We start from the raw sequence: 72,089 nt of genomic DNA, 5'->3' as shown, positions 1-72,089 counted from the left end.
GCCACAACGCATGATGTAGTCAGCCAGATCCGGCCGTATCCAGGTCAGATGGAGGACCTGCGCCTAGACACGACCACAACGCATGATGTAGTCAGCCGGATCTGGGCCGTATCCAGATCAGACGGTGGACCTGCGCCTAGACACGACCACAACGCATGATGTAGTCAGCCGGATCTGGGCCGTATCCAGATCAGACGGTGGACCTGCGCCTAGACACGACCACAACGCATGATGTAGTCAGCCGGATCTGGGCCGTATCCAGATCAGATGGAGGACCTGCGCCTAGACACGACCACAACGCATGATGTAGTCAGCCGGATCTGGGCCGTATCCAGATCAGACGGTGGACCTGTGCCTAGACACGACCACAACGCATGATGTAGTCAGCCAGATCCGGGCCGTATCCAGATCAGATGGTGGACCTGCATCTAGACACGCCACAACACATGATGTAGTCAGCCGGATCTGGGCCGTATCCAGATCAGACGGTGGACCTGCGCATAGACACGACCACAACGCATGATGTAGTCAGCCGGATCCGGGCCGTATCCAGATCAGATGGTGGACCTGCGTCTAGACACGCCACAACACATGATGTAGTCAGCCAGATCTGGGCCGTATCCAGATCAGATGGAGGACCTGTGCCTAGACACGCCACAACGCATGATGTAGTCAGCCGGATCCGGGCCGTATCCAGATCAGATGGTGGACCTGCGTCTAGACACGACCACAACGCATGATGTAGTCAGCCAGATCCGGGTCGTATCCAGATCAGATGGTGGACCTGCGTCTAGACACGCCACAACACATGATGTAGTCAGCCAGATCTGGGCCGTATCCAGATCAGATGGAGGACCTGTGCCTAGACACGCCACAACGCATGATGTAGTCAGCCGGATCCGGGCCGTATCCAGATCAGATGGAGGACCTGTGCCTAGACACGACCACAACGCATGATGTAGTCAGCCAGATCCGGGCCGTATCCAGATCAGATGGTGGACCTGCGTCTAGACACGCCACAACACATGATGTAGTCAGCCGGATCTGGGCCGTATCCAGATCAGACGGTGGACCTGCGCATAGACACGACCACAACGCATGATGTAGTCAGCCGGATCCGGGCCGTATCCAGATCAGATGGTGGACCTGCGCCTAGACACGACCACAACGCATGATGTAGTCAGCCGGATCCGGGCCGTATCCAAATCAGATGGTGGACCTGCGTCTAGACACGCCACAACACATGATGTAGTCAGCCAGATCCGGGCCGTATCCAGATCAGATGGAGGACCTGTGCCTAGACACGCCACAACGCATGATGTAGTCACCCGGATCCGGGCCGTATCCAGATCAGATGGAGGACCTGCGCCTAGACACGACCACAACGTATCCCTGAAGTGTCAGCACAGATTGTGTCAACTAGACTCTCCCCTGTGAAGGCCTCATGGACACAACAGCCATCGGCACTGATCCTCAACAAACCGTCTCCATACTGGTGTGACTCCGATCTTCAACCAGATGGAACTTGATAAATATTCTGAATGTTCCGATCCAATCTGACTTCTGACATGTAATTCTGCCTGAATCATAACTGTTCATTCATTGGCCAGAGGAGAACTGAGCGACTGAGCCTGGTTTCTGCCAAGGTTTTTTTTCTCCATTCTGTCACTGATGGAGTTTTCTTTTTTTCTTTTCTTTATTTCTATAGCACTTTTCACAGACAAAAAGGTCACAAAGTGCTTCACAAAATTAAAATATACACATAACAGATATACACATACACATAACATACAAATATACACATACACAAAAACATACAAAACCATGTTGCTAATTAAATGCTTGTCTAAAAAGATGTGTCTTAAGGCGTTTTTTAAAAGCTTCCACGGAGTCCAAAGCTCTCAAGGCTAATGGAAGAGAGTTCCAGAGCCTTGGAGCCACCACACAAAAGGCTCGGGCACCTCTTGTTTTAAAACGTGTTCTAGGAACAGTTAAAAGGTCTTGGCCTGAAGACCTCAAAGAGCGACCAGAAGTGTATACATGCAGTATATCCTGGATATAAGAGGGAGCTTGATCATGCAAGGCTCTGTAAGTAATGGTTAAAATTTTAAACTGTACTCTAAAACTAATTGGAAGCCAATGTAGAGCCTTAAGTATAGGTGTAATATGTGATCTCCTGTTGGCAAGGCAAGGCAAGTTTATTTATATAGCACATTTCATACACAATGGTAATTCAAAGTGCTTTACATACTATTAAAAATAAACAGAAGAAATAAGAATATACAAAACAGTTTAGAATAAAGAAACAAGAAAGAACTAAAAATAATTAAAACAGTTTAGAATAAAGAACAGTTTAAAATAAAGAAACGAGAAAGAACTAAAAATAATTAAAACAGTTTAGAATAAAGACTAAAATAAGACACAGTATAAACAGTCGGACAAACAGTGACACAGTGCTCATTCATTAAATGCAAAGTTAAACAGATGTGTTTTGAGTCTGGATTTGAATGTGACTAATGTAGGAGCACGTCTGATCTCCTCTGGAAGCTGGTTCCAGCTGCGGCTGGCATAATAGCTAAAAGCAGACTCTCCATGCTTAGAGTGAACTCTTGGAACTTCTAGCTGATGTGATCCTAATGATCTGAGTAATCTGTTGGGTTTGTATTCCGTGAGCATATCTGCAATGTATTGAGGTCCTAGGCCATTAAATGATTTATATACTAGTAATAATACTTTAAAATCAATCCTATAAGTAACTGGCAGCCAGTGTAATGACCTGAGTACTGGTGTGATATGTTCATATTTTCTGGTTCTGCTAAGAATCCTGGCTGCAGCGTTCTGTATGAGCTGCAAATGTCTTATGGTCTTTTTGGGAAGGCCAGTGAGGAGTCCATTACAGTAATCCACCCTGCTGGTGATGAAAGCATGAACAAGTTTCTCTAAGTCTTGACTGGAAACAAAGCATCTAATTCTTGCAATATTTTTCAGATGATAGTATGCTGATTTAGTTATTGCTTTGACATGACTACTGAAACTAAGGTCTGACTCTAAAGACACACCAAGATTCCTGACTTGATTTTTAGTTGTTTGACCTTTAGAGTGAAGGTATGCGTTCACCTTGAGAACTTCATCTTTGTTTCCAAACACAATGATTTCAGTTTTGTCTTTGTTTAACTGTAGAAAGTTTTGGCACATCCAGCTGTTGACTTCGTCAATGCATTGAAGCAGAGAGTCAATGGGGCTGTAATCATTAGGCGATAGGGCTAAGTAGATCTGTGTGTCGTCTGCATAGCTGTGGTAAGCGATTTGGTTCTTTCTCATTATTTGGCTCATTGGGAGCATGTACAGGTTGAACAGGAGTGGCGCAAGAATTGAGCCTTGAGGGACTCCGCATGTCATGGGCGTCCACTCAGACTTATGATCTCCTATACTCACATAATAACCTCTCCCATCTAAGTATGACCTGAACCATTTTAGGACTATCCCAGAAATCCCCACCCAGTTTTCCAGCCTGTCCAGAAGTATTTTGTGATCGACAGTGTCAAATGCAGCACTGAGGTCGAGTAGAACCAGCACTGATAATTTGCCTGAATCCGTATTTAAGCGAATATCGTTTATTATCTTAATGAGCGCCGTCTCTGTGCTGTGGTGCGGTCGGAAACCAGATTGAAAATTATCAGAGTATCCATTTGAGTTTAAGAATTTGTTCAGCTGGTTGAAGACAACTTTTTCAATGATTTTGCCTGTGAAAGGAAGATTTGAGATCGGTCTATAGTTGCTTAATATAGTCTTATCCAGATTGCTCTTTTTCAGGAGGGGTTTGACAACAGCAGTTTTAAGGGAGTTTGGAAAACTTCCATAGAAAAGTGAGGCATTTACCACTTCTAGGAGATCTGCTTCTAAACAGTCTAACACACTTTTAAAAAAAGATGTGGGAAGTGTGTCAAGGGCGCAGGTTGATGTTTTAAGGTGCTGAACGGTTTCTTTCAGAATTTTGCCATCAATTTCTTCAAAATCAGACATAGTAACTACTTTCTCAGGTTGTAGTCTGATCTGTCTGACCTCAGTGCAACTCAAGGATGTGCTGATCACCTTTCTAATATTATTGATTTTCTCAGAGAAAAAGGTAGCAAACTCACTACACTTGCTGTCGGAGAGCATTTCACTGGGAATCTGGCTTGGGGGATTTGTTAGTCTGTCGACAGTAGCGAAGAGATTTCGAGTATTATTTAGGTTTCTGTTTATGATATTGGAGAAGAAAGTCTGTCTAGCTTTGCCTAGTTCCATATTGAAAGCACGAATGGTGTCTCTATAGATGTTATAGTGGATTACAAGTTTTGTCTTTCGCCACATGCGCTCTGATTTTCTTTATTGTCTTTTCATAATTTGCACTGCTGTTGAGTTTCTCCAAGGTGCTTTTTGTTTACCATTCTTCCTGACTTTCACAGGAGCAATATCATCAATTACATTTTTAACCTTCGAGTTAAAAGAAACAAGGAGAGAATCAACCGAGTCAGCAGATATGCTCGGTCTTAGGGATATGGCCTTCATAAATAGTACACTAGTGTTCTCATTTAGGCATCTCTTCTTGACAGACACAGATCTAACTTCAATGGCAGGAGAGATCAATAAATCAAAGAAAATACAGTAATGATCAGAGAGTGCGACATCCTTAATATCATTCAATGAAATGTTTAGACCCTTACTGATAAGTAAATCTAGAGTGTGTCCACGATTGTGTGTGGGCCCATGTACATGTTGAATCAGATCAAAAGTTTTTAAAACAGTATTGATTTCTTTTGCCATATTATTTTCTGAATTATCTATGTGAATGTTAAAATCTCCAGCAATAGTGAAACTGTCAAACTCTGAGGAAATTATTGATAACAGTTCTGTAAAGTCTTCAGCAAAGGCTGAAGAGTATTTTGGAGGCCTGTAAATAGTGATAAGTAAAATCCGTGGAGCACCTTTTAACACAATACCCAGATATTCAAAAGACGGGTAATTACCAAATGATATTTGCTTACATTGATAGACATCTTTAAAAAGAGCAGCTACACCCCCACCTCTCCTTCCAGCTCTGGAGACACTCATAAAGGTAAAGTTCGGAGGAGATGTTTCATTGAGGATTGTTGCACTGCAGCTGGCTTCTAGCCAAGTTTCATTTAGAAATATAAAGTCCAGGTTGTATGTGCTTATAAAGTCATTGACTAGAAGTGATTTATTTTTAAGTGAGCGGATGTTTAAAAGTGCTAACTTAACAGTCTTGCTTTTTGTGTCCACAATCTTAGTTTGTCGTGTGATAGGCACCAGATTAGATGGGTTTGCTGTACGGCTTTTAAAGGCCTTAGACTTTCTAACATGTGAATGAACAGATGATACAGGAACACTGGGTTCCCGCTTGTTCTGTAAACATTTGAGAAAGTTACTGTTATCACAGCGGGGACCCGGCACAAATCACTTGGAGCTGGTATCAGTTGATTTTGTAACACCTCGAGCAGACGGTGGAAGTTGTGGGCCCTGGCGTTGTGGAAGGGGCCTTAATGCTCGAGGAGGAGGAAGAGGGGGAGGGGGGAGAGGGCGAGCTGCGCCCATAGACTTTGGTGGTAGTGATGTTTTTCTGGTTGATATCTGGGGGCTTCCAGCGAATTGGGTTCCAGCATACACTAGTTTTTCCATTTTCTCTGAGAAACACATCAATGGGGATGTAGGAGATAGTGATAGCGGTGAGAGTGGCTGTGGTGTTAATGGAGGCTGTAATATGCTGTCTTGGCTTTCCTGGTCGTGTTTGGGTGCTGAATCTGTTGTTACTGGTGGCTGTAATGTACTGTCCTGGCTTCCCTGGTCATTCTTGGGTGCTGAATCTGTTGTTATTGGAGGCTGTAATATGGTGTCCTGGCTTCCCTGGTCATTCTTGGGTGCTGAATCTGTTGTTATTGGAGGCTGTAATGTACTGTCCTGGCTTCCCTGGTCATTCTTGGGTGCTGAATCTGTTGTTATTGGAGGCTGTAATATGCTGTCCTGGCTTCCCTGGTCATTCTTGGGTGCTGAATCTGTTGTTATTGGAGGCTGTAATATGCTGTCCTTGGGAGCTGAATCTTGTGACATTTCTAATATGTCACAGTCTGACTCTGGTGAGCTCAGTGGGCAGGGCTCAGCTGAAGTTGTGTCCATGAGCAGAAGTTGTTTTGGCTGCATGGTGTTATCATTGTCTTTGTGAGATGTGTCAGCCGCATGTCCATTCAAGTCCTGAAGTGAAGTCCTGTGGTCATTCAAACTGTGTCCAGGTGAGTGTGTGCCATTCTGGTTGATTGGATTGGCAGAAGGATGGTGAAGGGAGAAAAGGATATTGTCCTTTAGCACTCTTGAACCCAGTTTGTTTGGAAGATGGCCATTTTGTTGAAACAGTGGCCTCTGATTCCAGAAAAGATTAAAGTTGTCTATGAAGTTCACTCCTTTTATATTACAGGTTTTTTGCAGCCATGAATTAAGCCCAAGCAACCGTGAGAACCTGTTACTTCCTCTTGCTGGGAGTGGTCCACTGATGAATGTTTGTACTTTCAGTCTTTTGAGTGTTTCAAAAAGTTCATTGAAATCCTTCTTAAGCTGTTCTGACTGCTCTTTATGGATATCATTCTTCCCCACATGAATGATGAGTCGATTTGCAGTCTTATGTTTCATCAAAATGTTTTGAATTTCTCTGTTTACGTCAGAGGTTGTTGCTTGTGGAAGGCAGCATGTAGTTGTATCTTTCGAGCTGATATCTCTGATCGTAGAGTCCCCAACTATCAATGTTTTGACCTCGGCTGCGCTCTGAGCTGAGTGCCGCTGTCTGCTTGACCTTGAGCGCCTGTTAGTATCAGAGTGAGCTCCTGGCTGTCTGTGTTCATCCACATTTAACAAATTTGAGCATTCCTCATTCAATAATACTTCAAATCTGTTCTTAAGATGAATAGGTTGTGGAAGACGACCAGTGTTTGTAATCCTTGTAGCTGTGTATGGTGTAGATGAAACTATTTTTGCCTGAGAGAGTCTAATGCCTCTATTTTTGGGTTTTGCCCCCTCTTTGTACCAACGGTTTGTAGGTCGATCGGCTTGTTTCTCTGCACTAGGTCTGTTCTGTTGAGGAGCATTAAATTCATGACACTCACCGGCTGTGCGCTGTATTTGTCCTTGATGAAACTCTGTTGTGGGTTCCGTCTGGTTTGATCCTACCATTAGCTTTGTTTCAAGAACTGTAATCCTTTGTAAAAGTTTTTGGCAGTTAGTACAGCAAGTAGAATCAAAAGGACGCATTTTCTCTTATCCTTGTGAATGTTTTCTCTTCCGCCAGAATGTAAGCAGTTCAGTTCTGTTGGTCTTATTCAAAAGTCTTGCAGCTGCATTCTGTACCACTTGCAATTTGTCCATGGAGGATTTGTTTAAACAAGTGTACAGTACATTGCAAAAGTCAAGACGAGAAGAAATAAAAGCGTGAATAAGCATCTCCATCTCTTTTTTGGAAACCACAGATCTAATCTTAGCGATGTTCCTGAGATGGAAAAAACAGGAACGAACCACAGATTTAACATGACTGCTAAAACACATAGATTTATCAAAAATGACACCCAAATTTCGCACAACATTACAGTCCGAGGATGATAGAGCCCCAATAGCCTGCTTAATCCTAGGAATAATGTTGTCCGGTGCAAAAATCAGCACCTCATTTTTGTCTGGGTTTAGTTGCAGAAAGTTGTCTGCCATCCAATTTTTAATGGAGGCTAAGCAATTGTGCAACAAGGACAGTTTGTCCAACCTATCAGGGCTAAAAGATAAATATAATTGAATATCATCAGCATAACAATGGTATGATATTTCTCCAAAGCTACCAATAATCTTCCCAAGAGGAAGCATATACAGGCTGAACAGCAGAGGGCCAAGCACAGAACCTTGGGGCACACCACATGACAAAGGAGCAGAGTCTGACATATATGTTCCTATGGACACAGAGAAACTCCTGTCTGAAAGATAGGAGGAAAACCAATCCAGAGCTGATCCAGTAATGCCAACAGTTGTTTTCAGTCTATCAATCATAGTGCAGTGATCCACGGTATCAAACGCTGCACTAAGATCTAATAGAACCAGCACAGAGCATTTACCCCCATCAGCAGCCATCAAAATATCATTTGAAACCCTAAGGAGGGCAGTCTCAGTTGAATGATTTTTACGAAAACCAGACTGAAACTTATCAAAGATATTATGAGAATCCAAAACATTATTTAGCTGGTTCGCGACAACCTTTTCTAAAATTTTGGAAAGAAAGGGCAATTTAGAAATTGGTCTATAGTTTTTAAATGAAGCTGCATCAAGATTGTTCTTTTTCAAGATAGGCTGAACAACAGCATGCTTAAAGCAGCTAGGAACCTGGCCCAGCTGAAGAGATAGGTTTAAAATTGAAACCAAACATGGGCCAAGATGATTTATGGATTTTAAAAGCAAAGTAGTAGGTGAAATATCAACAGGGCTTTGAGATGGTCTCATCATGCCCACTAATTTAATGATGTCATTCAGGGTAATGGGGCAGAATGAGTCCAGTATTGAAGGTCTGTGATCTTTAACTATATGATGGTTTGCTGATGGAACCAAGCCTGCCCTGACAGCTCTAACCTTGTCCACAAAATGAAACAAAAAGTGATTGCAGTCAACATTTGAAAACACAGGGACAATACATGCAGCTGGAGAAACAATGTTGTTAATAGTTTCAAAGAGAGCTTTTGGATTCTTTTTACAGGCAGAAATCAGATTAGTCAAATAAGAGGCTCTAGCCTCTTTAATCATTTCGTGTAAGTCCATAAAGAGCTCTTTAAGATACAAGCGGTGAACTTGTAGCTGAGTCGCTTTCCATAAGCGCTCAGTTCTCCGACAGACACGCCTTAAGCTGCGAATGGCATCATTCATCCACGGTGATGTATTAACAGATGAAATTTCTCTAGTTTTAAAAGGTGCCACTTTGTCCAACAGCAGAGTACAGTGATCATTAAAAGCCTGTGCACAAGCGTCTACATCATTCGAAATAAGAACCAAGCTTGAGTCGAATGCGGCTGAAAATTTCTCAACAGTACGCTGGTTAATCAAACGTGAACAGGACTCTCGTTTAGCAGGGAGAGGATCCTCATCACACACAAGATCAAAAAAGATGCAATTGTGATCACTAATAAGTACATCTTCGATACAGACATTATTAATATTTACACCATAAGAAAAGACAAGATCGAGCGTATGTCCCTTGTTGTGCGTAGGGCCAAAGACATGCTGAGTGAAGTTAAAAGATTCAGTATTATTTACAAATTCAGAAGCATTTTTACAAGTATCATCATCCACATGGATATTAAAATCGCCAGCAACAATCACTCTATCCAGCTTAATAATAGATGATAGGAAATCAGAAAAATCAATAAGAAAAGAGGCCACTGGCCCAGGTGGCCGGTAAACTAGAATACAGTAAAATGAATTCGAGCGACCCACCTTAGTCACCTGTAGTTCAAAAGAAGAGTACATGTCAGCGCTCACTGACTGGCAGATAAAAAGTTTTTTAAAAACCACAGCAAGACCTCCACCCCGACCTGTGTGTCTTGGCGTGCTGATAAAATTACAGTCCATAGGACAGAGTTCATTTAAGTGATAGTATTCCATATTCCGTTGCCAAGTCTCCGTAAGCAACATGAAGTCCATGCTTTTGGAGATAAATAAATCACTGAGCAGAAGAGACTTGTTTGCAATTGAACGGGCATTTATCAGACCCATCCTAAGCGGTGCAGGAACACCCGAAACAGATAAAGAGGCTCGTGGCAACGACCTCAGATGCACCAAACAAACACCACGACCAGAGGTAGAGTTTCTCTGGTACACCGGAACCAGAGCCATGGGGACATCAGGGAAGACAGAATAAAGACATGAAGGTCTGTAGTCGCAGTCCAAGATCCCCAGTTTAAAGAGTTTTTTCAGATAAATCTGTCTCCCTGCCCTTTTTCCTCGCTTTCTCCGCCGTCTATTTGTAGGTCGTATTAGGCCCTCTTCATGCCGCATACAGACAGCAGTTCCAGTCGGACGTGCGAACGGGGCTGCAAACTTGTCAATACCACTCCAGATATATCCATCACCGCACTCCACCATGGAAGATCGGATTAACAGCAATGTTTGGCGATCATACACCCATGCAGTAGACACAACTTTTGTTGACAAACTTAGTAGCAATATAGCGCAGAAAACAAACAAAATGAATCGGGACGAACAACCAGCCACAGAGGCAAAGCCAAACACAGGCGCCATCTTGGAACAGGAAGTGATCTGAAGGTCTGTCGACTAATTCCCCTCAAGCCCGGCTGTGGGCAGTTTTATGACAGCAAAAAGACAGGTTCATCTTCTCTACAGCGTCACACTGATCGTGAATGCACTCGTCCAACAGCAGGCCTAGCCGCTAGTAACAACACACACTCATCTCTTTCACACTATTATCTCCAACAGTCAAGTCAGTACCAGCTTCTGTACAATCCAATGGAACAGAAAAATGTGTGGAGTTTTGCTATCGGGATATTAGGTTGTTTCATACGGTTGCTGGAAGAGGTTTTATTAACCGAGCGCAAGACCTAATAAATCTGGAGCTACACATGGGTCTCAGCGGATAGTGTGTTACATGATCCCACAAACATCTCTCTGAGATCTAATGAAACCGCGGCCTCCTAAAGACAGGTGCTGGTCAATGAAATATCAGAAATTATGTCAGATATCAATGTTGGGATGACCACTGATATGTGGACTGACGATAATTTCTTAACAATCACTTGCCATTACATCACACCATGACCTACTTTCCCTGGTTGATTGATTAGTTATTCTGTTTCAACTATCTCATTAATTTCTTTTGTTTCATCCATGCTTATATACCCTGAGTTCTGGCTAAGTCTCTGTTCGTCTTCATCTATGTATAGCATGTGTGAAGTGTATTCTAGTATTATCTTTAGATGTCTTCATGCTAATAAAGTGAGTATATTTTTCATAATTAACAAGTAATACTAAATAAGTGTTAATAAAGGTGTTGACGAGTGATCCATGAGAGACACACTTTTGTCTCATCTCTTTTTCTCCAGTTTATTCAGGACTTTTAATCTGTTGATCTGTTTGTTTCTCCAAACACTGACAATCAGGATGATAAACAGAGGAGTGTTTATCACTGAAACTTCAGCATGAGAAGAAATCATTATAAGAGAGAGGGATCATGACAGACCCTGGAGAAACTCTGTGACGAATAAAGAAGAGCAATAAATAAAACACGTGTAAGGGTTTTGAGATCTTTTATTTTACATATTTGAGTATTTTTATGTTTTTTGTGTTTAATCCAAGGACTTAGTGTTATATCTTAATGTTTCAATGCAAGTTCATTTTGAACAGGCTTAGAATTAGTTAATTTTACCTAAAGAAATCCTGATGTTGTTCTTTGACCTGTTTCAACACACCTTGATCAGAAGCTCCACCCTCTTACAACACTAACCAGGAAGAGACTGACTTGTTATTTCTCTTTTTTGCCATACTGACTTTGCCTCGACAAAAGCAATAAAGAATCAGCGATCAGTGGAGTACGAAGTGGAAAAACTTTACAGAAGAATTTGAGAAGTTTGTTTCTGATCAAGTTTGCTTCTGATCTTTGTGATTCTCATGGTGATTCATTTTTTAAACCGTCGTTCAGAAAGTGAAAGTAAAGTTTAGATTGCTGGAGCTCAAACAGTGAAAATGGCTTCAGCAGCTGAAGATGATTATATTTGTCCTGTGTGTCATGAAATCTACAAGGCTCCTGTTATTTTATCCTGTAGTCACAGTTTCTGTAAAGAGTGTCTTCAACAGTTCTGGAGAACCAAGGAATCTCAGGAGTGTCCTGTCTGCAGGAAAAGAGCCTCAAAAGATCCTCCTCCAGTTAATCTTGCGTTAAGAAACTTGTGTGAGTCGTTCCTGAAGGAGAGAAATGAGAGGCGTTCATCAGGGTCTGAGGAGATCTGCAGTTTACACAGAGAGGAACTCAAACTCTTCTGTCTGGAGGACAAACAGCCTGTGTGTTTAGTGTGCAGAGATTCAAAACAACATGACAATCATAAATTCAGACCTATCAGTGAAGTGGTTTCATCATATAAGGTAAGACAAATGTTTCTTGATTCACATGTAAAGAATCATAACGAGTCACAGCCGTGGTGGGGGGCTGATGCTTGCAATAGGATAATGAAGAGGAGGAATGCTCTTTGCAAAAGGTGTTTGTTTTCTATTTGAAGTGGTGCATCATCTATGACGACTTCTGGGCCTGTAAAACGCTCAGCGAAGCCGTCCACTGCAGAACCGAACAAACCCGAGATAGAGAGACGGGGAGTCAAGGAGGGCTGTCTTGTCTTGATCTCCGTCAGGTTCAGCTAAAGGTGGTCCACCAAACTGGCCATGGCACGACCAATCGCTTGGGCTGTAGACTTAGTGGCACGCAGGGCGAGGTCGGTCACGCTGCACAGCTCTTTGAAGGCCTTCGGGTCAAGACCAGTTTTATCCATGGTGCAGAGAAGGTTGGCCTGGTAGACTTGAAGGATCTAGTTCTGCACGGCTCAGAGGGATGGGCAGCTTTAGGCAGAGATGTGCGGATGGTCTCTCCCAATGGGGGAAGCTTGGTGTAGCCTTTTCCTCCACACCGTCAAACAAGTTGAGGGCAGACGAAGAGGAATAGTGGACGCGTGATGAGTAGGGAGCGCACCATGACTTATAACAGAGTTTGCTCAGTCCTCCACTTCAGAGACACAGTGTCATCAAAGTCTTCCTCGGAGCCGCCAAATGAAACCATGGCACTCGCTCCAGATGAGGGAAGCAGGAGCCCTGCAGGAGCAACACTCGTGGCACGGCATTTTGCAACAAATGTCGCTCAAATTTGCTCTTTTCATAGTGAGATTGTCTCTTGAAGAGTTGCTGGATAGCCCAGAGGAGAAGCAGCGAGTCAGATTTAGCTGTCGAAGAGCCGTTAATCCGCTAGTTGAGGCTTGTTTCAATGATGAGCAGAAAGGCTCCTATCTTCTTCTCTTTGGAGAAAGCGAGGAGATGATCTTCACATTTGAAGGAGAACAATTCTGATGAAAACAGTTTTCAGCGCGACTTAAATATGCGCAACTTAAATATGCAGTCGACCCCGTCAGCTTCTTTTTTTTTAACGGGCTGAAAAGTCGTTTGTCTGTACAAATGTGAACCAATCAGGCTTCAGTATTCAGTGTTGATCTGATTGAACAGGGCTGCAGTGATCAGGACTGGTTGTGTTTAGTCCAGCTGAACTACATTATAAATGCAGTTTCATAGATTTGAGGAGTTACAGTTTTTCTCAGTCGCTTTGGTGCATTTCTCACATCACTATTTACATAGTTCAACCTCCATGTAATGCCAAGCCAGCAGAGGGAGCCATCACCCGAGTACTGACTGAGCGCTCCCTCTGCTGCTTCTACATTCACTTCCTGTTTGGGACTACTTAAGCTGGGACCATGTGCTTTCTCATCGCGAAGTATTGCCAGTTTACCCTGCCTTACCAAGCGTTTTTCCTGATATTCTGATTGTCTGCATGTGTATGATTCTGCCTCGTTCTCTGACCATTGATTCTACGGATTTCCCTTTCTGGATTGTTTGCTTGTGTGGACTGATCTCAAGGTTTGACTTCTCTGCCTGGTTTCTCACTAACGTCTCTTGGATTATCCCTTGGATTGTCGAAAGATCGGACTGCTTTACTGTTATCGACCCTCTGCCTGTTTCCACGTGTTTGTTGTTTGGTATTTGCAATAAACTTCTGCATATGGATTCTAATGCTGCATCAGCATCCTCATTACAGAATACTTCGCCTACCGTGAATCCAGCGGAGGTTTCCAACTTACAAGCCGCATTCGCTTACCAAAGTGAGGTTCTGAAGAATTATCAGGAACAACTTGCAAAGCTACAATCAGTCAACGAACACCTGACGCACTACGTACGATGTCTTCCTCCTCCCACGCCTTCAACGGTAAGCTTTGCTCTTCCTAATAAGTTTGATGGCTCTGCTGAACAATGCAAGGGATTCATTCGACAAGTAAAGCTATATTTTGAGTTCCAACAAGATCGATTTGAATCTGAGAAGAAGAGATGTGCATTTCTCATGACTTTGCTCACGGGAAAAGCCCTCGATTGGGCTTCAGCGGTGTGGGATAGCGATACACAACTCAGGAGATCCACTGAGTGTTTTTTACTTCAACTTCAAGAAGTTTTTGAATATCCCGCAGGGGGCAGGGATATTTCAACACAACTTATTAATGCAAAACAAGGTAACCGCACCGCAGCTGATTATGCTATTGAGTTTCGCACACTGGCAGCTCAGAGTGGATGGAATGATGTCTCTCTTAAAGCTACCTTTTTCAACAGCCTCAATGTTGATCTGCAAACTGAACTCGCCTGTCGTAGAGAGGATTTATCATTTTCAGAACTTGTTAATCTCACCATCAAGATCGATAATCTCATGAGACAGACTCCCAAGCAACGTACTAACAGAACAGTTTATAATCATTCCCCTATCAGCCATCTCACAGTTGAAAAATCATCTGTTGAACCCATGCAACTTAACGTTTCTCGATTGACGGAAGAGGAACGAGCAAGACGTCGACAAAATCATCTTTGCTTCTACTGCGGTGAACCAGGCCATTGCAGTATCGGTTGCCCACTCAAGGCCAAGTCTTCAACAGGGGTAAATATTCACAATTTCTCTGTCCTTAAAAATAAGTCGCTTACACTACCCGTCACCATAAGAACTGATACTCTGTCTCTTGATCTCACAGCGCTGATTGACTCTGGAGCAGCTCTGAATATCATCAACAAGGACATAATTCAGAAGTTTAATATTCCTACCCAACCATGCATTCCACCCATTCAGATCAAAGCTATCAATGACACTCTCATCAATCAAGGTATCCAATGTCAAACAAAAACCTTGAAACTTCAAACCGGTTTGTTCCATCAAGAAAACATCACCTTGTATGTCGTTGACTCACCCAAATACGAAGTCATCTTAGGATTTCCTTGGCTCACCATCCACGATCCTTCCATTTCCTGGTTCCAAGGGGAATTAACTCACTGGTCTCCATTCTGTTTGATGAACTGCCTTTCAATTCAGCCACAACCATGTCTCACCACAAGCATTGAGAGTCCCGAAACCCAGGTAAAAGTATCCATCCCCAGTCAATATCAAGATTTGTCTGAAGTTTTCAGCAAGACTAAGGCCACACAACTTCCTCCACATCGTCCATGGGATTGCGCCATTGATTTGCTTCCCAATGCCATGCCTCCCAAAAGCAGAGTTTACCCATTGTCCAGGATTGAGGATCAGGCTATGGAGGAATACATTGAGGAGGCTTTAGACTCAGGGTTCATTCGTCCATCCACATCTCCTGCAGCCGCCGGGTTCTTCTTCGTGAGTAAAAAGGATGGTGGTTTAAGACCCTGCATAGATTACCGTGGACTGAACAATGTCACAGTAAAATTCCGCTATCCCTTGCCTTTGGTACCTCCGGCTCTGGAACAACTACGAGAGGCCACCATTTACACCAAACTAGACCTACGAAGCGCATACAATCTCATCAGGATCAAAGAAGGTGATGAATGGAAGACTGCATTTCTCACCACTAGGGGGCACTTCGAGTACCAGGTAATGCCCTATGGGTTAGCCAACTCTCCAGCTGTCTTTCAATCCTTTATAAATGAAATTTTCAAGGACTTCATGAACAAATTTGTTATTGCCTACATCGACGACATTTTGATTTATTCCAAGACAGAGACTGAACATGTTACTCATGTGCGTGCAGTATTATCCCGTCTACTGGAGAACCAACTCTATGTCAAAACTGAGAAATGTGAGTTCCATGTCCATCAGACATCTTTTCTTGGCTATCAAGTCAGTCACCAGGGAGTGAGGATGGACTCAATCAAAGTTCAAGCTGTCACGGATTGGCCTCAACCTACTACCATTAAGGAGCTTCAGAGATTTCTAGGCTTTGCCAACTTCTACCGCCGTTTCATCAGAGATTACAGCACTATCGCCTCTCCTCTCACCTCACTCTTGAAAGACAAACCCAAGAAACTTGGTTGGAATGAAGAAGCAAGCCATGCTTTTGCCACCCTCAAGTCAAGTTTCACCTCAGCTCCCATCCTGAAACATCCTGATCCTGATCTACCGTTTGTCTTGGAGGTGGATGCATCAGACTGCGGAATAGGAGCTGTTCTCTCCCAACGTCATGGACAACCAGGCAAGCTTCATCCATGTGCATTTTACTCCAGAAAACTCACGAGTGCAGAAAAGAACTACGATGTTGGTAATAAGGAATTATTATCCATGAAAGCAGCCATTGAGGAGTGGAGACATTGGCTAGAGGGCGCTCGCTACCCATTCCAAGTCATCACCGACCACAAGAACCTTGAGTATATAAAGGGAGCAAAAAGACTTAATCCTCGCCAAGCTCGATGGGCCCTCTTCTTCACTCGTTTTGATTTCACCGTTACTTATCGACCAGGCAGCAAGAACAGTAAGGCAGACGCACTCTCCCGTAAGCATGACCCTCCTATAGAGGATTTCAAACCCGAAACCATTCTACCACCCACTGTCATTCTGGCTCCAGTCTCATGGGACATCATGGAGGAGATTCAACGCAGACAAGAACAAGATCCGCCACCACCACAATGCCCACCAAACAAACAATACGTACCCCAAGACATGCGTCACCAAGTACTCCAATGGGTTCATACATCCATCAGCTCAGGACATCCAGGTATATCACGCACCCTCCATCTGTTAAAGAACTCATTTTGGTGGCCTTCAATGACCAAAGACACAACCATCTTCATCAAATCCTGTCAGATCTGTGCTCAATCCAAGACCCCCAAGGAATTACCCTCAGGCCTACTTCAACCATTACCCATCCCACAACGACCATGGTCTCATCTCTCTATTGACTTCATCACTGACCTGCCACCATCTGACGGATTCACAACCATTCTAGTCATCATCGACAGATTCTCAAAGTCATGCCGGTTAATTCCATTAAAGGGATTACCTACAGCCATGGAAACAGCTTTAACTCTCTTCAACCATGTATTCCGCATCTATGGCTTACCTGAGGACATTGTCAGCGACAGAGGAACACAATTCACCTCCCAAGTCTGGAAAACATTCTGCAAACAATTGGATATTAACGTTAGCCTCACGTCTGGATACCATCCTCAGAGCAACGGCCAGGTGGAGAGACTCAACCAGGAGATTGGCCGTTATCTACGAACCTATTGTAGTAGGGAACAACATAGGTGGTCAGAGTTTCTTCCCTGGGCCGAATATGCCCAGAATTCACTCACTCATGCATCTACAGGCCTCACCCCCTTCCAGTGTGTCCTGGGGTATTAGCCCCCTATGTTCCCGTGGTCGGGTGAACCTTCCTCGGTTCCGGCAGTTGACGACTGGATTAAACGTAGTGAGAGGGTGTGGGACAGTGCTCATGTGCGTCTTCAACGGGCTGTAAGGAATCAGGAGATCCAGGCCAACAGACGCCGACGTCCACACCCTCCCTACGAACCTGGACAGCGGGTCTGGCTCTCTACGAGGGACATCAAGCTGCGTCTGCCCAGCAGGAAGCTCAGCCCTAGGTAGGCCCTTTCAAGATTCTCAGATGTATTAATGAGGTAACGTACCAGCTGGAGCTTCCTGCTAACTACCGTATCTCTCCCTCTTTCCATGTGTCCCTTCTCAAACCGGTCCACCCGGAGGCTGACCCCGGCCAGATGACCCCAGAACCACCGCCACCCCTGGATGTAGGTGGTATGCCCGCCTACCAGGTAAAAGAGTTACTGGACTCTCGGCGTAGAGGGGGTCAGCTCCAATATCTGGTGGACTGGGAAGGCTATGGACCTGAGGAGAGGTCATGGGTGGCCGCCAACGACATTCTGGATCCATCGCTCACGGAGGAATTCCATCGAGCCAGACCTGACCGTCCAGCACCCCGACCGCGGGGACGTCCTCGCCGAGCTCCAGGAGTCGCTCCTAGAGGGAGGGGTTCTGTAATGCCAAGCCAGCAGAGGGAGCCATCACCCGAGTACTGACTGAGCGCTCCCTCTGCTGCTTCTACATTCACTTCCTGTTTGGGACTACTTAAGCTGGGACCATGTGCTTTCTCATCGCGAAGTATTGCCAGTTTACCCTGCCTTACCAAGCGTTTTTCCTGATATTCTGATTGTCTGCATGTGTATGATTCTGCCTCGTTCTCTGACCATTGATTCTACGGATTTCCCTTTCTGGATTGTTTGCTTGTGTGGACTGATCTCAAGGTTTGACTTCTCTGCCTGGTTTCTCACTAACGTCTCTTGGATTATCCCTTGGATTGTCGAAAGATCGGACTGCTTTACTGTTATCGACCCTCTGCCTGTTTCCACGTGTTTGTTGTTTGGTATTTGCAATAAACTTCTGCATATGGATTCTAATGCTGCATCAGCATCCTCATTACACTCCACAACATTTAGTCATTTGTGCACATCATAGTAGCAGTTTCTCATTCCTTCCAACAAACTGCAAATGCTTTTGGACATGCATCAATTGCTTTCATACAACTCTCTGCTGTTAAATAACATTATCATTTGCTTATGTCATGTCAGTCAAAATGAACTATACTTGTGAATGCTGAATAGTCATTCCATATAAAACTAATAGTCCTCATTTCATTGCTTGAGTCATTACATACAAAAATGTTGAACTAGTTTTCAAAATCTATCAAGCAAATTTTACACATTTTTTTAAATCTTTTTTTTTTTCTGAAAATGTCTCCTAAATTGAACAATTTCTCTCGGGTGAATCTCAGCTTTCACTGATGAGGAACGTCTGGATGTGCATGAATGATTACAGTACTATGTATGTTGTATGTTCAGTTCCAATATGTATAATATTGTGTACAGTTGTGCACAGCTCTTCCCAAAGGGAGTTTATGTTTGCTGTAAATAAGGGTGTATTTTTTCTTTTGCACAATGCTGTGAACACTATAGAATTGCAGAGAGCATATGCAGTAAAAATGTGAAACATACATATTCAGTGTCTTGTACTCAGTTACCTCACAAAATACAGTAATGTGTAACTTTACTGTATTTTTCAAATGGCTGTGCCAATAGTATATAGCGCTGTCTTGAGCATTTTCAGGCAGTGTCACCAAGATCTGACTTTTTTGCATTGGAAAACATTTACAGAGTAAACTGTCATAATGAAAACATGACAAAGCCATTTGACTATCATGTTCATAGACAATGGTGTCAGGACTTTTCATCTTGATGACACTGACACTTTCATTGACATGAATACTTGCGTTTGAGGAATGAGCTCTCCATTTTGAGCAAGTGACGCGCTTTTGCAGGTTCTCAACTAGGTTTTGCAGTTTGTACTAATTGTTTTGAGAACTGCATTAACTGTTGTGCAAATGTAAATAGTGATGTGAGAAATGCACCAAAGCGACTGAGAAAAACTGTAATAACTACGAGGGCAAATACATTTTCGCACCGGCCCAGTTGGTATTGGAGAACTTTTATGTTTCAATAAATAACACTGTCATTTACAAACTGTACTTTGTGTTTACTCAGGTTGCCTTTGTTTTATGGTAGGTTTTCATTTCTGAATCAATTTAGTGTGAGATGAGGGCAAATACTTTTCACTGCATTATATGATCATATCACTGTATTGTCTTCTCTTCACTGTAATCTGGTGCTTTAATGTATTTTTGTTCAATTCTAGGAGGAGCTCAATACAGCACTGAAGTCCTTACAGGAGAAACTTCAACGCAATGAAGAAATAAAAGCAGAGTTTGAGAAAACAGTTCAACACATCAAGGTGAGGAAACAGAGACGAGAGTCATTTTCATTACAGCTGTTGGATCACTATACAGTTATGATTTGATATAATGGATAACAGTTTATTATTTCTGTAAATGAGTAGCAGCAATCTGCTTCTGGATCCGTTTTATGTTGGGTATCCGAGTTTATCTTGGATATTAATGATGTGTGTCGATTGAGATGATTGAAGTGAATGTGCTTTGATTTCAGTCTCAAGCTGAGCACACAGAGCGTCAGATTAAACAGCAGTTTGAGAAGCTTCATCAGTTTCTCAGAGATGAAGAAGAAGCTACAGTCACTGCACTGAGGGAGGAAGAGGAGCAGAAGAAGCAGAGGATGAAGGAGAAGCTGGAGGAGATGAACACACACATCTCAGCTCTTTCACACACAATCAAAGACATGGAGGAGATGATGAAAGCCAATGACGTCTGCTTTCTGAAGGTCTGATTTCAGATCATTGGTTGATTGATTGATGATTGATTGAGTTCTTGATGATAAATGGTGTGTTTGTTCTGCAGGAGTTTCCAGTCTCAATGGAAAGGTGAGTGATCTGCTCCTGTCTCTGGTCTCTCTGGTTCTGATCCAAAGCCACTGCAGTTCTGACTCCTGAATGTTCTTCCAGAGTCCAGAGCTCACAGCCGGATCCACAGATGGCTTCTGGAGCTTTGATTCATGTGCCACGATACTTGGGCAACCTGCCGTTCAGAGTCTGGAAGAAGATGCAGGACATCGTCCAAAACAGTGAGTCTGACAGCAGGAGATCTGAGCTGGACATGATGGATGGGTGGAGAGTTAGAGGCTCTTCATGACAGAGATAGATAGGTAGACAGACAGATAGACAGATAGATAGATAGATAGATAGATAGATAGATAGATAGATAGATAGATAGATAGATAGATAGATAGATAGATAGACGGATAGATAGATAGATATATAGATAGATAGATAGATAGATGGATAGATAGATAGATAGATAGATAGATAGACGGATAGATAGATAGATATATAGATATATAGATAGATAGATAGATAGATAGATAGATAGATAGATAGATAGATAGATAGATAGATAGATAGATAGATAGATGGATAGACGGATAGACAGATAGATAGATAGATAGACAGATAGATAGATAGACAGATGGACAGATAGATAGATAGATAGATAGATAGATAGATAGATAGATAGATAGATAGATAGATAGATAGATAGATAGACGGATAGATAGATAGATATATAGATAGATAGATAGATAGATAGATAGATAGATAGATGGATAGACGGATAGACAGATAGATAGATAGATAGACAGATAGATAGATAGACAGATGGACAGATAGATAGATAGATAGATAGATAGATAGATAGATAGATAGATAGATAGATAGATAGATAGATAGATAGATAGATAGATAGATAGATAGATAGATAGATAGATAGATAGATAGATAGATTGTGCTAACATGATTAGCATGCTTCTGTGTTTTAGTTAGCATTTTTGAAGTTTTAACACTTAACTAATCGCTATTAGAATGTAGCTATTCACTGCTAGCATGTGTAGCATGTTCTGTTTGCTAGCATTAGTCAGAGCCGGACAGTAACGGAGTACATTTACTTGAGTACAGTACTTAAGTACAATTTTGAGGGATCTGTACTTTACTCGAGTATCATTTTTGGGGAGTACTCATGACTTTACTCAAGTACATTTGAGAGGCAAATATTGTACTCTTTACTCCGCTACATTTCTATCCATAACCGTGAATACCCGTTACTTCTTCTAAAAAAATAATAAATAAAAAAAAAAGGAAAAAAGAAAAAGCGAGCAACAGTGCGCGAGAGAGACGGAGTGTGTCTGCGCGCGCGACCGGCTCTCTCTCTCTCTCTGCTCGTTCTTTCAGTTAAACATGCGCCCTGTCACAAGCGGCAGTTCATCTACTTTACTCACCGATCAAATAAGACTTTGGCGGGACAAAAATTCACTTTGGCGGGCGCTAAAACAAGTTCAATGCAGGAAAATTCATGCGTGAATTTAACCGAGTAGTACGTGACCATGCACTCGCACAAATGCGACCACATACAATTTGAACTCGCACATTCTCAATAAAATGGTCGCATATTTGGTCGCAGTCTGGAACCCTGTGATTTGATTGATGAAAAAAAGAGAAACTCACATGTACACACAATTGTTAGCTGAATTTTCTTTTCTGATATTACACATTAATGTAAGCTGAGCATTTGCGTTGATGTTCTTGAGTATGCGGTGTGTTTAACACAGTCGGGTTCAAATGTGGGTGCAAAAAATCCATTAAAACTCTAGCAGAGGTTTGTCAGAGCTTTGCCATTGTGCTATTGCCTTGTGGGCAAGTGAAAATGTTACAGTTTTTCTCGATTGCTTAAACACTATAACCAGGCTTTTGAACTAAAATTTCAAAACCATAATGCCATTTATCAAAAAGCACACCCAGTTCACTAAACTATAAACACTATTCCCTGTTTTGACACATGAGTCAGATTGGTTGAACTGTCACTGCAAAACTCTACACACAAATCCCTTCATTTCTCATTGCTTAGACCATGTTGTCATATAGAAAGCACTAGCATTCAAAGTTGTTCACTCAATCAGCACAGCTTCAGCTCAGTTAGCACACAATTACCCAGGTGGAAACACTAAGAGTCAAAATTTAACACACATCAATCAGAACCTTCAATAGATATATAAAAGGGCCCAAATCAGTTTATTGCGTTTTGGAACAATGGATCCAGAAAGACATGAAGGAAGAGGGATAAGAATGAGGAGGAGGAAGGGCAAGGATAAGAAGACAAGCAGTCTCAGATGAAATTCAAGCCACTCTAGTTGACCATGTGTTAGTCAATGGTGTGATTGAGTCGCCTTGAGAGCCTTCAGGGAGGAGTGGTGACAAACAAAATTCTATCACTGAATAAGAGACAAACATTTCCAATAGTCTTTGATGAGGTTTATTTTCTTGCAAGAAAAGGCCAGCAGTCGTACAGTCACACAGAGTAACACAGAGTGTGACAGTGAAGGGAGGGCATCCTTTCTCCTTTATAGTCTTGACTCCCAGAATGTTATCTTTTCTAGGCAAATGATGGTATTTCAACCATATGTGGAACATTCTTAGACTTGTTCATCATATTGTATCCTTGAGTGGAGGCCCTCCTGTCACGTCCAACACTCTTTACCATTCCAATACAATTCGAATTCCATGTTAGAATATGGTGTGTGTGTGCTCTTTTACTGTCATATGTTGGTCACACACATCTTACTGTAAGTAAATATAAAAAAAAAATTTTTTGAGGAGAGAGTAAAAAAAAAGAAGAGTAAAACAGGAAAAAAAATTTTTTTGTGTGTGTGTGTTTTCTGTGTATGAATAAAAATGTGCCAATGTATCCACTGGTTGTGTCTTTTGTGTTCATCATGTGAAAAGGTTTGTGATGGGGGAACCACAAGCAACATAACTTACCAGTTTTGGAAATGTTGTTTTGAATTTATTGCACCAGTGTCTTAGACTATGTTGTAGTGTGTGTGATTTTGATGGCTTGTGTGTCCTGTCTGAGGGCAAAGTTTGGTTTTTCAGCGAGAGTGAACGGTTTTGAGTGTAGAGCTTCATTTTGACCTGAAAATAGGATGTTTGGGGAATTGGGTGAGACGTTATGGATTTGTGTTTATAGTTTTGAGAATACGAGGCATAGTTTCAAGAAATGTGTTTAAGCAATCGAGAAAAACTGTAAATAAAGCAGCATGGTAAAAAGATGAAAATGACTTGATTTTACTTTCAATTTCTTTACATTCTCCTAACATTAACATTTTTCATAACTCCATGTAGGACGTTTCTGTACATAAATGTAAGCACTATGGCAGTAGTAATGCAATATTTAGAAAATGTACTCTTGTACTCTTGGTACTCAAGTACTTTTAAAAACAAGTACTTCAGTACTTTTACTTAAGTAGACATCTGACTGTAGTACTTTTACTTGTACTTGAGTAAAATTTAGCAAGGGGTATCTGTACTTTTACTCAAGTAATGAAGCTGTGTACTCTGTCCGCCTCTGGCATTAGTCAAAGAAGCCAACCATCATGTCTCTACGGTGTTCTGGTGCAGAGATATAGGTCTTGCTGAACAGTTGCTAGGGTACTCTGTTTAGTTGCTAGGGAGCGGCTTGGCAGCTGCAAATGAGGTTTCTTCAAAGGCTGCTTGCATGATATAAACCAACCACAACTCCTCTATGACATTCAGATTAGAAGATGTCCCTCTTTGGATTTGGGTTGCTAGGGGGCTCGACAATGGTTGCTAGGGAGTGGCTAGGAGTGATTCAAGGTGATTCATGATTGTAAGTCAAACCCAACAGACAGTCATAATAAACTAATTTAAAACAAAACACAGACTATAAGAGCCAATAAAATGAAGATGATCAGATGCTGAAGATCAGACACACACTTACAGTTCTTCATCTACAGCATAAATCTCAACAGATCTCATTGATTTATTGTTATTTAACTTTCCCAAAGTATCAGTTTCTCTTGATGGACACAAATGTCTGAATCTCATATTTAATGTTTGTAGTTGATGCCGTTAAACGCTGATGATAAAAACGAGTGTGAAACTAATAACAGCACTGACAGTGATCAGAGGAAAATGTGTTTGATCAACAGGACGAGTGTCATAATTCATAATAATCTGTGTTGGGTTCACTCTTGATCATTATATGAAGATCAGAATAAAAGCATCTGTTGATTGTGTCTCATCAGCTCCTGTGATTCTGGATCCAAACACTGCAGAACCACGTCTCGTCCTGTCTGATGATCTGACCAGTGTGAGAAACAGCGGGATCTATCAAACTCTTCCTGATAATCCAGAGAGATTTGACCGGTGTCTCTGTGTTCTGGGTTCAGAGGGTTTTAACTCAGGAACACACTGCTGGGATGTGGAGGTTAAACAGAGTTCATGGTGGACTCTTGGAGTAACTACAGCATCAATCAAGAGGAAGGGATGTGTTTTCTTCAACACTGATGTCTGGAGTGTGGAGTATGAAGAGGACGGAGAGCTTTTAGGTTTTGGTTTTCGTGTTAAACAGGATCTTGATCGTGTGAGAGTGAATCTGGACTATGACGGAGGAACGGTGTCGTTCTCTGATCCTGTAACTAACACACATCTACACACATTCACAACCACCTTCACTGACACACTCTTTCCATTCTTCTGTAATTATACTTCTGGCTCTCTGAGGATCTTACCGGTCAATAGTCAGTAAACGTCACTCCTGTAGATCTGGATCTTCCTGCTTTCATCATGTTTCCAATATTTAATCCTTATCACATGAGTAAGAGTGCTGTTGATCTGAGTATCAGTACGGTGGCTGTGATTGGGCCGTAATGATCACATGACTGATATCCAGCACTACAGCAACACTCAGATCAATAAACAAGAAGTTTTCATTTATATTCCACTTCACACAATTAGACCGATTAGAGACCGTTTTAGCATTCATGTTTTCAGGATAATTGACATTTACCCGATTATTTCAGTCAATGTGTGTTTATTAATTTCGAACTTTTTGCATCATAATTATATATGATTATATATCATATTCTTTCTTGTATTACATCAAATCACTGAAGCAGTAAATTCTGCACATTCTCAGTGTTTGTTCAACATGAGACTAAATGAATAATTATTTCAGTTATAGAGGAGAAATTATCATTTGTTCATTGGAATAAATGGATGTAAAAGGTTCTTGCTGATAATCTTGTATTTTAAATAAATAAATAATATGTGATTATGTGATTTAATGCTCAGAGTGAAAGATTAAATGTTTGGGATGATAATTAGGGTTTAAGTCATGGAAACAATACTTTACAGACGTAACATGTTTATCTTACCAACATGTTATTATATATTATTAAATTGTATACAAACAATTATTTTTATTAACAAGTGTCATGACTTTTTGTACTTCATTATAAAGACTATTTAGATCAATACTTGATCCAGCAATATTCAGAAACGGGAGCAGCTATTAGGATATTTTTCTGCTTAACTTTTTTTAGATTATAAAAAACAGACAAAATTACAAAAATAAGGAAGAATGATGTTTGAGAGGTAACATGTATTATTCTTACCAATAGTGATAAAATAATTTAATATACAATTTAATTATATGAATATTATGAACCTTTTTAACGGTGCTTTAACGGGATCAACAAATACAGCTTCTGTCATGTGACACCATATTTATTTGCTTTAATAAAAAGTGTTTCCAAACTAGTTTTTCGCAACATTTGAAGTTAAATGGAAAAAGATTTGATGATCGATAATCAAAAAATGATCGATAATTGTCATTTCCATGTCGGAAAACGTTTTTTGATATTGTTGTGTAATCACATCAAAATAAATGAGAGCACACTGATAGTTTATAAAAAATATTACATGATTTATTAATTACAGTTTTTACTTGGTCATGGGCCATTGAAACCACAGATCCCCCCCCCCCCCACACACACACATACATAAAAACCCCAATTTAACCACTAATGTAACTATATCTAATGTATGAGTACCAGTGTCTAATAATGAACTAGTGTCTAATGAATAAGAATATTATTTTAAAAAAGGTACTAGTAAAGAACATGAACTCCTAATGGAATAGATATTAGTACCTAAAACGACTGTACATTTTAAGGATTAAATGTTAAAACGGCTTTCCACAGAATGGACTAAAGAGTTCCTGACCAACGGACAACTTCCGGGCTGCAGATTTCACCCTTCTATATATATATATCAACTTCCTCTCATGTTTCTCTTTGAATGTTCGGCGGCTACGTGACTTAAACAAGCGGAAAGTTTTGTAAATTTGTAAAAAAAGTTTTGTTTTGTAAATCCATGAAAAGGGACATTTAGACACACTCTTGTGTAAACGATGAAAACTTCTGGTGTAATCAGTGGAAGAGCAATATTTCTTTCTGTCATAACTCCAGTTCATCGGGTCGGGTCGCGAAAGATTATAGAAACGCTTTCTTCAGGGATTGAAAGGTGGATTATCTCAGTTGTTCACTTGGATAGCAATTTTTTCAATAATGATTTTGGGTTCAACAGTTCTGCAAACAACAAAAATCTACCAGATAATATAGTCATTTATATAAGTAATTAAAAACTTAAATATCCCTCTGCCTTCATTATTTGGTGGCGATTTCAATGAGGCTCCAGATTTATTGCTGATAGATTTCCTTCTAGAAATGTGTCTAATAGCGTCAAACACCGAATAGCAAATCTCTGTCAGTGTCACTCAGATATCTAAACCCCCATATATACACTTGTACACTTGGTTTAAATCGGCTTTTTCTCAAAAATCACGTAGGCTATAGACCTGTGGCTGATATTATTCAAAAATTATTATTATCAAAATGAACTGGATTAAGTATTGTATTTCTAATGATGGATTACACTGGTTTTGGAACATAATCTTCAAACATTGTGGTGACCTTCAGTTTTTATTATCTTGTCATTTTAAATGCAGCAAATTACCTATTAAACTCTCAGATTTGTACAAACAAGCTCTAGAATCCTGGAAGATTGCTTTCAAACATCATTTCTCCCCACACAGGTGTCTTATGTGGAATAATGAAAATGTATTGTGTGGAAACAAATCACTTTATTTCAAGGAATGGGTGGATCAAAATATTATTTTTGTTTCTGATTTATTCAGTGCTCAAGCAGACCTTCTTTCTTTTTCTGAGTTTATGTCTCTGAAAGATGCTGTAATTTCAGTAAGAGATTTTAATAAGGTGACTAAAAGTATTCCTGTCAGTTTGAGAACCTTGATTAAAGCGCATTTAAGATTCGACTGTTTAAACAGTTATATTCCTACTTGCAATCAGTGGTGTTAATGTGACACTCACAAAAATAGGTTTTGTTGAGATTATTATCTTTTTGTTTTCTTTCCATTTATTACAAATTAAATACTACTGAGAGAATACACAGAAGTGCGCTATGACATGCTGTTTCACAGAACGGACACAAGGTGGCAGCACCTTTCAGCCGCGCCACTCTGGGACCCTTAGCGAGGCGCGGAGGACAGTGTTGCCAGATTGGGCGGGTTCCCGCCCAATTGGGCGGTTTTGAATTTGATTGTGCGGGTAAAAAAGGGTTTGGGCGGGTGGACAAAATTTGGGCTGGTTTTGGGTCTGTTCGGCGGTTTTCAAACATCTACATTTTAAAGTCTAATTGATTAAAAAACTAAACTAAAGTGTGCATGTAGTCCATAAAATCAGTCATCATTACATTACTGTACACACACGCCCATGCAGAGTCAGCTGGCGTTAAACGCTTTGGTGGACACGTGGCCTTAGTGTTGACATCACCGACGAGCACGCACTTTTAGCCAATCAGCGATCCGCAGGCAGATGCCATTGAGCGCGATAAGTTGTAGCTGTATATTCAAGTGATCGCTAATGCCAAGTGATCGCTAATGCCAAAGTGATATAGCCTACTAAACAGTAAGTTGTATCTACACAGTAAAGAGTGAGATAGTGAGCAGCTCTAAAAACGTACACCTGGTGGGAGATATCAATGGTGAATATAACTCTGAGGAGAGCACAGTTGAATGACTTGAAATGAAATTAAATATGGGACGTGAAATATGTCCATGGTCATGTGCTCACTAGCCTAATCTTACCAGACATCAGCAACTTTTACACCGTCCAGACTGCACAATACTCGACCCTGACAGCTGCTGAAAAAGGTTTGAATCAACGATGAATGAGTTTGACTGCTAAATTCTGCGTTATGTTCTGCAATGTGTACTTCCGAGGGTTAAAGCCATCGGTTCATTTCTTGATTGCCGTTTTGACAGTGTCCATCTGGACATTTTAGTCATATTGGCTAATTCTCCTTAATTATTGCCCTGTTTTGATCTGTTTTCCTGGAATTTTATTTTATTTTTTATTTTATTTTATCATTGTTATTTTGTTTTAAGGAGATACAAATTGTGCTTATCAACCTTGAATGACATGTTAATGAAATTATATCATATTATTTTGGCAGTAAAATTTTGGGCGGTTTTTTCTTGTAGTGGGCGGGTTTTGGTGAGCTAATGATAACGTTGTGAAGTTGAGGAAATGGCGGTCGACGCTCGCACTAAAGTTTTCTTTTATATATTCCTAAGGCTCTGGGATATTTCTAAGTTTATGTATGTGTAAAGTAACTGTGTGTGTAAGACTATGACTTACGGGTAATAAATAACGCTAATGTAACATACAGAGTAAAAGCAGTTTACAGATGTAGCTTTGGGTGAAACATGTGGTAATATTAGATTATAACACAGTTTCGATTCATAGGAATTAACAGTTAAGTGTAAAAGTAAGGCAAATAGGTTTACTGTTGAAGTTTGTACTCATATAATGTAAATATAATAATTATAATATCATTTAACTTAACTGCAAATGTGATTTAGGCTATTCTGTTGTAAAAAGTGAACATTTACAAAATGTATAATGAATACAGAAATATTCGTTTAATGAGAGAGAACAGAGAATATGGTTTAGAGAAAATGTGTGTTTATGGTTTAAGATAAAACTGTGATAAGTTAAAGTTGAGGAAATATGTGAAGATACATTTATGTGGAAATGTACTTTTGAAGAATATGTGACTTCATGTTATCCAGTTGTGGATATAACCTGTGTCTCAATACAGAGCAACCAAAGATAACAGTAATAATTCATGATTGCAGATATAAAGTTGAAATGAAGTTGATAATAAAAATGATCTGGTTGAATGGAAAAAGAGCAACTCTGTTGTCCCGCGTCATCAATATAACTGTGTAATATTTTCAATATTTCCAGAGCACTTCGACCAGGATTCTCAGCATATATCTGCTAGCCGACCCCTGGCCGGGACCCGTTACATTAATGTTTTAGATAAAAATGCAACAACTTCTTTATTAGAAATGCTCTTTCTTCAACTCCAAGAACCCTCCCTAAAGCACAATCTACATGGAGGATCTGTTATCCGAACTCTGATTTTAATAACTTATGGACTTTTCCTCACAAACTTTTTAACCCTAATGAAATTAAAGAACTCCATTTCAAAATCGTTCATAGATATTACCCTTGTTATTTATTTTAGAGCAGGTTTTCTGAGAATGTTTCTTCTTTATGTTCAATATTGAAGAAGAATCAGTTCTACATTTGTATGATCAGTGCCCATTCTTTGACTCTTTCTGGCCAGAAGTTCCCTTGTTAGTTTTCTGCTGATGTTACAAATTGTTAAACAATTTTTGTCAGATTTTCAATGTAATGATGTTAATTTTGATTATACTGTATTATTTCTTTGTCTTCTGGGTAAGTTTCATCTTCACCAAGCCAGAACCATTCAATGTAATCCTGATTTTAGAATATTCTCCTCTGATATAAAGTCGCTTTTTACTTCCTTTAAGAAAATATCAAAACCTTTGAACTCAACAGTTTCTAAAAAATATAATATCCTTGAGTCTGTTTTAAGGAACATTTAATTTTTCATATTGACAAAATGTAATATTTTATTGATTTGTGTAGCCTAATTTATTCTCTTATGATGTCTCCCCATCTGTTTTTCTTCTCACTGTTAATGTCTGTAACCTTTAAAGGAGAACTCCGGTCAGTTTTAACATTGAGCTCATTTCTTGTACATTTGGAGTGCTGTCAATACAGAGAACAACGACAAAAATCGGTGTTGCCTACACCGAGTTATTCTATTTTTAAAATTTGCACCCTGTTGACTTCAATGGGGCAAGTTTTAAACCTGCTTTTAGCCTCTTAACATCCTTGATGTGTCATTACAAGTGCACAGGTCATGTGAGTGATTCCTTCAGAGTGAACACGAGTGAATCTGACTGCAGTAGATGTGAAAGATATGTATAAAAATGATGTTATTTAATACCTGTGTTTACATCCTGTTTTCGGTTGAAGTCCAAAGTAGTTGATTGCCGAGTTCACGCGCATAGGTTTAGTTACCTATGATCACGCGCGTGAACTCGGCAATCGACTACTTTGGACTTCAACCGAAAACAGGATTTTTATACATATCTTACGTTTTTTGGTGATGGGGGGGGGGGGGTATTTACGACAGTGCAAGTATTCCACAGCAACTCTAGGGGTCGCTGTTTGACAAAAATACAATTTCTACATAGTGTGCCTTTAAATGTCTCGGATGAACACATTGGGTAGAGTATCATGTTTCTGTTTAACAGTATCACTTCATCCTGTTGTTTGTTTGTGCAGATACCTTTCATGAAGCGGAATGGAGTCTTAAATTATCTTTGTTCTTTATTTGTAATGTATTGTTTTGAAGAAATACTAGCATAAACATATAGGCTTTTAGTTCCTTTAAATAATCATAACCCAAATTAAACAAATAGATTAGACAAACATACAAGACATAACTATATCTAAAGTATGAGTATAAACTAGCACGGAGCACATGTAACATTCATAAATACACAAAGAACGGAGGAAAGAAGTTGTGCAGCCTCAGGAATAAATAAGGGGATTCAGGGAGTCAGACAAACAGAACCTCAGATCCTCTGATCTCCTGAGATATGGACAACACAAACACACACTGCCATTCGTCTCCACACCCCACAGAGTGAAGGTGCGGGAACGCTTCTGTCCCTCCTGTCCTTCCTTCACATTTGGAAAGATTATATAAAAATTATAATGTTCTATGTCAATATAAGGGAATTAACAGTCATGTTTGGTATCATTTAAAATGTCTCAGTGTGACTGGTACAACGGTCTCATCTCCACAGAAGTAAACCAAATGGTAATAAGGGTTTAGAGATGCTTTGCTTACTGGGTGTGCACTGTTTCCCAGGGTCCTTCATCCAAACTTCCTCCTGTTCCTCGACAAAGTGTAAACTACCTGTGTCTATAACGCTAGTCAATGCACATTGCTATTGTAAGTTCATTCCCCACATTGGGGGATGTTTTGTCTTGGTCAAATGCTTCAGGAAAGCTTGCATTTGAAGAAAAATGCTCAAGATTTAGTTGCCAGATCAGCCGTAATACTGACTGTCCTCAGACCAGTCCATAACACCACAATTATGCGCTCAGGTTAGTAAGCGGACTGGAATCCAGCTTGGGTGGAGCAGAGGAGCACACCGACTGAAGCTTTAGAGATCCGACTAACACATCGGCATTAGTCAATGTATACTTAGACTGTAGAGGCTAATAATGGGTTTTCTGTTTAGAACGACAGAGTTGTTGTTAGACCAATCTAAATAGTGTGAGCCTCAACCACTGATTATTGCATAGTATTATTCTAACTAAGTGTACAACGGAAATCACAGCATGATTATACAGAGTTACCATTAGTAGGAGTTACAGTAAGTTGGTCAGCTTGGTTCTATGGTAAGGGTCGTGACCTCTGGTTAGATATAATCTTTCCTTAATTAAGTGTGTTCAGATCTATGGGGACTAATTAATATATTCTAGAATGAGCAAAGTGGAGTACGGCCGTCTAGGATATTAGTCTATCACCTCTGTCTAATGGCTGAGACTGACGAGCTTGTGATTATGAGATCGTATACCCGGCCGGTGTGAGACTCGAAGTATTACAGGAATCCGGATGAACGGGTGTAATTTCAATAAAGTGGTAAATAGAATAATCAAACATTCACCTAAATGTAATGATTAACAAACATCAAGTAAACCTTTTTATTTTTGGAGTCAGATGAAACAAAGATGTTTTTAAATTAATTAGCTGAACACTGTAAAGACAGTAACACACAGTAAACCTTCACCCGCTTATAGTAAACTGCCGTTGGACTGATTGGGCAGGGCCTTATAAAGTGGTGACCCCGACGTGATCTCGCAACTCAGGCGTCTCTTCAGGGGAAAATATTGGGGTTTTTCAACCAACAAGAGGTTTGATCTTCTTCTCTTCCTTCAGCTTTTGTGGTGAGTCAGTTGTTTTTTGTCTTTTTAGAAGTGTTGAAGGAAAAACAGACGCACCCCATATAAACACATGTTTAGAATGGGTCGGTAACACCCAGTTAGACCGGAGACCTCAGAAATCCGGTAAAGCTTGAGAATTAGACACAAACACATGTCAGGGTCATGACAGCGGCAGCCTAGATGAGGTAAAGGAGGAAAGAAGTTGTGCAGCCATAAGAAATAAATAAGGGGTTACAGGGCCACCCTGACCAACTCCTCTTGACACTTGAAATCTAGGCGAGGTTCCTGATTTAAGGCTAATGGAACAGTTGCATTATTATAAAGAGTTCTTATACATTTGCAGAATGGGTCACCAAACCCAAGCTTTTGGAGAGATAGAAAAATAAACTTGTGTTTGAGAGAGTAAAAAGCTTTGTAAAAATCTAATAAAAGAATAAAAAGTCATTATTAACTAATTCACTTTAGTCTAATAAATCTATAAAAAGTCTGATATTGTTTGCTATGTGTGTTTTTGGCATGAATCCAGATTGAGTCTGTGTTTAATGACTGAAAGAAAAGGAAGACTGAATCCTGAAAGAAAATTTCTCAAAAATTACTACAAAAAGAGGCAATTTCCTTAGAATTATCTGTCAAAATGCCATTAATTTGCTGCAAACTAATAGTAAGATTCCTAGAGATGTGTTTTTCCATTTTTTTTAAATAATCAGAGCTCTGTTCTCCTTGTTCAAGCCGTTTCCTTCTCGAACGAACACAGGAGCCTTCAGCTTTGTGTTTATAAATACTGTTTAATTTAGATTGGAGCTCTGCAAGTTCTGTTAGGCCAGTTTCTGATAAGCCTTCAAGTGTTATGATCTTTGATATAACCTTCTCCTCTTCATACTCTGTTTTATTTTGTTTTCAACTTATACATATTCTGTAAGACTGAGGAAGACACTGCTCCATTTATTTTTTGATTGTAATAAGATATAATATTTAAGTTGTTATGCAGCATATCGCTGATTATAAAATGTATCTGTAAAAATATGTATTTATTTATTATTCTGACAGTAACCATGCTGGTTAGGCTAATATTTAATTCCTATATATATATATATATATATATATATATATATATATATATATATATATATATATATATATATATATATATATATATATATATATATTATATATATATATAATTGATTAAATAATTTTGCATTATATTCATTGCAGCTTCAGAGTAGTTCCTGTCAGTTGCCTGTAGTTCCCGCTGTGTCCACAGGGGGCGTGAGAGAGTAATCAGTGTGTTATTACTGTCATCACTCCTCACACACACCAGGAGGCACTGAAGAGCAGATCATCTTTCAGTTGTCCCGTGATGAACAGAATGAATTAAACTTATTGTTTTGTTTTTTTTTCAATTGCTAACACACAATTTTGCAAACTAGGCTCGTTTTATCAAAATACTTTTCACAATTCACAAAACCACACACCCAAACTGCAAAATACCCAATATATCCTGCAGAATGAAGCACTGCAAAAAAAAAAAACCTACACATAGCATTATCAAAATCAAACTTTTGCACAAAATGGCACACACTTCATTCATATAAACATATTTTTGTCTAACCAACTACACACTGTTGGGAATAATGAAGAGCACTCTCATCTTTAGTATGCTTGCCATAATACTAAAATAGTTCAAATTGTAGAAAATTCTTCAGATTGTTCACATGTACAGAAATATTTGCAGACACACACATGCTGTTGAAACATTTTTTTTTTTTTTTTTTCACCAAACAAGTCAGTGCAACATATGCACAGCTGATATATTTACACTGGACTGAACACAAATATGCTCACAAAAATACAGTAAACTGAAAAAGATCGAAGTGTTAACAATTAACCATTGAGGTGTTTGGTCAGGTGACACATGTATCGGCCAATCAGCTCATAGAGTGTCATTTTGAATGGCAGTGTTTTGAAATGGCAGACATGTGAGTTTATGTCAGATTGTTGTGTCTTATTCAGAGAACTGTGTTCAGTGAGTTTAAAAAGTGCCATTTTGAATTGCAAAATGTGTGTAAAGCAGAAAATGTGTTTAGACTTTTGGAGACGTGAGAAGAGGTTTTGCTCTGTGTGTGTCAGTTTAAATAATTGTGCTGTTCATGTCATTTTACGGCCAATTTCCACCAACTGTGGAACGGCGGCGGAGTCAATAGGTTTCCATTAAAGTCAATGTGTGTATTTTCACTGACTGCGGAACGGCTGCGGATCCGACTCCGTCCCAGAAATTCAGCACTTATATCGCGCTATAGGGGTTATGCGGAGCGCCCAGCGTTCGAACCGGAAAACAGATCTAAGCATTTCCGCTTTTCACTTCCTTACACATCTGCAGCGGTAGGTGATCGCTGAGGTAACTGTTAATATTCGCTTATTATAATAAAATTCTTATTTCTGATCAAACTTCAGTGTATTTGTTTTAATTAAAATGTCATGAATGTTGAAATATCAGAAAAGGGAACATCCGAACAGCAGTTTTTCTTTCTGTGTCATAGTTAACGTTACTCCTGCCGTTTACCCGCGTTTCATTGAATTTCTTCACTTTGACATTCAGAGCACTGGTCAGAAATCACATCGCGTCAACACCCGCCGCGGGCCTTCGCGATGCTTTGTTTTAATTAACCCTCTGGGGTCTGGGGTGTTTTTGGGGTCCTTGAGATGTTCTGACATGCCCTGACATTTGTGCTTTTTTCAGTTGCTTATAAACATATTAATGGCAAAGGTGTAAATTCACTCTATATAGCACAAACAGGACTTCCATAATATGTGAGCCACATGTATGTACATGTTTTCATTTTTGAGAGAATAATATTTATGCATGGTTATCGAAAAAACTAAAAATTAAAGTTTCTGAAATAAGGTCACAAAACACATACTAAATATGTGGCAATAAGACTAGAGTCGCCTAGAGTTTTTCTTCAAAATGATGTGAAAATCATCCTGCCTAATCATTCACATAAAACGATACATTGATTTTAGTTTTGTGAAACACTTTTAGTTTGGAAAGCCAATATGCCGATGGGGTGTAAACGCTCCAACAGCATCATGCATATTTAGTAGTTCACACCTGGTGAGACAATGTCCCTGCATACTTAATGAGCCATTCATTCAGGTGTGTCACCTATAGCTAACTTAAATATACAAGCTTCATAAAAATGATCATTCTAGGAGAAAATTTCAGATGGCATTTAGAGGTTTTTGCATCTGGGGCCGTATTCACAAAGCATTTTATCTTACCACTAGGAGTACTCCTAAATCGCACTAAAAGATTTTAGCTAGGAGTTTTCTCTTAAAAGTTATTCACAACGCCTTTCAGACCTACTCTTAGTAAAGAAAAATGACAACTCCTAAACTAAGAGTGAGTCTTCGTTGCCATGGATGACGTCATTACTCATGCACGAGCTTGACTGAAGTGACCACCTTGATTGGCTGATGATTGTAACGCGGGAATGATTCCAAACACCTCCCCTACGATGATGAGTGACAGGTGACAGGTCTGAGAATGCGTGCGGTGTAGTGCGAAGGACGGAAGATGATGAATAACTGAATAAATAGCCTAAATGAATAAAGAGTAAGGCAAAACAAAAAGCCTAGTAGCCTAATGAAATATATGGATTGATGCAATATCTTTGCAACATTATTGAATTAATCTGTCACTATATGCCTCTGCCTACGTTTGCAAAGAGAAGAACATTTTAATTTGATTCACTATGAAACGTTACAATTAGTTTACATGCAATGAGTAGCCTAGTTTTGGTTGTTGTTGGTGGTGTTGTTGCATACCTAGTTATGCCTACAATGCAGAATTTTTCCCTCGCGATTGGAAGCTCCTGTAGCCGCCGCATGCGCATCTCAAAACATCGCAACGTGAAATGCCACAAAAAGCGGTTTGTGAATAGGTCTTAGTGAGTTAGGAGTCCTCTCGACTTCTTTTAAGCTGTCCCAGACTTAGGTGCTACTTTTAGGGCTAAAATGCTTCGTGAATTACTCTTAGTGAAAAAAATTAGGAGTCCTAAAGTTACGAGTGACACGCCCATTATTTTTAGGAGTTGCTCCTAAATTCGCCAGTTAGGAGCTACTTTTAGCCTTAAAATTCTTTGTGAATACGGCCCCAGAACTCTTCATATATACACACACATATATATATATATGCATGCACATACATACTTTATAATCTTTTCAAAACTAGTCAACGTCTTTCAAAACTAAAGTATACATTTTATCATACGTATTTCAAAGTAAAGGATTCATTAGTTAGTTGATGACTTTATTTTTGACAAAACACATACAGTATATATTCCTCATCTCAGTATAGCAATAGAGTTTGCTAAAAGCTGTTCATTCAATACAGCAGTATTTGAAAATCGATCATATTTTGTAAAATTACATTTATATTTGCATTTATGTCAAAACCTAGACACTTTTAAACATCAAAAGGACATTTATTAATATGTATTCGTGTCAAAATGACAAATAAACAGATTTTCCTATTCAATTTTGCATGGAAACGCTTCCAAGACGCTTGCGTGTCGCGTGAAAAATAGGTGTCGGTTCTATTTCTAGCATGCACACGTTTTCCACGCGGCTCGTGCCGCGCCTGAGACGCGCGTCTCACACAGGCAGTGTGCAAACTCTAAACTGTTAACATGGGAGCCGAAATAAAAACGGACACGCCACGCAGCTGAGACGCTTACGCCATGCATCCAGTGTTTCACCGGCCTTATCCAGCGGATGTGGGCGTTTCACAGGTTTGTATGGATCGCCTCACATTTGCGTTTGAATAGCGCGCGGTCTCCGTGGGCGGAGTTACATTAAAACTTAATTAGCTGAGATGAGAACGACTGACATCTCTCTCTTTACATACATATTATATAAATTGTGAATATTTGTTTTTTATAAAAATTACTTCATTTAAAAGAAGAGAATTCAAGCTTCATGCCTGTGTGTCTGTATGCCTGTTTGACTGAGTATTCGCTGAGTTACAGTTCATTTTCGGACGCGTTTCAGAATTGACTACACTGACGGAGAGTAGGCAGAACTCGCATCATGTTTATTTTTCTTTATTTGGCGAAAAGCACAACACTTTGTTTTTATTATGAGCATACACAAAAAAAATACACACTAAACAGGATCGATTGATGTATAACACAAGCATATAAGATAAAAATTAATATTTTAATATCTAATATTATTATTTAATATAATAATTAATATCGCCGGCGCGATAGCCGACCCCAGGGGGTTAAACAGTCGGATTCCCCTGGTCCCCGGAGAGCCCGCCTCGGTGCCGGCGAGACCGGGGACCCGGCCCCCTGAGGGAGCCCGCCGAACGGTGGGGGAGAGGGACCGAGCACACCCGGCCACACCGAGACCTCGGACGGGAAGGGGCGCCGCGAGTTAATAAAACATAATTGAAGGTTTGACCAGCATAAACACACAGGACATCGTAGTAATTATACTGTTGGTACTATAACCCCATTGCTAAAATGCAGTCTTCATTTGATTGTTTTAATCGTCTGTGAGCAAAAATAAAAGGCTAAACTACTGATAGCAAAATAAAAGTCTAAACTAACTAACTGTTTACTGATAGTTATCAGGTGCCATTGGCAAAAGCTACATATACTTCATAGCCTACCTTCAAAATTATGAATAAATGAGGAGGCGTAAAACTTAAATCCCTTGTCTAGCAGAGTACTCAGGGCTCTTTGACAATACGGTGTACATCGGGAATTGAAATTAAACACCGTAAACACCGGCTATAGAAGGTCGCCATTACTATGGTGTGTTTACCTCAGTAGCTGATGGCCGGAAGTAGTTAAGCCCGTTTTGTAGAACCCGGAAGAATGTTGCGCATAACCCCTATCAAACGTGAATTCACGTACGCAGATCCGCAGAGCTTCTGTTTTTGTCGAATGCCGGAGAGCTCCGCAGCAACTCAGCACTTATATCTCGTGGGTCCTCGTGACTTCAGCTGTCAGTCACGGCCACAGCCGCTTGCAACAAATCAGGACCTGGTGGGTATAAAGACGGCGGAGCATGGAGCCGATCCGCAGCCGATCCGCAGTTGGTGGAAATCCGGGATCAGTGTGTTAGCAACTGGAGAAAACTGAAACAGTTTTTGTTAAATTCCCTCTTTGGAAAGGCTGCGCGATACTCCTACTGGCCGGAACATCATGCCTGATGAAGGTCGTGAGAATGAAACGAACGTTGCTAATAAAATGTTGAAACTCATTTGCAAGTACTGATAGTGTGCGGGAGTTCATTGTTTTTAGTAGATTTTTGTAGATTTTTTATCTACTTATTTGGTCTTTTTCCCCCACACACCTATCACCTGCAGTCAGGGGCGTCGGACTGGGGGTAAAACCAGCACTGATTACCTGGGCCCCAAGGGGAGGGAGGGCCCTTGAAAAGTCTGAGATATATTTTATTTTACCTGGATATTTTAATTTCCTAATTAAATTTCCTAATGAATGTCAGATGAAATGTAAAGCAGATCTTAACATTGTGAAACACATGGCCCTCAGTTTTAGGGACATGGGGGCCCATCAGGACTGCCTATGCGTAGGGCCCGGGATCTTGTGCCACCCCCCTGCCTGCAGGCGTGCGATGGTGTTTGCTAAGTTATTGAAAAAATGTAAAGATTGCAAAAAAGTCTTCTTAAGGTTTAAAAATTGATAACAAAATTATTTGCAGTGCATGTAAATCTTTGAAAACCTTTATTTTTCTTTGTGCATTTCAAACACTTAAATTTTGCTCTCTTTTCTGCTGTCTTTTCTGCGGGTCTAAAAAACGCTATATAAATAAAGGTGACTTTGTGCTCTATTCAGTACAATGATTTTATGTATAATAGAGTTTTAATTGGTTTACATGTTTTTTTAGTCCAGTTTATTCCTCTTAATATTTTAAGTGTTTATGTCTTTAGGAAATGTATGGTTGCCATGGCAAACAAACAGGGTTTGAGTTTGTAACTAAGAAAAACTATATAGGCTTTATATAGGCTATGTATAAATTTATATATGTAATTAATTAATTCATTTAACTATGTATAAATGTATTTGGCATTATTTCACACTGTATCCAGTATCCAGAGTTAGTTTGTAAGATGTATGTCTTGTTTTGACTACGTTTCCCATGGTTCTTTGTATTATTCTACTCCATGACCTACTTTCCCTGGTTGATTGATTAGTTATTCTGTTTCAATTATCTCATTAATTTCCTTTGTATCATCCATGCTTATATACCCTGAGTTCTGGCTTAGTCTCTGTCCGTCTTCATCTATGTATAGCGTGTATGAAGTGTTTTCTGGTATTATCTTTAGAAATGTCTTTATGCTAATAAATTGAATATATTTTTCATAATTAACAAAAAATACTAAATCAGTGTTAATAAAGGTGCTGACGAGTGATCTATGAGAGACAAACTTTTGTCTCATCTCCGTTTCTCCTGTTTATTCAGGACTTTTAATCTGTTGATCTGTTTGTTTCTCCAAACACTGACAATCAGCATCATACACAGAGGAGTGTTTATCACTGAAACTTCAGCATGAGAAGAAATCATTATAAGAGAGAGGGAGCATGACAGACCCTGGAGAAACTCTGTGACGAATAAAGAAGAGCAATAAATAAAATACGTATAAGTGTTTTGAGATCTTTTATTTTAAATATTTGAGTATTTTTATGTTTTTTTGTGTTTAATCCAAAGATTTAGTGTTGTATCTTAATGTTTCAATGCAAGTTAATTTTGAACAGGCTTAGGTTTTGTCAATTTTACCAAAAGAAATCCTGATGTTGTTCTTTGACCTGTTTCAACACACCAACTTGATCAGAAGCTCCACCCTCTTACAACACTAACCAGGAAGAGACGGATTTGTTATTTCTCTTTTCTGCCATACTGACTTTGTCTCGACAAAAGCAATAAAGAATCAGCGATCAGTGGAGTACAAAGGGGAAAACTTTACAGAAGAATTTGAGAAGTTTGTTTCTGATCTTTGTGATTCTCATGGTGATTTGTTTTTTAAACAGTCGTTCAGAAAGTGAAAGTAAAGTTTAGATTGCTGGAGCTCAAACAGTGAAAATGGCTTCAGCAGCTGAAGATGATTATATTTGTCCTGTGTGTCGTGAAATCTACAAGGCTCCTGTTATTTTATCCTGTAGTCACAGTTTCTGTAAAGAGTGTCTTCAACAGTACTGGAGAATCAAGGAATCTCAGGAGTGTCCTGTCTGCAGGAGAAGATCCTCAAGAGATCCTCCTCCATTTAATCTTGCGTTAAGAAACTTGTGTGAGTCGTTCCTGAAGGAGACAAATGAGAGGCATTCATCCGGGTCTGAGGAGATCTGCAGTTTACACAGAGAGGAACTCAAACTCTTCTGTCTGGAGGACAAACAGCCTGTGTGTTTAGTGTGCAGAGATTCAAATCAACATGACAATCATACATTCAGACCCATCGGTGAAGTGGTTTCATCATATAAGGTAAGACAAATGTTTCTTGATTCACATGTAAAGAATCATAACGAGTCACAAACACTGTTCTGGCTTTGCCTATCTTAGTGTTTTTTGCTCCCCCTGCTGGTCTTTCTATATCCTGCACTTTGAATTGGTTTTATTCAGTTTCCGGGGTTGGGTTCAAAAGAACAACACAGCACATGGTAGAGCATGTTGAATTTGCCATCAGTCCATAGCAACAACAACTCTTAAACGAGGCACTGCCTGTAAGTGGAATTGGATTATTCTTGATTATGGCATTTTGTATGTTTTTGAGGGAGTGCATATAAAGTGATTGTTTTCATAGTTCTGGATTATATTGTGTGAACACTTTGTATTATTTTCTCCTGTTGTACATTGATGGACTTGACATTTACCATGTTACAGTTTATTTATGTATTCTTTTTGTTTTTATATTGTGTTACAGTTTTACACATTTATTCAGTAAATCTGAACGACGACTCCGGTGTCAAGATTGTTTATTGAGTGGATGTGTTTAGCTTGCTGGGTACGAAGCCAGTACAGTAAAACGTCTCAGGTTACGTATGTAACCATGGTTCCCTGAGAGGGAACGAGACGCTGCGTCAAGCGCTGCGGGAACGCTCCTGCGTGATTGCGTCATGAAGCACTCGTGAAATCAGTCCAATGGCGTGACGGGACGTCATAGGCGGGTGACGTCATTGACCAGGAAACTATAAAGCACCCCTGAACCAAACAATGTCAGCTTCTGATAGGTCGAACAAGTTGGTCACAGGCATGCCGGGAGTATGGCAAAGCGACGCAGCGTCTCGTTCCCTCTCAGGGAACCATGGTTACATACGTAACCTGAGACGTTCCCTTTCAAGGGAACTCGCGCTGCGTCAAGCGCTGCGGGAACTGAATACCCACGTCGCCATAGTCCTCAAGTGCCTGTATATGTGAAATCGCAATGCACATTAAACTACAAACACCCGAGAACCCGGAGTAGCAGCCACATCCAGGTTATAAAACCTCACAAAAGTGTGCGGAGAGGACCACCCTGCCGCATCACATACCTCTTGAAGTGAAACCCCTGATAACAGGGCCATAGAAGCAGCCATACTCCTAGTCGAGTGGGCTCGGATCTTTAGTGGTGAAGGATGACCGGCCGACTCATACGCAAGTGAGATAGCCTCGACTATCCATTTACTTAAAGTCTGCTTAGATGCGGGCTTCCCTTTACTCGGGGACCCAAAACACACAAACAGTTGATCAGACTTGCGCCACAGGGCAGCTCTGTGGACATACGCATCTAAAGCCCTCACTGGGCAAAGTAAGTTTAATTTCTCCTGGTCCTGGTTTTGAAACGGAGGCGGAGAAAAGGCCTGCAGCATTATTGGACCCGCCACATTAGTGGGGACCTTAGGCACATAACCTTCCTTTGGAAACAGGAACGCTTTCACCATACCAGGGGCAAACTCAAGACACGAGGGAGCAACTGACAATGCTTGTAAATCCCTGATCCTCTTAAGAGAAGAGATAGATAGAAGAAACAAAGTTTTTAATGTGAGAAACTTCTCCGGAACCTCTTCAATAGGCTCAAAGGGGGCCTGAGCTAGGCCTTCTAATACAATGGCCAAATCCCAAGTCGGCACCCTCGAGCGTGCCGCAGGCCTCAGCCTCAAAGTACCACGGAGGAAGCGAGTTACCCATGGGTGTCTCCCCACTGACGCACCCTCTAGAGGAATGTGATAGACAGATATAGCTGACACATATACCTTCAAGGTGGAGGGGGACAACCCCGAAGAGAACTTTTCTTGTAGAAAATCTAGCACTGAACCTACTGGGCAGTCAACTGGATTCACAGACTGGTCTGAACACCAGGCAACAAAAACTCTCCATTTTAGGGCATAGAGCCTCCTCGTGGAAGGAGCTCTGGATTGCAACATGGTCTCTACTACCTCAGTAGAAAGACCTGAGCCTATGAGCTGATCCCCCTCAGAGGCCAAGCCCACAGTCTCCACAGCTCCGGACGCGGGTGCAACACTGACCCCGCCGCTTGAGAGAGAAGGTCCCTCCTGACCGGGATTTCCCATGGAGGACCCTCGAGAAGGGACACAATGTCCGACAGCCACACTCGGCCCGGCCAGAACGGGGCTATCAATAAGAGCTGAACCCCGTCCCGGCGAACTCTCTCCAGAACTCCTGGCAGTAACGCCAGGGGGGGAAAGGCATACAGACGTAGCCTCGGCCACGTCTGTACCATGGCATCCAACCCCATTGGGGCTGGGTGTGTGAGGGAATAATATAGGGGACAGTGCGTTGTCTCTTGAGACGCAAACAGATCCACCTGAGCTTGTCCGAATCGACTCCAAATGAGCTCCACCACCTCGGGGTGAAGTCTCCATTCCCCCGGCACCACTCCCTGTCTCGACAGAGAGTCTGCCGTCTTGTTCATGTAACCCGGAATATACAATGCTCGAACTGATAACAACTTCCCCTGGGCCCAAATCAGAACTCGATGTGCCAGTTTCCAAAGCCGGCGAGATCGTAAACCCCCCTGGCGATTTATATAGGAGACCACCGCTGTGTTGTCCGTGCGAACCAACACATGGTGGCCCCTGAGGTCTGGGAGAAAGTGTCTGAGCGCCAGAAACACGGCCATCATCTCCAGCTGGTTTATGTGCCAGGAAAGATGATGGTCACTCCACAGACCCCGAGCCGAGCGACCACTCATGGTCGCCCCCCACCCGGTGAGGGAAGCATCCGTCGTTAGCGTTAAGCGACGACAAGGAGCTCCCAACACCGGACCCTGGGACAAGAACCAAGGATCTTTCCATATAACTAAGGCACGTAGGCATCGCCGCGTGACCTTGATCATGCGGAACGGATTTCCCCTCGGGGAGAACCCCCTGGTCTTGAGCCACCACTGTAAGGGTCTCATGTACAGCAGGCCAAAAGGAATCACGTTGGACGCTGCTGCCATCAAACCCAAGATTCTCTGAAACTGTACTACAGTGAGTGACTGGCCTAGTCTTATCCTGCGCACGGCTTCCAGGATCGTTCTTATCCTGGAGGGCGCCAAACGGGCTCTCATGGTCTTTGTGTCCCATACTACGCCCAGAAAAGTGGTATTCTGTTGTGGAACTAACACGCTTTTCTTTGCATTTAGCCTTAACCCCAACGTTTTCATATGGGCTAGCACAGCATCTCGATACTGGGCCGCCTGAAGTTCTGACTGCGCCAGAATGAGCCAGTCGTCTATATAATTCAGCACGCGGATGCCCTGGAGTCTCAAGGGAGCCAGAGCTGCATCCACGCACTTCGTGAACGTGCGGGGTGACAGTGCTAGGCCGAACGGAAGAACCCGATACTGGTATGCTTCGCCCCCGAAAGCGAACCTGAGGAACTTCCTGTGTTGCGGAAGGATGGAGACGTGAAAATATGCGTCTTTTAGGTCTATCGTGACACACCAGTCCTCGGACCTGATCTGACACACAATCTGCTTCAACGTGAGCATTTTGAATTTTAATTTCTTGACTGCCCGATTTAGTTGGCGCAAATCTAGAATGGGCCGCAGCCCTCCACCCTTCTTTGGAACTATGAAGTACGGGCTGTAAAACCCCGACTCTCTGCTGTGGGGAGGAACCCTCTCTATAGCCTCTTTTTGCAAAAGCGTCTGTACTTCTCCTTCCATCACCAGAGCCTGCTCGGAGTTTACTACCGTGTGTACTACTCCACTGAACCTGGGCGGGCATGACCCGAACTGAATTCTGTACCCTTTTTCCACTGTACGCAGGACCCAATCTGAGACATTTGGCAGAAGTTTCCACGCTGCCAGATACTCTACTAAGGGAACCAGCCTCTCGAGGCTGGTCTCTGGTGTTTTTTGAGCGGCCAGCTCGATGACCTGAAACGGCGCACCGGCAGGAAGCAACCGAACTGACCCACTTTGAACCCTCCTCAGAGGGTGCGAGCTTCCCCATGCCGCTACGTTTCCGGGCGGACATAGAGATGAGTACTCGCTGAGGACCGCTGCGCCCTGAAACACCGGAGGTGGCAGGGTTGGCAACACGGCCCCCTGATGGCACCGAGAGGAAACGGGTGCCTCGACACACCGACTCCCCTCGGAGGGGACTGCCATCGAAATCCTGACGTCCTTGGCGTCAGGACTTCTTCGCCGAGGCCTTCCTGGAGATAATAACAGTCCTCAGATCTGCTTTACCTCGGGAAGACCTTGGCTGAGCGCGCTGTCCCGGTCCCCAGTCTCTCTGTGGGGGAGCACGGGCAGCCACGCTCACCTTCTGCTGAGCTCTGTGAGAGGAGGACATACTCGACTGGGGCTGCTCCCGCCCAGCAGCCCCAGAGACATAGACTTTTCGGGGCAGACACTTTGAAAATGCGGCTGCCTGCTTTTTCGCTTCTTGAAATCGTTCTACAACCGAATTCACTGAATCACCAAACAGACCGGTAGGGGAGACAGGAGCATCTAACAGAAACTTTTTATCTCTTTCCTTGATGTCAGATAAATTTAACCAGAGATGCCTCTCCGTGGCCACCATTGCTGCCATAGAGCGGCCGATAGATTTTGCCGCTTCTCTGGTGGCCCGAAGAGACAGATCAGCTGCCCTCCTGATCTCCGCGATCGTTTCTCTCCCCACTTCCTCACATTCATCGTCTATGTCTTTTAATAGATCAGCTTGATATGCTTGCAGGACAGCCATAGTGTGTAAGCTAGCGGCTGCCTGACCTGCTGCTGAGTATGCCCTACCCACTAAAGCTGATGTCGTTCTCACTGGTTTAGTGGGCAGCTGTGGGGCTTTCAGCGATGATGCAGACTCAGGGGAGAGATAGCTCGCAAGCGTCTCTTCCACCTGAGGCATTGCCGCATAACCATGTTTCTTTAACCCTACTATATTCGAATATTCAGTAGTCGCTGGGTTAAAAACTCTGAATGATGCCGGTCTAATCCATGACTTCGACACCTCAGTATGGAGGTCAGGAAAGAACGGCAAGCCCCGCTTTGGAGGTTGAGATCTAGCTGGCAAAAATCGTTCATCTAATTTGCTTTTTGTTTGACTTAATTCCTGCTCACCGGCTGGCCAGTCCAGCTTTAATCTAGCAACAGCACGAGGGATAACCTCCAAAAGCTCCTCTTGTGTGTGTGTAATTGTGTGTGATTGTGTAAATTCTTCATTTTCACCCAGGCTCACAACATCCAGCTCCTCAGAACTGGAATGCTGTTGCACCTGCGCTTCAGCGCGAGCAGAAGAAACCGCAGCGCGTGCTTCTGACTCGCAAACTGAAGCGTCGGATTCAACGGTTAAAGGAAGAGATAGGGGATCACCCGTCTCAAACCCCGCCGTTAAATCCATCTGCGAACCCCAGGACGAGCGTCTCCGCCGTGCCTCGGCAGCAGCGGGACCCGAGCCCTGGGGAACGCGAGCCAAAGCGCCCTCCTCGAAGAGCGCTCGGCGAGACCGGAGAGTTTTTATTGTCAACTTTTCACAATGCTCACAGCCAGCCCCCTCGAGAGCCGACTGGGCATGTTCCGGTCCTAAACACATCACACAAAGCTCGTGTGTATCCCCACCCATGATGAAACGAGGGCAGGGAGTGACACACTGCTTAAACTGCTGCTTTTCCATAATATATATATATAGAGAGAGACAAACACACATCAAATAGACAATACGATTTCACATAGAGCGCTTGTGAAGACACAGAAGCTGACATTGTTTGGTTCAGGGGTGCTTTATAGTTTCCTGGTCAATGACGTCACCCGCCTATGACGTCCCGTCACGCCATTGGACTGATTTCACGAGTGCTTCATGACGCAATCACGCAGGAGCGTTCCCGCAGCGCTTGACGCAGCGCGAGTTCCCTTGAAAGGGAAAGGCAAGCTTCATACAAGAGCTGTTTATCATGGAAACTGGATTTCACCTGCTATTGTCATCCATGGCATAGAGGCTCACACAACAACTGCAGAATATCCACGGTAAAATCCATCAAACTTAAATTTTCAACCAGTCATGGAAGATAACAAAAGTCAGTCAGCTTCATCTCGACGTTCCATGACTTCCAGCAAGTCCACGGCCAGCATGGCAGCGACTAAAGCAAGAGCAAAAGCAGAAGCTGCGCAAGCAAGGGCCTCATTTGCAAAAAGGGAAATGGAAATTAAAATAGAGAAAGCTCGCCTTGAAGCAACATTAGACGCAATGGAGAAAGAGAGAGAGGCGGGAGCCGCAATGGCAGAAGCCGCAGTCATGGAAGCTGCTGTCGCAGATCTAGAGGTGAAAAGTTCACATCATAGTTTAACTATTCACCTTCCACAGCAAAGTCCTAGGCAACGTATTTTCACAGTGTCTGATTTGTGTTTCCTGGGTAAACACTAGAGGTCCCCTTCCCTCACGGTGTCACTCACTCATGAACTGCAATTCCCACAATCCTATCTGTACTCATCACTGTTCATTGCACCCAGCTGTTCCCCATTATCATTGTTAGTTTCTGTGTGTATAAAAACCCTGTCTGTGTTAGTGTTTGTTACAGAGTCCTTATTTAGTTCACACCACTTCCTGAGGTCAGTCTTTGCGTGTTCCTGTTTGTTTCTGGTTTTTGGATTACTTATATGGATATTGACCTATTGCCTGGACTGGATGTACGAATACGGATTACCCTTAAATAAAAGCTGCATTATTGGATCTACTTTTGTCTTCGTGTGTGCGATCGTGACAGAAGGACTCCGTCACATTTAAGATCCAGCAGTATGGGGTTTCGTATCCTTCCCCCCACTACTGAGAAGGAGAGGAGGGGAAGATTCAGTCATTTAATGGCCCTACGGCAGCAGGGTCGGTCGGTGAATAGTTTGTCGCAGGCATTTTGGACCTTATCGAGAGGTATTGGGTACAATGATGCAGCACTTAAGGATTTTTTTAACAACTGCCTCGACGACCCTTTACTCCGATGTGAGATGATGGGGCTGGAGAACCTGGATTTTTGGGAGTTCATTGACTACCTGGAGAGGCGTAACCGGTGGGCTACGTCAGACCCACTCGTTTCTCCAGGGGGGAGGGCTGACCTTGCACCGGTGTCTCCGGACAAGATAGCTGCCGCCGAACCGGTGTTTCCATCGGTTGCGGGGCGTGACCTGCCGCAGACCGCGCTGTCTGCCAGCACGGTTGCATCCGTGGAACTCGTCCGGGGATGGAGTGGACTGGTGTCCAAGCTGGCCGATCTGCCACTGAGATCTGTCCGAGCAATCAATCTCCTGAAGGTTTCACGAGTCTCAGCACTTTCAATTCCCCAGGCCGTCATGCCAGAATCTCGGTCCGCCGAGACCACTGATCCAGAGCCAGTCTCCTGCACAGCTGATCCAGAGCCAGTCGCCTGCACAGCTGATCCAGAGCCAGTCGCCTGCACAGCTGATCCAGAGCCAGTCGCCTGCACAGCTGATCCAGAGCCAGTCGCCTGCACAGCTGATCCAGAGCCAGTCGCCTGCACAGCTGATCCAGAGCCAGTCGCCTGCATTGCCGATCCAGAGACTGTTCACGTTACGTCTGCCGATCCAGAGACTGTTAACGTCACGTCTGCCGAGCCAGAGACTGTTCACGTCACGTCTGCCGAGCCAGAGACTGTTCACGTCACGTCTGCCGAGCCAGAGACTGTTCACGTCACGTCTGCCGAGCCAGAGACTGTTCACTTCACGTCTGCCGAGCCTGTGTGTCCGGACAAGATGGCCACCGCCGACCCTGTGTTTCCGGACAAGATGGCCGCCGCCGAGCCTGTGTCTCCGGACAAGATGGCCACCGACGAGCCTGTGTCTGTTCCTGAGCTGGTGTCTGTTCCTGTTCCTGAGCCGGTGTCTGTGTCTTTTCCTGAGCCGGTGCCTGTTCCTGAGCGGGTTCCTGTTCCGTGGCCGCCCGAAGGGTCGTCTTCGCCATGGCCGCCCGAGGGATCGTTCCCGCCCTGGCCGCCCGAGGGATCGTCTCCGCCCTGGCCGCCCGAGGGATCATCTGCTTCGCCCTGGCCGCCCGATGGGTCGTCTGCTTTGCCCTGGCCGCCCGATGGGTCGTCTGCTTCGCCCTGGCCGCCCGATGGGTCGTCTGCTTCGCCCTGGCCGCCCGATGGGTCGTCTGCTTCGCCCTGGCCGCCCGATGAGTCGTCTGCTTCGCCCTGCCCGCCCGATGGGTCGTCTGCTTCGCCCTGGCCGCCCGATGGGTCGTCTGCTTCGCCCTGGCCGCCGGCTAAGCCGTCACCCCCTGTTCCTGTTCCCCTTCATGGACCTGGCCCCCCATCCCTCCCCCTGATCCTCCACCGTTCCACCTCCCTCCTGGACTCTTGTTTTGTAGTGTTATCTTGGAGCGTCTGGTAGCCGCTCCGTAGAGGGGGGGTTATGTCACAGTGTCTGGTTTGTGTTCCCTGGGTAAACACTAGAGGTCCCCTTCCCTCACGGTGTCACTCACTCATGAACTGCAATTCCCACAATCCTATCTGTACTCATCACTGTTCATTGCACCCAGCTGTTCCCCATTGTCATTGTTAGTTTCTGTGTTTATAAAAACCCTGTCTGTGTTAGTGTTTGTTACGGAGTCCTTGTTTAGTTCACACCACTTCCTGAGGTCAGTCTTTGCGTGTTCCTGTTTGTTTCTGGTTTTTGGATTACTTATATGGATATTGACATATTGCTTGGACTGGATGTACGAATACAGATTACCCTTAAATAAAAGCTGCATTATTGGATCTACTTTTATCTTCGTGTGTGCGATCGTGACAAGAGTATGTAAAACAACACAGTGAACTTAGTGACACTGTACCAACCAGAGGCAATTCAAAGACTGAATTACCTAAAGATCTAGAGGATGAGAAAAAGCCTTCTTCACCTGTGTATCGAGTACTGTCCTCGTGGAATGCCAGTCAATACGGTGGCAGTGAGAATGAAGAGCAGTGTAATCCTCCTTTTCCCCAGTCTTCACATAGCTTCTCACTCCATACGAAGAATCCAGCTGCTCCCATGCACCATCCCAGAAGAAACACAAATCATCCTACTCAACACTCTGGTCATGATGCAGCCACGGATGAGTTTTTAGCACGAAATCAGCTTGTGACATCAGGGCTCAACAAATTTGATGACCAACCTGAAAATTATCTGGCCTGGAGATCATCATTTCTCAATGCCATCAAAGACCTTGATCTTACAGCAGGTGAGGAATTTGATCTACTGATTAGGTGGCTGGGGAGAGATTCAGCAGATCATGCCCGTCGCATTAAGTCTGTAAAATGTAAGGAATTTACCTGCTGGTCTTGAACTGATTTGGGAGAGGCTAGATATGACCTATGGGTCTCCAGAAGCTATTGAAAAGGCTTTCTTCAAAAAAATAGAGACTTTTCCAAAGATAACAGCTAAAGACCATCATAAGCTTCGCGAATTAGGAGACTTGCTTTTGGAGATAGAAGCTGCTAAGAGTGGAGGTGATCTATCCGGGCTCACTTATCTCGATACAGCCAGAGGTGTTAATCCAATTGTGCAAAAGTTGCCCTTTGGACTACAAGAAAAGTGGATGATGCAGGGTTCACACTACAAGTACACATATGGATTTTCTTTCCCACCATTCTCCTTTGTTGAGTTTGTGTATACAGAAGCAAGAGCACGCAATGATCCAAGTTTTAATTTTTCTTCCCTCTCCATAAACCCTGGTGGATTGAACCGGTATAGTGAAAGCCACACCCATGTTCATAAACCTGTTGTAGTCCATAAAACAGATGTGATGCCCCCCTTTAATCTTTCTTATGAAAAGAGTCTTCAGAGAGCGACCACTGAGATAGATAAGCAATGTCCAATACATCATAAACCTTATCCTCTCAAGAAATGCAGAGCCTTCAGAGAAAAGCCATTAGAAGAAAGAAAAAGGATTTTGAAGGAGTTGTCTATCTGTTTTAGATGCTGCTCATCAATTAAACGTGGCTAAGAATTGTGATGTGTCAGTCAAATGCTCAGAGTGTGAGAGTGACAAACACCTGGCTGCTCTTCACCCGGGCCCAGCGCCGTGGCATTCTGGTTCTACACCTTTTTCACTGCATGGCGGGGAGGAAGAGGAGTCTTATGGTGGTGATATGTCATCAAAATGCACCAAGGTTTGTGGCAAAGGGTTTAGCGAAAAGTCGTGTTCCAAAATTTGCCTTGTTAATGTTTATCCTGCTGGTGACCCCAACCAAGGCAAGCGGATCTATGCCATAATAGATGAGCAGAGCAATAGATCTCTGGCCAGATCTGAATTTTTTTACATGTTCAGTGTACGAGGAACCTCTGGACCATACACATTAAAGACATGTGCAGGAAAAGTGCAAGCAAATGGAAGAAGAGCTCACGGGTTCATCATTGAATCTGCAGATGGTGAGATACATTTTCCACTTCCTACTTTTATCGAATGCAATAGTATGCCAGATAACAGAGATGAAATACCAACCGCTGTTGCTGCCCTGCATCATAGACACCTAAAAGTGATAGCAGACAAGATACTACCTATTGACCCAAATGCTAAAATACTGCTCCTGTTGGGAAGAGACATAATAAGAGCGCATAAAGTCCTTAAGCAACTCAACGGTCCTCATGATGCTCCATATGCCCAAAAATTGGACCTTGGTTGGGTCATTGTGGGAGATGTGTGTCTAGGAAAGTGTCACAAGCCCTCTCCGGTGAACTGCATGAGAACACACATCTTAGAGAATGGTAGACCAAGCTACTTCAGTCCATGCAATAATCACATTGTACTGAAGGAGATGTTCAATGAGAAAAAACAGATCCAAAAATCACCTCACTTGTCATACTGTCAAGTAAGCCCATTAAGCTGCAGACTTGGCCAGTCAGTCTTTCAGCAGACCAAAGACGACAATAAATTTGCCCCTTCAGTAGAGGATCAGTTATTTTTGGATATCATGGAAAAGGAATTCTTCAAGGACTCGAGCAACAGCTGGGTAGCACCATTGCCATTTCGTAAGCCTAGGAGACGCTTGCCTAACAACAGAGAGTATGCTAAAAGACGTTTCATGTCTCTCCGTCGAAATCTTGACAAACGACCAAAGATGAGAAATGACTTCACGGAGTTCATGCAAAGAATACTCGACAACGACCATGCAGAGCTAGCGCCTCCTTTACAAGATGGCTAGGAGAGCTGGTATCTTCCATCATTTGGCGTGTACCATCCAAAAAAAACAGGTCAAATACGGGTTGTATTTGACTCTAGTGCACAGTTTGATGGAGTATCTCTCAATGATGTACTGCTGTCTGGCCCTGACCTTAGGGGTCCTCATAAGATTTCGAAAGGATCCTGTTACCATTACTGCTGACATACAGCAGATGTTTCACTGCTTCTTGGTCCGAGAGGACTGTCGTGATGTTTTACGCTTTCTATGGCATTGTGACAATGATCTGACTAAGGAGGTTGTAGACTATAGGATGCGAGTTCACGTATTCGGGAATTGCCCTTCACCGGCAGTGGCTATTTATGGAATTCGCCGAGCTGCCAGAGAAGAAGAAAAAGAGTATGGTAGTGATGTGAGTAAATTCATTGAACAAGATTTCTATGTGGATGATGCCTTAAAGTCCTTTCCTACTGAGGAAGAGGCCATCGATTTGCTTAGAAGGGCACAAGAGGCACTAGCTGCCTCAAACCTCAGGCTTCACAAAATTGCTGCAAACAGAGTTAAAGTAATGGATGCCTTTCCAAATAACGATTTAGCTAAGGATATCAAATGCCTTGACCTCTCAACGGATGACTTACCAGATCAACGAAGCTTGGGGGTACAGTGGAATCTAATGTCGGATACCTTCTCCTTCCAAGTGCCAGACATTGAAAAGCCATACACATGTAGAGAAGTGCTTTCAACAGTGAACAGCTTATTTGATCCTCTCGGATTCCTGGCACCAATCACAATTCAGGGCCGGCTACTCTTAAGAGAACTCTCATCACAGACATATGAGTGGGACACACCACTACCTGAAAACAGACATGAAGAATGGACACGATGGTGTCATTCGCTGCAAGACTTGAGAAGTCTAAACATTCCACGCATGTATGTATCCATTCCTTTTTCTGAAGCCAAACACACTGAAATATATGTCTTCTCAGATGCCTCCATGAAGGCTGTCTCAGCTGTTGCGTACTTGAGAGCCTCGAATCAGAATGGCAACACAGAGGTTGGCTTTATTCTTGGCAAGGCAAGGTTGGCTCCAAAACCTGATCTCTCTGTACCTAGGTTGGAACTATGTGCTGCAGTCCTAGCTGTTGAATTGTCTGAACTCATTACAGAAGAGATTAATCTGAAGCCGGATAGAATAAGGTTCTACACGGATAGTAGAGTAGTGTTAGGCTACATCTATAATGAGTCAAGACGGTTCCATGTTTATGTGAGCAACAGAGTGCAGCGCATCAGACAGTCTACTCAGCCTGAACAATGGAGGTACGTTTCCTCTGAGCAAAATCCTGCTGATCATGGCTCTCGTTTGGTTTCATCTGCGAAGCTTGAGGCCACAACTTGGCTCACAGGACCTTCATTTTTGCACTATCCATCAGAGCAGCTCCCTGATAGTCCGAGCTCATATGACCTTATTGATGCAGAGAAAGATGTTGAAATCCGCTCGGAGGTTAAAGTCTTGTCTACCCACATCAAAATGGACCAGTTAGGTACCAAAATATTTGAGCAATTCTCAGACTGGAGAACAGTCGTCAGAGCTGTGGCGCGGCTGCACCACATTGCTCATTGTTTCACTGAACCAAGTGACGATAGTCAGTGCACCGGTTGGCATTTTTGCTCAAAGGGCTTATCTGTAAGTGATCTCTTGAAAGCAGAGGAAATCATCATCAACAGTGTACAACATGAAGTGTATTCAGAGGAGCTGGAATGCATCACTTCCATGGGTGAAATCCCCTCACATAGTCCACTTTTAAAGTTGAATCCAGTCATTGACAGCAATGGGTTGCTAAAAGTTGGTGGACGCATCAGACAAGCAAAGCTAGGAGATAAAGAATCAAATCCCCTAATCATCCCGGCTCGCCATCATATCACAGTCCTACTGGTCAGACATTTTCATGAACGTGTGCAGCATCAGGGCAGACATCTTACGGAGGGCACCATAAGATCTAATGGCTTTTGGATAATTGGGGCTAAAAGATGCATTAGCAGTATTATCCAAAAGTGTGTTACTTGACGTAAACTAAGAGGCAAGATGGAGGAACAACAGATGGCTGACTTGCCAGCGGAAAGGCTGCAAATGGATCCAACCTTTTCCTTTGTCGGCTTAGATGTGTTTGGGCCATGGGAGGTGAACTCACGGCACACAAGGGGTGGTCTAGCAAATAGCAAGAGGTGGGCAGTGTTGTTCACTTGCATGTGTACCAGAGGAGTTCACATAGAGGTGATTGAGTCAATGACTTCCTCAAGTCTCATAAATGCTCTCAGAAGATTCTTTTCTATTAGAGGTCCTGCCAAGCAGCTGCGCTCCGACTGTGGGACGAATTTTGTTGGTGCCTCTAGAGAGCTTAAAATGAGTGAGAACGAACAATTAGAGGTGAGAGTATACCTGCTTGAGCAAAGATGTTCCTGGGTCTTTAATCCGCCACACTCTTCTCATATGGGAGGCGCCTGGGAACACATGATTGGTGTTACAAGGCGAATCCTAGATTCAATGCTCCTAGAAAACAGGTATGCACAGCTTACTCACGAAGTCTTAGTAACATTCATGTCTGAGGTCACAGCCATCATTAATGCACGGCCTCTAGTCCCAGTCTCCACAGATCCTGAATTCCCCTTCATTCTAACATCATCTATGCTTCTGACACAAAAACCTGGTAATCTCACAACTCCACAAGAAGATTTCAGCAAGAAAGACATGCTCCAATCTCAATGGAAACGGGTTCAAGCCTTCGCAGAAATGTTCTGGAATAGGTGGAGGAAGGAGTATCTCGGAACACTTCAGAGCCGTTGCAAGTGGTTTCACAAACATCCGAACATCAAAGAAGGTGACATTGTACTGCTCAAGGACAAACAAGTCAAAAGGAATGAGTGGCCAATGGGGATAATTGTGAAGGCCGTTCCCAGTACAGACGGTATGGTGAGGAAAGTGGATGTGAAAACTGTTCAACATGGGACAAACAAAACCTATCGCAGACCTATATCTGAATTAGTATACCTCCTGTCTTCAGATCAGGCTGTTTAGTCCAGTAACTGTTAGTGTAAATGGTATCTTTGAGATACCAGACGGGGAGTGTTCTGGCTTTGCCTATCTTAGCGTTTTTTGCTCCCCCTGCTGGTCTTTCTATATTCTGCACTTTGAATTGGTTTTATTCAGTTTCCGGGGTTGGGTTCAAAAGAACAACACAGCACATGGTAGAGCATGTTGAATTTGGCGTCAGTCCATAGCAACAACAACTCTTAAACGAGGCACTGCCTGTAAGTGGAATTGGATTATTCTTGATTATGGCATTTTGTATGTTTTTGAGGGAGTGCATATAAAGTGATTGTTTTCATAGTTCTGCATTATATTGTGTGAACACTTTGTATTATTTTCTCCTGTTGTACATTGATGGACTTGACATTTACCATGTTACAGTTTATTTATGTATTCTTTTTGTTTTTATATTGTGTTACAGTTTTTCACATTTATTCAGTAAATCTGAACGACGACTCCGGTGTCAAGATTGTTTATTGAGTGGATGTGTTTAGCTTGCTGGGTACGAAGCCAGTACAAACACAGATCCGGTTAATAAATGATCTGGTTACTCATGGTTGATAGCTGATAATGGTCCGCATAAATGATCCGCATCCACAAATATCATAAAAGTACCCCTTCGAACGTGAATCTCAAGAACTGTGATGAGAGGCTATCTGTATATGAAAGTATGTGTCTGTCACAGTGTCTGGTTTGTGTTCCCCGGGTGTCCACTAGAGGTATCTTCCCCATACTGTCACCATTACTTCTTGAACTGCATTTCCCACAATCCCTGTCTGGACTCATCACTGATCATTGCACTCAGCTGTTCCCTATCACATTGTTAGTTTCTGTGTATATATACCCTGTCTGGTTAGTGTTTGTCACGGAGTCCTTGTTATTCGTCACTACACTTCTGAAGTCTGTTTCTCGCCTGTTCTTGTTTTGTTTCTCGTGTTGGATTGCTTTTTTGGATTTTGACCCCTGCCTGGATGACTCCGATTTGGATTACCCTTAATAAATAATTATACTGCAATTGGATCTGCCTGTTTCCCGTGTGTGTTCCGTGACAGCGTCCTCCAGATCCACTGATAAAAAACAATCAGATCTGTGAGAGGATTCATTTCAAAGTTAGCATTAGCATTATGAACGGTCGTCTTACCAGAGCGCGGTTCAGACATCTCAAATCGAGGATGAGCCTGAGGCCGCCATCCTTCTCTGGAACGAGGAAGAAGCAGCTGTAAAAGCCTGAGTCACTCTTCACTAGCAGAGCTTGTGCTTCAGCTCGGAGGACGTGAGCGTCGATGTCCGAGACTGAAGTGTTAGTCACACTCCTGAAGCAGGGGAGCCTGCGGGAGAACTGGAGCAAATAACTCCGTTTGATTATTACTAAAACCCAATCTGACATGCCGGTAAAAGCTTCCCAAGCCCGTCTCTGGGCGGCGAGGGGTTAAAGAGGCTCGCTCAGTCCTCCGCTTCAGAGACATAGTGTCATCAAAGTCCTCCTCGGAGCCGCCAAATGAAACCATGGCACTCGCTCCAGATGAGGGAAGCAGGGAGCCCTGCAGGAGCAACACTCGTGGCACGGCATTTTGCAACAAATGTCACTCAAATTTGCTCTTTTAATAGTGACATAGTCTCTTGAAGAGTTGCCGGATAGCCCAGAGGAAAAGCAGCGAGTCAGATTTAGCTGTCGGAAGAGCCGATAATCCGCTAGTTGAGGCTTGTTTCAACGGTGAGCAGAAAGGCTCCTATCTTCTTCTCTTTGGAGACAGCGAGGAGATGATCTTCACGTTTGAAGGAGAACAATTCTGATGAAAACTGTTTTCAGCGCGACTTAAATATGCAGTCGGCCCCGTCCGGTTTAGCGGGCGGAAAAGCCATTTGTCTGTACAGGTGCACAGATGTGAACCAATCAGGCTTCAGTATTCAGTGTTGATCTGATTGAACAGGGCTGCAGTGATCAGGACTGGTTGTGTTTAGTCCAGCTGAACTACATTATAAATGCAGTTTCATAGATTTGAGGAATTAGTAACTACGGGGACAAATACATTTTCACGCCGGCCCAGTTGGTATTGGATAACATTTTTGTTTCAATAAATAACATTGTCATTTACAAACTGTACTTTGTGTTTACTCAGGTTGCCTTTGTTTTATGGTAGGTTTTAATTTCTGAATCAATTTAGTATGAGATGGGGGCTTTTTCACTGCATTATATGATCATATCACTGTATTGTCTTGTCTTCACTGTAATCTGGTGTTTTAATGTATTTTTGTTCAATTCTAGGAGGAGCTCAATACAGCACTGGAGTCCTTACAAGAGAAACTTCAACACAATGAAAAAATGAAAGCAGAGTTTGAGAAAACAGTTCAACACATCAAGGTGAGGAAACAGAAACGAGAGTCATTACTATATACAGTTATGATTTGATATAATGGATAACAGTTTATTATTTCTGTAAATGAGTAGCAGCAATCTGCTTCTGGATCCGTTTTATGTCGGGTATCCGAGTTTATCTTGGATATTAATGATGTGTGTCGATTGAGATGATTGAAGTGAATGTGCTTTGATTTCAGTCTCAAGCTGAGCACACAGAGCGTCAGATTAAACAGCAGTTTGAGAAGCTTCATCAGTTTCTCAGAGATGAAGAAGAAGCTACAGTCACTGCACTGAGGGAGGAAGAGGAGCAGAAGAAGCAGAGGATGAAGGAGAAGCTGGAGGAGATGAACACACACATCTCAGCTCTTTCACACACAATCAAAGACATGGAGGAGATGATGAAAGCCAATGACGTCTGCTTTCTGAAGGTCTGATTTCAGATCATTGGTTGATTGATTGATGATTGATTGAGTTCTTGATGATAAATGGTGTGTTTGTTCTGCAGGAGTTTCCAGTCTCAATGGAAAGGTGAGTGATCTGCTCCTGTCTCTGGTCTCTCTGGTTCTGATCCAAAGCCACTGCAGTTCTGACTCCTGAATGTTCTTCCAGAGTCCAGAGCTCACAGCCGGATCCACAGATGGCTTCTGGAGCTTTGATTCATGTGCCACGATACTTGGGCAACCTGCCGTTCAGAGTCTGGAAGAAGATGCAGGACATCGTCCAAAACAGTGAGTCTGACAGCCAAGGCCGCCTTAATGCACGGGCTTACCTGGGCTGAAGCCCAGGGGCCTCCCAAGTTCAGGGGCCTCCCATGTTCAGGTTTATGATGAGCTGAAAAGGTCATATTGTTTTAACTTGTCAGATTTTGTCGTTGTATGTCGCTAGTCGCTTGTGGACGTTGGTAGTGCTGTCGCTCTAATGTTATTGTTATGGTGCGTTCACACCAAACGCGAAAAGAGCGTCTGGCGCGAGTGATTTCAATGTTAAGTCTATGCAAAGACGCGTTTACGCGCGTCTAGAGGTCCCGCGGCGCGAATGAGGCGTTGCGGTTCGTGTCCGCTCAGTGCCACTAACGTCTCCGCTCTGGGGTGTCTGTTGCGAGTGTGTTTAATCGACGTTTTTTTCAACACACAGTAGCCTATAATCATCAGCGATGCACGCGATTACATTTAGAAATAGACAAGCTTTGTTTCCAAATGCACCAAGCAATGATCCTTTCAATTTTATAAACTTTTATAAACCCAGCCAATATAATCACAATGAACACATCCAAAATAAAATCTTTAACATGTAGGCTATATAACAACTGCAAAGCATCTAATTTGTAAACAAAATGATTTACGCACTAAATCCAGAATAAACTCACTGAGACTGTCGACAGTTTCTTTTCCATTGATCATTTTATTATATCTATGTTTGTGGTTAGTTACTGTCAAATCATATAAAACAGTGAAATCGCCCTCGAACTCTTCTGTCTCTCCTGCACTCGAGACGGTGACGGGAGCTGAGCTCCACTTAAGGCTTCTTTCCTATTGGTTGTCGCTCGCGAAAATCGCTTCTCATTTGTATAAAGTTGAAATTTAGTTGCTGTGTGTGGTTGTTAAATAAAGTTTCTTGTGTTTATTTGCTCAGTGATATGTTAATAACAATATTAAAATTGAAAACAATATTAAAAAAAAAACTCACTGTTGTAGGTCTCGAAAGAAACTAATGCATTATGTGATGTAGATTACCTAGATATGACACTTTTTTAAAATGAGACTCTATAAATCGAGGGGATGGGGGGCCTACAAAACCTCTCAGCCCCGGGGCCTAACATTAGGTTAAGGCGGCTCTGCTGACAGCAGGAGATCTGAGCTGGACATGATGGATGGGTGGAGAGTTAGAGGCTCTTCGTGACAGAGATAGATAGATAGATAGATAGATAGATAGATAGACAGACAGAGAGAGAGAGAGAGAGAGAGAGAGAGAGAGAGAGAGATAGAGCCAACCACCATGTCTCTACGGTGTTCTGGTGCAGAGTTATAGGTCTTGCTGAACAGTTGCTAGGGTACTCTGTTTAGTTGCTAGGGAGTGGCTTGGGAGCTGCAAATGAGGTTTCTTCAAAGGCTGCTTGACAGTATGAATGATATAAACCAACCGCAACTCCTCTATGACATTCAGATTACAAGATATCCCTCTTTGGATTTGGGTTGCTAGGGGGCTCGACAATGGTTGCTAGGGAGTGGCTAGGAAGTGTTGAAGGTGATTCATGTTTGTAAGTCAAACACAACAGACAGTCATAATAAACTAATTTAAAACAAAACACAGACTATAAGAGCCAATAAAATGAAGATGATCAGATGCTGAAGATCAGACACACACTTACAGTTCTTCATCTACAGTATAAATCTCAACAGATCTCATTGATTTATTGTTATTTAACTTTCCCAAAGTATCAGTTTCTCTTGATGGACACAAATGTCTGAATCTCATATTTAATGTTTGTAGTTGATGCCGTTAAACGCTGATGATAAAAACGAGTGTGAAACTAATAACAGCACTGACAGTGATCAGAGGAAAATGTGTTTGATCAACAGGACGAGTGTCATAATTCATAATAATCTGTGTTGGGTTCACTCTTGATCATTATATGAAGATCAGAATAAAAGCATCTGTTGATTGTGTCTCATCAGCTCCTGTGATTCTGGATCCAAACACGGCGAGTCCACGTCTCGTCCTGTCTGATGATCTGACCAGTGTGACATGCTGGAACTATCAACCAGTTCCTTATAATCCAGAGAGATTTGACGATTATTTCTGTGTTCTGGGTTCAGAGGGTTTTAACTCAGGAACACACTGCTGGGATGTGGAGGTTAAAGAGAGTTCATGGTGGAGACTTGGAGTAACTACAGCATCAAACCAGAGGAAGGGATGTGTTTTCTTCAAGACTGATGTCTGGTGTGTGTGGTATGAGGAGGACGAACGGGATTTTGAGGAGGACGAACGAGATTTTGAGGAGGACGAACGGGATTTTGAGGCGGACGAACGGGATTTTGAGGCGGACGAACGGGATTTTGAGGAGGACGAACGGGATTTTGAGGCGGACGAACGGGATTTTGAGGCGGACGAACGGGATTTTGAGGCGGACGAACGGGATTTTGAGGCGGACGAACGGGATTTTGAGGCGGACGAACGGGATTTTGAGGAGGACGAACAGGATTTTGAGGCGGACGAACGGGATTTTGAGGCGGACGAACGGGATTTTGAGGAGGACGAACGGGATGTTGAGGCGGACGAACGGGATTTTGAGGAGGACGAACGTGATTTTGAGGCGGACGAACGGGATTTTGAGGAGGACGAACGGGATTTTGAGGAGGATGTACTGTTTATGCCTTTAGGTTCTGGTTTTCATGTTAATCATAATCTTGATCGTGTGAGAGTGAATCTGGACTATGACGGAGGAATGGTGTCGTTCTCTGATCCTGTAACTAACACACATCTACACACATTCACAACCACCTTCACTGACACACTCTTTCCATTCTTCTGGTGTTATTCTAACTCTCTGAGGATCTTACCGGTCAATAGTCAGTAAACGTCACTCCTGTAGATCTGGATCTTCCTGCTTTCATCATGTTTACAATATTTAATCCATATCACATGAGTAAGAGTGCTGTTGATCTGAATATCAGTACGGTGGCTGTGATTGGGCCGTGATGATCACATGACTGATATCCAGCACTACAGCAACACTCAGATCAATAGACAAGAAGTTTTCATTTATATTCCACTTCACACAATTAGACCGATTAGAGACCGTTTTAGCATTCATGTTTTCAGGATAATTGACATTTACCCGATTATTTCAGTCAATGTGTGTTTATTAATTTCTAACTTTTTTGCATCATAATTATATATGATTATATATCATATTTTTTTTCTTGTATTACATCAAATCACTGAAGCAGTAAATTCTGCACATTCTCAGTGTTTGTTCAACATGAGACTAAATGAATAATTATTTCAGTTATAGAGGAGAAATGATCATTTGTTCATTGGAATAAATGGATGTAAAAGGTTCTTGCTGATAATCTTGTGTTTTAAATAAATAAATAATATGTGATTATGTGTTTTAATGCTCAGTGTGAAAGATTAAATGTTTGGGATGATAATTAGGGTTTAAGTCATGGAAACAATACTTTACAGACGTAACATGTTTATTTGACCTTTCTTTCTGCCTTTATTGGAAACTCCTTCAGTCTTCCTTCGTCTGACAGACGCACATCTGTAGTTTTGACGAGCGGCAGAGATTTTCAAGGCGCTGTTTTCCTCATCCATTTCAAACAACATGTTATTATATATTATTAAATTGTATACAAACAATTATTTTTATTAACAAGTGTCATGATTTTTTGTACTTCATTATAGAGACTATTTAGATCAATACTTGATCCAGCAATATTCAGAAACGGGTGCAGCTATTAGGCTATTTTTCTGCTTAACTTTTTTTAGATTATAAAAAACAGACAAAATTACAAAAATAAGGAAGAATGATGTTTGAGAGGTAACATGTATTATTCTTACCAATAGTGATAAAATAATTTAATATACAATTTAATTATATGAATATTATGAACCTTTTTAACGGGATCAACAAATACAGCTGCTGTCATGTGACACCATATTTATTTGCTTTAAAACACTTTTTCTCGACAAAAAGTGTTTCCAAACTAGTTTTTCACTGCATTTGAAGTTAAATGGAAAAAGATTCGATGAGCGATAATCAAAAAATTATCGATAATTGTCATTTCCATGTCGGAAAACATTTTGATGCACTAAACCTTTTTTTCACAAACAATCCTTACTGGAAACATAAATCTAATATTCAATGTAAATCCACTTTGACACTTTAGTTGACTCACCAGATAATAAGCACAATAATTATTCCATCTATGTATTTTTTTCTAACATATCTAACATATATATGTCTTAAATTAGCTATATGGCAGTTTGTTCTGTGAAGTATTTCTGCATTCCAGGATTATAATTTATAAGATATTACATGATTTATTAATCAGTGTTTGCTTGGTCATGGTCCATTGAAACCACAGAGCATATACACTACTGGTCAAAAGTTTTAGATCGGTAAGATTTTTTATGTTTTTAAAAGAAGTCTCTTCTGCTCACCAAGGCTGCATTTATTTGATAAAAAAAAAAAAAAAAAAAAAAACAGTAATATTGTGAAAGATTATGACAATTTAAAATTACTTTTCTATTTTAATATATTATAAAATGTAATTTATTCCTCAGATGAAAGCTGAATTTTCAGCATCATTACTCCACCTGTATCTCATTACCCTGTTAGTCTCAGCCTATTTATACCTTGTACACTCATTCACTCCCTGTGAAGTCTTGTTTTAGTCTCGCACTGCAATTCTGAGCATTCTCCCTGGTTTCATGTCTCTTGGTTTTTGGATTTCTTGCCCTGTTCCCTGGATTACTTTTTTGCCTCTGACCCCTGCCTGTTTTGTGTGTTTTGGGGAAAATGCTCAGAAATGCAGTGCAACAACATACAAAACTTTGCTGTGAGTGAACATGGACTAAATAGGCTGAAATTAACAAGGTAATGAGATACCAGGTGAATCAGTGATGAGTCCGGGCAGTGAGTTCTGGGAAATGTAGTTTGTGAGAGTGACAATAGTCTGGTGTGGAGTGCCCTCTGGTGGCTCTCAAGGGCACTCCAGCTGGTGACCGTTACACTGATATTATTCAAAAATTATTATCAAAATTAACTGGAGTAAGTATTGTATTTCTATTGATGGATTATCCTGGTTTTGGATTCCTAACATAATCTTCAAACATTGTGGTGACACCTTCAGTTTTTATTATCTTGTCATTTTAAATGCAGCAAATTACCTATTAAACTCTCAGAGTTTTACAAACAAGCTCTAGAATCCTGGAAGATTGCTTTCAAACATCATTTCTCCCCACACACGTGTCTTATTTGGAATAATGAAAATGTATTGTGTGGAAACAAATAACTTTTTTCCAAGGAATGGGTGGATCAAAATATTCTTTTTGTTTCTGATTTATTCAGTGCTCAAGGAGACCTTCTTTCTTTTTCTGATTTTATGTCTCTGAAAGGTGCTGTAATTTCAGTAAGAGATTTTAATAAGGTGACTAAAAGTATTCCTGTCAGTTTGAGAACCTTGATAGGCTGATAGGTTTCTTCAAGCGTCTCGGAGACGTTCCCGCAGTTCTTCTGGATTTAGTCTTCTGTTTCTTCATGTAATCACAGACGGACTCGATGATGGTGAGATCAGTTCAGACCGGCTTCTGTCAGACTCCTTGTGCATACACAAATCTCACTGGATTATTAAAATTAATGGCAAAAAGAATGTTTGGAAATGTAAACTGATATTTCCCACTGACGCACTACAGCAAAATATATAAATAACTGACTTACAACCATTTTGGGGGGGGTTTGGGGGGATATTAACATGCCTATGACTTTTGCACAGTACTATATACTGTATATATATTTGTTCCTACTATGGAAGTCAATGGAAGTCAACTATCCCTGTAAGTGTACATAAGAATGCACATTTCAACTGAGTATGTTTACCTTTAAATTTTTCATTCTTTGTAAAGACATTTCTCTATTAACATGTTTACATTTTGCATTTAAGAATTATATTAAAAACATATTAAAGAATATTACAACTGAAAATGTAAATATTTAAAAACAATAAATAAAATTTCTGCATTCTACTCGACTGTTCGATTTGTTTAATCACATTTACACTGTATTTAAAAAATTGTTTCACAGACCAGACTGATCTCATGAAATGGCGTATGTATGACACGCCAATTCGGATTTCCATTTTTGGCGTGTTATCAACACGCATAATCGCTTTTCAGCGTGTTTATCAACGCCGTTGATTTACGTTACATTACTGTATATAAATATATGACCTACCCCAACCGCGTCCCTAAACCTACCCATCACTCGGGTTAATACCATTTATGAGTGTTCCCCTACCATCCTAGGAAAAAAAATATTGCTCCCCAGATGTAGATATACATTTTCCTCTGTTTCGCTCGGACATTTAACGGCGTACACATACACGCGGAATCACTCGGACGTTTAACGGCGTACACATACACGCGGAATCACTCGGACGTTTAACGGCGTACACATACACGCGCGTGGACATACACGCGGAAAGCTCAAAATGCGTATAAATAACACGCCACTTGACTTGAAAGTGGCGTGTATGTTTACGCAAAGTCATGATGTCATGATGTCATGTTGCAGATGTTGCACAGACAGAAGTAAATGACATTACAATTCACAGCACAAGGTCGTTTTGGTCTTGATTCTGTTTACACTCTCTTGTTGCACAAAGCAGGCAAGAAACAGATGAACAAGAAAAAAAATCAAGCTCACCCTTCATCTCCTCCCATTCATCTCTGTTGAAATAGACGCATTCAATGTGGTTATCGTTTTTACATTTTACAAAGAAAAAATCACACCATGTAAACCCACTAATCCCCATTTGTCCAACACCTTGACAGTAGTCCTCGTGGGTCTTTTTTAAAGTGTAGTTCCTGCTGCACTTCTCAAATATGAACAGTCTTTGAAACGGTCTTTGTTTGGGCATTTTATCTCAAGAAGTCCGTGGACTGGATCCGTTGACAAGTCAACTACTTTCCTGTCAGGAGAGGCTCCTAGATGTGGGCATGATGATTAATTATTAAGCCACAAGGGAACACTTTGTTTCCAGTGAGTTCTCATAATCTGCAGCAGCAACAGGTTCAAGTTGTAAGCCTCTTTTCATTGCTTTTGTTTGAACTGTTTGTTTAGCAGTCATGTTAGCAGCTAACTTTTCAAAGTCTTTAACTCTACAACAGACTTGTTTGAAAGATGTTGATGTAATCCTCTCTGCACGCAGTCGATGCCAAGTGGTGCTGCTTTGGTCCCTGGTTCCACTTTCCAGGTGTAGTGATTCCTCTGGTGTAATTATCAAACCTCCATAGGAATCATGTTCTCTCTGGTTTAAAACAGTTGTGTAGGAGCGTGGTTGTGGAGGCAGAGGCAGTGTAGGGTGCTCTTCAAAGGACACTGTCTGCTGGGGTAACTGGTTAAAACAGACCCTAAAGGTAGCTCACCAAACGCTGTGGAGAACAGTTCTTTCTGTTGCTTTCCAGCTGTTAATCATTTCAACATGTGGCTTCTGCTTCCTAATGTTTTTAGGTTTTCCCTCAGTTTATCTTCAAATTCACCACAGGGCAATGGAAGACGGCAGGGACGTCACTAGGATTGGGAGACAGGGGGGGCTTAGCCCCCAGGGTATTTGTAACTTGCATTTTCAAAATCTCTGCACTCACATCTAGAGCTACGCTTATGTCAACACCCAGTCAAGAAACCAAGATGTTAAAGTGTTAGTTCACCCAAAAATGAAAATTCTCCTATCCTTCTCTCTGGGCCTCGAGTCTTTTCACGTAGTGTTTAAGCGTAGCGCGTCTGTGTTGCACGTCACCACGTAGGCTCACTATTGGCCGACGCTGGTCATGTGTGATATATGGTGACGTACAACACAGACGCGCTACGCTTAAACACTATGTGAAAAGACCCGAGGCCCAGAGAGAAGGAAATGAAAAGTGGAATAAAGTCGTTATTTTTGTTTGTTTTTGCGCACAAAAAGTATTCTCGTCGCTTTATAAACTTAAGATTGAGCCACTGGAGTCACTTGGACTATATTAACGATGTCTTTAATACATTTTCTGGGCCAGCAAGTTTCAGTCCCTTAGAAGCCTATGGAGGAGTGAGACAACTCTCAGATTTAATCAAAAATATCTTAATTTGTGTTCCGAAGATGAACGAAGGTCTTACGGGGTTGGAACAACATGAGGGTGAGTAATTACTGACAGAATTTTCATTTTTGGGTGAACTATCCCTTTAACAAGTAAAACGTGACAGACATATCCTCTTCTTCCATTTCTACTCTGTTAAAGAAAAGTTACTGTAATGTTAGCTTTTAGACACATCAAAGCTGCATGGGGGAATTTACTTAGGCCAGACTTTGCTCCTGATGAGTTATTCTATAAGCAATGACTTAAATGCTATCTGTCTGCTCATGTAAATGTATGATAAAGTAATAGCATACTATATCTAATTCCTCTCTATATAAGATAAGTTGTCCACAGAATGCTATTTAATTACACTAATTACTGTAACAGCGCTGTGGATTGGTTCAATCAGAGTGTAATTTCACTGTGTAGTTTGGCTTGCATACAGTTTAACACAAGAACCAGAATTTTAAGGTCATAGTGAAATTTGACAACACAGGTTTGAGCGTTTCTCAATTAAAGGGACACTTCACCCATTTGCTTTTTTTTTTTTTTGCCCAGCCACCACCCCCCCGTCTTCGGAGGTCAACTTTATTTTTATTCATATAACAAAATAAGAAAATAATAAAGAGTGACAAGCCGTAACAGGGAGACAGGGAGGTACACAGACAGACGGTCAGACAGACAGACACACGGCCAGACAGACAGACAGACAGACAGACAGACAGATAGATAGATAGACAGATAGACAGACAAGCAGAGTTATAAGTGTGGGATTGGTATGTCTGTAAGTGTGTGACTGTTAGGTGTTGTTAAGGCAGATATATTGGTGGCGGGGGTAAAGATGATTGGAGTGGAGGGGAGGGGTGGAGATGGGGTGAGTGGGAAAGCACGTGGTTTACATTAGCTGTTGAATTTTTAGAAAGGTTATGAGAGGATTCCAGGTTTCTTTAAAGGCAGATATATTGTTCTTTTTATGAGCTATAATTTCTTCTGTCAAAATGAATTCTGTAATTAGGTTAGTCCAATGGGTGAAATTACAGGATGATTTTGATTTCCAGTTTTGAAAGATTATCTTTTTAGCGATTGCTAGAGAGACAAGAAGTGGGGTTTTGTATTTGGAGGGGATGGAGGTTTCTGAAGTATCTCCTAGGAGACAGAGTGCAGGAGACAGTGGAACTCTGCAGTCCAGGATTGAAGATAGTGTGTTGGTTAATGTGATCCAAAGGGAGTGAACAGGCTGGCAGAGCCAGGTTGCGTGGAGATAGGTATCTGTGCTCCCAGAGGTGCACTGTGAACAGGTGTCTGTGTCAGATAATTTCATTTTAAATAGTTTACTCTGAGTGATGTGGATTCTGTGGATGGTTTTATATTGTATGAGTTGTAAATTGGTATTGGTGGTCATAGTAAAAGTGTTCCTGCAGATCTGTGTCCAGAAATCCGGGTCGGAAGATAGCATGAGGTCACTTTCCCACTTCCCCTTGGGCAGGGTTATTGTGGGGTTAGATGAAGCGATGATGGTGTAGAGTTTAGATATAAGTTTTCTTGGGTGGTTGCCTATCTCTAATAACTTATAACTTATTTCAGAAGGATGTAGGGTGTTAGTTAAAGTTATTTTGCTTTGAATTAAAAATTTAAGCTGTTGGTAGTGGAGAAATTGGTCTCTCCCGATCCCGAATTTCTGGACAATTGAGGTAAATGACCTAAATTTATGATTTTCAAATACGTGGTGAAGGTGGGTGATGCCATTTTGTTGCCATTTGGGGAAGTGGATCAGTTTATTGTGAAGACGGAGGTCAGGGTTGTGCCAGATGGGAGTATACCTACATGGAGCTTGGGGAGATTTGGTGATTTTGTTGGTTTTCCACCAGGCTGACAGAGTTGTTGCTATTGTAATGTTATGATAGAAGTCCAGTTTTTTTATTGACTGTGGTAGAAAGGGAAGATCTGCGATTGAGTTGGGGGAGCACAAGTATTGCTCAAGATCAAGCCATGGGTCGGAATATGTCTGTTGTTGAGTCCATTTATATAGATATTGTAATTGGTTTGCCAGGTAATAGTGCATGAAATTTGGTGCTTCAAGTCCACCTAAGTGTTTTGTATTTTGGAGTGTTGTAAGTGCTATCCTTGGTTTTTTATTTTTCCAGTAGAAGTGAGTGGTGAGGGAATCTAATTTTTTGAACCAATAGTCTGTCGGAGTAATTGGAATCATTGAAAATAGGTAATTGATCTGGGGGAGTATCTTCATTTTGATTGTTGCTATACGGCCTGTGAGTGTGAGTGGGAGCTTGTTCCATCGTTTATAATCATCTTCTATTTTCTTGAGAAGTGAGGCATAGTTGAGGTTGTATAGCTCTGACAGCCTGGGGGAAATTGATATACCTAAGTACTTGATGTTACCCGTGTTGAGGGGAAGGGAGGGGTCATGAGCTGCAGAGTCCACATCGTCTCCTAATAGCGGAAGTATAGTTGATTTATTCCAATTGATTGTATAGTGAGAGACTTTTGAGAATTTGTTGATGACATTGAATGCTTCATTAAGTGATTGTGATGGAGTTTGTAAGTATAATAGTACATCATCTGCATATAGACTAATTTTGTGTTGAGAGTTGTTGACTTGGATTCCTTTAATTTTATTGTTTTGGCGTATTGCTGCTGCGAGTGGTTCGATGAATATGGCAAAGAGGGATGGAGAGAGTGGGCATCCCTGTCTGGTTCCTTGGTGCAGAATGAAACTTGGTGAAGTGATCCCATTTGTGATGACTGCGGCCCTTGGAGAAGTGTATAGTGTTGTTATCCATTGGATGAACGACTCTCCAAAACCAAATTTACAGAGGGTGGTGAATAAAAATGTCCAGTTGACCTTGTCAAATGCTTTTTCTGCGTCTAGTGATGCAACTATAGTTTTTTGTGACTGTCCTTGTGCAATGCTGATGAGATTGAAAAGTCTGCGGATATTGTCTTTTGCATTTCTGTTTTTGATGAAGCCTGTCTGGTCTGGGTGAATTAGTGAATGCATAACTGTTTCAATCCTGGTAGCTAGAGTCTTTGTGATAATTTTCAGATCAGTGTTGATTAATGAAAGTGGGCGGTAACTAGAGGGATGTGTTGGGTCCTTATTGGGTTTCAGAAATACAGTAATGAGCGCTGTGTTCATATGTGTGGGAATGGTACATGTGGTTTGGATTTCTGTGAGTAATTTGTTAAAAGTTGGTGATAAGATGTCCCAAAAGTGTTTGTAGAATTCTGCCGGTAGTCCATCGGGTCCAGGTGATTTATTGTTTTGCATGCTTTGTAAGGCTTTGATAAGTTCTTCAGGGGTGATGGGTTGTTCTAAAAAGTTTGCTTGTTCTGTGGTTAAATAGGGAAGGTCCAGATTGTTAAAAAAAGAGTCAATTTCAGATTGTAGAGGTTGGGTGCCGTTAGTGTACAAAGAGCTGTAGAAATGGCGAAAAGAGTTATTAATTTCTTGAGGGTCCTGCGTAGTTTTACCTGAAGTGTCCAGAATAGATGGGATGAGTGATTTGTCTTTTTTGTATTGTAACATGTTTGCCAGATACTTACCTGCTTTATTGCTAAGGTGAAACTGATCATATTTAAGTTGCTGTATACAGAACTGTGTTTTTTTGTTTATGATACTATCCAATTGAGCCTTAAGTTGCTTGAGTTCAGTTTGTACTTCTTCAGATGGGGCGGTAAACTGTGGATTACTAAGCAGTTTTATTTTCTGTTCAAGAGTGTTTTCCAATTGTTGTTGCTGTTTTTTTTTGTGGGATGAATATGATATAATTATGCCTCTCATGACTGCTTTGCCAGATTCCCAAAGTGTTGATGGTGAGGTTTCTGGAGAGTCGTTCATCTCCAGAAAGGATGCCCACTCTGTTTTTATAAGTGTGGTAAAATTGGGGTCTTCTAGGAGAGAATTATTGAAGTGCCATCTTGTAGAGGTTTTCTTTTGTGCTGGGATGTTTAATGTTAAAGATACAGGGGCATGGTCACTGATAATAATTGAATGGATAGTATTTTCTAATATCTGTTGCATTAAGGAGTTGCTAACCAAAAAAAAATCTATTCTAGAGGAAGAACGGTGGGCTGAAGAGGCATATGAATATTCTCTTAGCAGTGGGTTCCTTGCTCTCCAGCTATCGCCAAGGCCATAATCCGTCATGTATTGTTTAATTACTTCTGATGCGTGACAAGTTCGTCTGTTACTGTGATTATGTGTACGGTCAAATGATGGATTGAGAACAGTATTGAAATCTCCGGCTACTATGAGATTTGTGGAATTGTACAGCAGAGAGAAGAGATTATGAAAGAAAAGTGGGTCATCATTGTTTGGAGCGTAAATGTTTGCTAGTGTAAAAGTTAAGTGATTGATTGATATATTGATGATAATAAATCTTCCTTCTGGATCTGAAATTGAGGAATTAAGAGTGAATCTGATGTTTTTATTTATCAAGATAGAAACACCTCTTTGCTTGCTATTAAATGTAGATGAGAATATTTTGTCGAATTGTTTGAAATGGAGATGTTGTAGTTCTGTATCCGTTAAGTGTGTTTCTTGTAAGAAGCAAATATCTGCCCTTAATTTAATGAGGTGGTTGATTACTTTAATTTTTTTAGGGGTGGTATGAAAGCCACGTACATTCCATGTTATCAGTTTAAGTGTTTGCATGGTAAAATATAAATACTAATAGTATGTAAGATGTGCTATTTGTACCTAAGATAGGTACCCATGATATGTAGTGGGAGGGGGGAGGGGGGAGGGGGGTTTCCAGGCTGGCTGGCTCATTCAAACAGACACAAAACATAGATGGACAGAACACAAATATAAACACTGCTCTGCACATAAATAGACAGGACACATATTCAAAAAACCAACATACACTATGTGGGAGACAGAGAGAATGGCGAGTAACAAGAAAAGGAGAAAAAAAAATAAAAAATACTGGGAGATAATAACACAATGCATGTGTTACTAGAAGCAGACATGGCATTGTGGGAATAGAAGAGGATAAATAGGAGAGAAAAAAAAAAAAAAAAAAAAAAAAAAAAAGGAAAAAATAAAATAAAAAAATAACAAAATAAGAGAGACATCAGGGTCTATAATCAAAGTTCATTAATAACTATTGGCTTGATGAATGAAATATGTAACAGGTTATGGCAGTATGGCTATAAAGAATGCATTTTGGAACAGTCAGTGTTAGAATGGAAAATGAAAGTTTAGTTAGGATATAGCCACGTAGTGATGTTTGGATCGCGGTAGAGTGTTCCATCCACGTAAAGTTTGTCTACCGATAATGTAGCTCGCTTTCCTTCTTCACG

At 41.7% G+C, this 72,089-nt stretch overlaps 2 protein-coding genes across 3 annotated transcripts; both read left to right on the top strand.

Moving 5' to 3' along the window:
• Positions 1 to 11,766: 11,766 nt before the first annotated feature.
• Positions 11,767 to 25,187, top strand: LOC308681043 (zinc-binding protein A33-like; the record flags this gene model as incomplete). The annotated part of the gene is made up of 6 exons (XM_081349563.1): positions 11,767 to 12,162; positions 19,817 to 19,912; positions 20,125 to 20,355; positions 20,433 to 20,455; positions 20,537 to 20,655; positions 24,685 to 25,187. 6 exons carry the CDS (start codon positions 11,767 to 11,769, stop codon positions 25,185 to 25,187), a joined length of 1,368 nt encoding a protein of 455 aa, XP_081205689.1.
• Positions 25,188 to 40,739: 15,552 nt separating this feature from the next.
• Positions 40,740 to 62,034, top strand: LOC308680953 (E3 ubiquitin-protein ligase TRIM35-like). Of its 2 annotated transcripts, none has more exons than XM_081349425.1 (6): positions 40,740 to 41,376; positions 57,837 to 57,932; positions 58,127 to 58,357; positions 58,435 to 58,457; positions 58,539 to 58,657; positions 60,605 to 62,034. In XM_081349425.1, exons 1-6 carry the CDS (start codon positions 40,981 to 40,983, stop codon positions 61,504 to 61,506), a joined length of 1,767 nt encoding a protein of 588 aa, XP_081205551.1. In that variant the 5' UTR covers positions 40,740 to 40,980; the 3' UTR covers positions 61,507 to 62,034. The 2 variants fall into 2 exon arrangements, with proteins under 2 accessions (XP_081205551.1, XP_081205552.1); XM_081349426.1 differs by lacking the exon at positions 40,740 to 41,376 and adding an exon at positions 47,434 to 47,639.
• The last annotated feature ends 10,055 nt before the right edge of the window (positions 62,035 to 72,089 follow it).

The sequence above is a fragment of the Scardinius erythrophthalmus genome (genome assembly GCF_964197995.2).
Source record: "Scardinius erythrophthalmus genome assembly, chromosome: 20".
NCBI lineage: Eukaryota > Metazoa > Chordata > Actinopteri > Cypriniformes > Leuciscidae > Scardinius > Scardinius erythrophthalmus.
This window is presented reverse-complemented; position numbering and strand designations above follow the sequence as displayed.

Bases quoted from the DNA above. Each gene is read 5' to 3' on its own strand.
- LOC308680953 (XM_081349425.1), top strand. From the start codon at position 40,981: ATGGCTTCAGCAGCTGAAGATGATTATATTTGTCCTGTGTGTCGTGAA. The intron at 41,377-57,836 runs GTAAGACAAATG...GTTCAATTCTAG, and splicing joins AAGTGGTTTCATCATATAAG to GAGGAGCTCAATACAGCACT. The intron at 58,358-58,434 runs GTCTGATTTCAG...TTTGTTCTGCAG, and splicing joins ATGACGTCTGCTTTCTGAAG to GAGTTTCCAGTCTCAATGGA.